Source organism: Pinus tabuliformis, chromosome X, assembly GCF_031772625.1.
Source record: "Pinus tabuliformis cultivar Carrire ecotype Pingquan chromosome X, CPIR1, whole genome shotgun sequence".
Taxonomy (NCBI): Eukaryota; Viridiplantae; Streptophyta; class Pinopsida; order Pinales; family Pinaceae; genus Pinus; species Pinus tabuliformis.
In genome coordinates this window covers 452,502,709-452,574,797 of record NC_142308.1, presented here as the reverse complement: position 1 = coordinate 452,574,797, position 72,089 = coordinate 452,502,709, and the positions used below count along the sequence as shown (strand labels likewise).

At 36.2% G+C, this 72,089-nt stretch overlaps 2 protein-coding genes and 2 pseudogenes across 2 annotated transcripts; 3 read left to right on the top strand and 1 right to left on the bottom strand.

Annotated features, from left to right (window-relative positions):
* The first annotated feature begins 44,004 nt into the window (after positions 1–44,004).
* Positions 44,005–45,195, top strand: LOC149140547 (uncharacterized). The gene has a single exon (XM_089451007.1). The coding sequence runs from the start codon at positions 44,005–44,007 to the stop codon at positions 45,193–45,195; it is 1,191 nt and encodes a 396-aa protein (XP_089307133.1).
* A 7,940-nt stretch (positions 45,196–53,135) lies between these two features.
* LOC149140546 (nucleobase-ascorbate transporter 1-like) lies at positions 53,136–56,291 on the bottom strand. The gene is made up of 5 exons (XM_089451006.1): positions 56,255–56,291; positions 55,847–55,944; positions 55,360–55,460; positions 55,161–55,265; positions 53,136–53,280 (listed from the first exon to the last, which is right to left on the bottom strand). Exons 1-5 carry the CDS (start codon positions 56,289–56,291, stop codon positions 53,136–53,138), a joined length of 486 nt encoding a protein of 161 aa, XP_089307132.1.
* A 663-nt stretch (positions 56,292–56,954) lies between these two features.
* Positions 56,955–58,937, top strand: LOC149140545 (glycosyltransferase family 92 protein At1g27200-like; annotated as a pseudogene).
* A 6,308-nt stretch (positions 58,938–65,245) lies between these two features.
* Positions 65,246–66,814, top strand: LOC149140544 (putative L-type lectin-domain containing receptor kinase S.5 pseudogene; annotated as a pseudogene).
* The last annotated feature ends 5,275 nt before the right edge of the window (positions 66,815–72,089 follow it).

The following is a 72,089-nucleotide window of genomic DNA, read 5'->3' as shown; positions in this document are numbered from 1 at the left end:
TCGTATGGTTTTGAGAGTGTGTCTTCTGGAAAGAAATTTTGATTTCATACAATATGAATATATTTCTAGAAATCTTAACACATTAGTAGATTCCCTAGATAATTTTGTTTTAGATTGACATTTAACGAATGTAAATAACTTTCAATTCACATCACATCATATTGAAATATATATATATATATATATATATATATTAAGTTTGGTTTTATAAAATGTGTGCCTAGAGACACATATGGCTACGTCACGCATATAAAAACTACATGCAAAACATCTAAGTAGACAAATCAATGGTGCTCATGATAAAATGACACTGCACAAGCTATCTTGTGCAGTAATCGACCAATACGACTAGGCACTCTGATTGTGTGTCATTGAAGTCACAATGGAAGTTGATCGACCATGGTCTCATCAATCTCGTGTGTCAGTCCTTCCATGTGGTGCTCCACCTCTGATAGGATCTCATCTACCTTAGGGTCCCGTAGCGCATCTCATCCTACCACAACAACCTTTAGTGGTCCCACTGCTTCCTCCTATGGTTATCTCTCTGTGCGAGGGAGATATGTATCACCTATTGGTAGAACAAGTCCCATATCTGCATGAAAACAACAAAATTTTTAGTCTCGGGAACATTAAAAAACATTAAAAAAAATCATAAAATTGTCAAAAACTTAGTAGTTGAAGTATCTTACCTAAAGCATCCCATTGCTCACCCTCAGGCAACTTGAGCTCGGGATCATCATGAAAATTTATCTATGCGTAAGGATAATCATCAATAATTATGAACTGTCTGCATATCCACCCAAAGAAGGTTCGTGAAAAGTTTATTGCTGGTGGGCCTTCATTTCAACTCATATGGTTTATCCACCTCCTTATCTGTGGGGTCCTCAAATCAATGGGATCGAGTACAATCTACTTCGACTGCAGTAATGGTACCCACTCTAGAGAAAAAGATACTAAGATTATGCCATAGCTGAAGTTCTTCAAGTTCCCCACCTTTTCTTTAGTAATTTGTTCCTTCAAATTGACTAAGACACCCTCACTCCAATTGAATACTATTGGCTCTAGACTATCCTATACTACATGTGTGATTTTCTTTCTACATGTAGTGTTGAGCTACCTACCAATATTGCAATAATAAACAAGATCGTTCTCAAAGGTAATTGGGTCACATCCTTTATGATGATATTTCCATCCATAGTAGGAAGGGATCGAGGTCTGCAATAGGTAGTGATATAGTCTTTCACCGTCTCACCGCCACTTCTTCCACCTAGAAGAGAAATGGGGGCACCTCGCTTTGACAATCATGTTAGAAAGTAAATATCCTCTACCTGTATCTTGAGTAGATTCTCCCCAAACTTGAATGCATATGCCTGAATATCCCATGATCAAATAAGGTATTTCAACAAATCCATTTTTTGCCTCATACCAGGAAGCCAGAAGAATTTCAATAACCCACAATTTTTTAGTGTCTCAATGGTAATGAGGTCATTTTCTGCATTCAAGTCTTGTTCCTCGTGTTCTATTTCTCTCCAAATGAATGTCATTTTGTGCTAATGAGTACCTGAAACATCAACAAGGAATCCATTAGGCTCTTTTCCATGCAAAAAACCTAACAAAATTTGAGGCAAAAAAAAAATAGAGAAATGCACCCAATGCACCCCAACATTGTTTACTAGAGCATTGCACTTCTGTCTACAGTGTTCCTCTGCCTAGGTACAACACATTTTTCGACACAGGAGTGTGTTAGTCCCAGTGCATTTTTATGAACCCCAGGGGCCTCAAAACCTTAAAAATTTTGCATGAGAACACAAAAATGAACCGTGGAAAGATAATGAAGGGTTTCAGTTCCTCCCTGGAAGTGATGACACTCAAAATGGTTCCCTAGATTGGTCGCCATAAATTGTAGAAGATCGAGGGAAAAAAGGGATCCAAATACTCACTGTTAAAGGTAAAGTGTGAAATGGTAAAAATGAGAAGTTATTTTGAATATTTATGGTCATTTTCTCAATATTTTATTCATTTTTAGTATTTTGACCGAGATATACTTCATTTTTCCTATGAAACAGGTATTTTTAATCCTTCTTGTGATGTTTTGATCAAGTTGACAATTGTTAGCAGGGTTTCATTATGTTTGAATAGGTTACTTTGACCACAGAGTATATTTTTATCTCTTTTTCGGGCTCTATAAACCTATGAAAAAGGAACCCACTTAGAGTCCTCTTTTAGCTCTTTTCAGACTCCCAAAATATGAAAATATTTCTGAGCACTTGTATTTTTGAACTTGTAAAAGTAAATGAAAAGACATCTACTTAGTATCAGTTTAACCCTTTTCTGGAATGAGATAGACTAACTACAAAAAAGGAATACCTTAGTCGAACATGGCTAAGAGGTTCTCTTGGGTATTGTTTTCTACCTTTTCGGACCTAAGGAACTACCTATGAAAATGGACATTTGGATTTTTCTCTTTGCCTCTTTTTCAAACTCTGTAAACATGAAAAATCTGTCAAGTTTTATGTTCGCTGGAATCGTTAAAACATCAAAAAGTGATGGAATTATCGAACATGAGGAGGCCGAACAACTCCTTCTCAGGGTTCGTTAAATATACTCGGAGGTATTCATCTGAAGGATGGACCTACAGATCAAGCGTATGTTATCCTCCTCAAGCTTGTTAAAAAATAAAGAGGTACTGACTAGTATGGTTGGGGAAATTGAGAAAACAAGGGATTCTATTTTTCTAATGGCAGCAAGTCACTCTTGAACACAATACTCTTCCACTTCATCTCTGTAGCTGTTGGGTTGGGTAATCTTCTTGTATTTTATTTAACATATTGTTTTTAGAGCCTCCATTTCGGTTTTGGGTCAATGCTGCCAACTCCACACAGTGTCATCGATGTGTTCAAGAGAAGTCATTCAGTTGATCTCTTCTATGATGCCCTTAAGCTTTCATTTCATGTCTGACTTTCCTGATCCAGTTCCATATCGACATCATTCTGATCATTTTGTCTCAATAAGGATACCTGTTTTGTGTCGTTGATGGGGGATACATCAAGGCCCTCCTGCGCGGGTCGCTTCCTGTCGACATCAACACATCATCCAGGAAGTTGACTTAGAAACACACCTTTGGTACCTTGGTGCTTGCATACATCAATGGTAATTTTCCTCGCTCTCGGCGACAGTTTTACATCAATTGCCTTCAACCAAAAGATTTTGTGTGGTGTTCGACGTCAACTCATTCATGCACACCATACAGATTGTACTATAGTACCTTGAGATCCATTAACATCATTGGTGGTTTATCTCACGTCTGTTAACAGATTACATCATTTGTCGGACTCGTACATCATTTGGTCGTGTGAACAAGCTAAAAGACCCCGAATCTAGTTTCATCCATCCAGGCTGCGATTTCAAGAGTTATATAAATATCACAATGTATGATGGTCATGATCATATAAAGAGTCATCCAACCATGGGTCCACCATTTACATCTATGGACGTGTGTTTTGATCATTATACATGTTATGTTAGCTTATGAGTTGAGTATGGGTATGCCTCCTTCAACAAACAAAGACGTCATGTTGTAAATGTATTGTAACATATGTAGCTCGTCAATTGTCCATGATCTCGACTTGTCACAAGGTAAAGCACTTTAGGCATCAATCATCATCTCTGACTTTTCACTTTAGGGGGAATTCTGTTATAGGCCATTTTGTCACATTCGATCAGTGAGCCTCCTAATGGAATCAATCAACAGCCTATTCCCCCTTGTCACCATCTTATGCAAAACCCTAAGCATGTTCCCTTCATCCCCCAGAATTTCAACCCTAAGTTGCATCATCTGAGCTAGTTTGAGGACCAATGCTAGCCTACAGGGGTGCGTTCACCAGTAGGTTGCTCCATCGTGTCCTGTGTTGGTCACTAGAAGGTTTATCCCCTTTGCACCTGCATTGGTTCTAGAAATCCGGGAGAATGATCAGGATTCCGGAAGCTTCCCCTTCAAGGAGTTTCCAAAAGTTGTTTCAACTACTTACCTTGGATAAAAAATCCAGATCCTATCCTTCCCCACTTTGGAGTTTTCACCACTTATCCTTTGATCATATCCCTCCATCAAAGGTGTATCTCAAACCTTAGAATCGTAATTGGATAAGAACTCCCAACTTACCCTACTTCTCTATATATCCACAGCCTTCTATGTGGTTGGGGGTTGGCTTTTGGATAATGATTTTCCAGTATGTTGTTGTAGTGAGTGGTCATCATCTCATGCATTTAGGGTGATTAGAGGTGCATCTTGTGATAAGGAAAGGACAAGTCAAAAACTTGAAGGAGCTATTCTATAAGATCAACTGCTACTTAGGGTTGTAATCTCCTTCCATTTATATTAATGCAAATAATTCATTTTTTTCCTATATGTGATGTTGTTATTTCACTTATTTCAATACCATGTTGATCTATTGAATGAAATGCTTAGATGATACTGCATAGATCTTGTTCTTTCTTGGCTTGTGTTATCTGACCTTGCGGGTTCCCAGCTAAAGAAGGAGCGAAGTGTGCGAAGGAGCCCAGGTAGACCTCACTCCATCATCTATTTACTTTAAGGAAAAAAATTGTGTTCCTTTTCACTCTGTTGTTCTAGTTTATCCATTGACCCAGGGGAGATACTTTTGTCCGCAATTGTAAATCCCATATAACAGTGATATTTCGAATGTCAAGAAGTATATATTCATTTTCTTAATTACCTATAAAAGTTTGGTTTACAATATGAATTTCGATCTCGAGTCGATCTCTCAAAATTTCCCACTCATCTCTTCTATACCAAAATTTGAATGGCTCTATATTCACATGTCAATGTCTTTTTTGGAGGAATTATTTGATAATAATACTTGATATCGTTGAGACCGAGGAATGGGTAATTGCTGGCCCAAAGTCATTGACTTCCATATTGTCTACATGCTTCCTAGGTCTTAACTGTAGACTGTCACTTCTTGTCGGAGCAGGCAGTACTATACCTCTCAACTCTAGGTGTTGTGTGCTACCATCGGAGGATTTCCATGCATCATTGTTCTCATGCTTTCAAACTTCATTTCTCAATCTCTATTTAAGTCTATAGTCCCTTATTTCTTTTTGCTTCTTGTTTCTCTTATCCCTTTCTATCTTTTGGATATCAATCAATTGTTTACAATGACGTGAAAGAGCTTGGGTCCTTCATCAGGTTTCTTCCTCAAGCATGTATTCTCGTGTCTTTGCAATTAACCATTTTCCTCTCATTTTGAGTTCTTCAATTAACTTTATACTTCAATATTTTGTTTTCTCTTTTTTCTTTATTTATTTCTCATGAATAGTCAACCCCCCATTATCAACCCGACTTAGTATCAGTCAATGAGGTTGGATCCACTGAACATTTTTATTTTCTTAAAAAGTAGTCCCATAGTTCCTTTGTGCTTTTGAACTAAGCATCAAGAAACTTATCCCATTTAGCCTACCTCTTACTTCAGTCATAGTTTATCAGTGCTTGTAGGGGGGTCTATATTCAACTATATGTCTGACTCTTCTATCAAGGAGAAACTTATGTAACAAAGAAATTATAGTGCAGAAGAAGTTGTCCTGGAAATTGTTGAAAAAACATGCTTTGATCTTTTCAATAGAATTTCTCTTTTCTATAGCTTTCTCCTCACATAAGTCATCTAATATCTTTTCAACCCACTCATGCAAGTTCATTCTTCCTTCATTTGTTGATTTTAGAGTCAATCAATCATTAGGTTATGTTTATCGCATTAGTGACATGGTCAAGGAATTTGTTTTTTTCAATAGGAACTTCTTCAATAAATATCTTATGCGATTTTGTGAAGAAGTATACTCTAGATTCTACAACCAACAATATGTTTCTTGTGTAAATCTTCAGGTAATTATTGATTTTTGTCTACCTCCACTCTTGTATCTCTTCCAAAGTTAAAATTTATATATGCATATTGTGAATACTTGGGTCCAATACTACTGCCAATGGAACCAATGTTATAATATAGATGAAAGTATGCATTGGATTCTAGTAGGAAGGAACAACAAGTAAACTACATAATCATATGAAATACAAGGAAGAGATAAGAGACATAAAGTAGTGGAGAGGCAACAAATCAACACTTTATATTATATATCCTCAACAGCCAATCAAGACTAGTACATAGAGTCAAGTACAAGCATATATATATTTTGAATGGACAACTACAATAGCTTAACTGTCTAAACCAACTTTACCAGACTAATTCAATTGGTTGACTTGACTAGGGAGTCAGCCAACTTACAATACAATTTTCTGTGTCGACTCGACTAGGCTAGTCAACTAAGTCGACTAGCCTCTCCAAAAATACTCTTCGAATGTTGATTTCCTAACTTGTGCTCATGAAATTCCTTGACCTTTGTATTATAATACCTTTTATATAGGTACTTCTCTTGGAAATTTCTCTCAAATCTCCTCCAGGACAACTATTTTTCTCTAATTTCCTTGGCATTCCTCAAGTATTCCCACCATATATCATCATTTCATTTCAAGATGAAAATGGCTAATTTTTCCTTAATATTCTTAGAGTAATCATGCATTCTTTTTCTTCATCGGCCTTCTTCACCCCTCCATCAAATGTAGGAAGTTTTTCCTTCTTAAATTATTTTGGCATCAATTCTTTACCTTTCCTTTTCTATTGGTAATGTCTCTTAGCTACAACGCTAGATAGTTTCTCATGACTACCTACCCTCCTTTATAGAGTACTTAATGGAGTTCCTCCTCTCAATATATTTTTACTTGTCTTCCTATGCATTTTCTTAGATTTTCTTCCTTCTTCACCGTTTGTTCCCAATTCATGCTTCCAAAGTCTTGATGGATTCTACCTGAACTTATTCCTTCCTAGGTAGTTGACGTCTAGGTCATGCTTCTTCTCTCTTTGCAAATATGATAGAATTTGCAATATTTTACTTTCTTTTCCTGAGCTCTAACAATATTCTCATTGTCATACTTGCAACTTCCTAATTCATCCCTCAAACTTCTAAGGGAGTTGATCTAGTCAGGGGAGTCTTACTCTTTCCTCTTTTTGACTAACTTTTCTTCCTGAAAATGTTGGGATCTATTAGTGTTGTATTGCACCATTTTGTTGCTCATCCCTTTACTCTCTTTTTATTCCTTGGTGTCTTCTTATGTGTTGTTACACACATACAATTTTTAGCCAACCAAACATGCAAATAAACATATTTACTCATCACATTGGATTATTTTCAATAAGCATGTTTAGGTAAGGCTCTTTGAATTACCAAATATCAATTTAGTATGTTAGTTAGAAGAAAAATAACATATCAAAATATTCCATGCTATCCATTCCTATCAGTTCATAATTCTAAGATCAACACATGCATAAAATACACAATCACCATTCAAAACTCAACAATCAACTCACATTTGCACACAACAAATAATCAACCTTTAAATACCACACTCTCTGATGTATACCATGCTATAACAATCATCCTTTAAATACCACACTTTGTGATGTATACCATGCTATAACAATCATCCTTTAAATACCACACTCTGTGATGTATTCCATGCTATAACATAAAATAATTTTTATTTTCCCAAGGGTCTAGTATTGAACTCTTTCTCTGATGTCACACCCTATAACAGAGCTCTAAACTTATCTTCCTAGGCCCATTAAGTCCAAGTGTTGAAACTGGGCACTCTAATCCCGCAATGTAACAAAGCTCCAAATTTCATCTCCAAAGGTTTACTGTAGAACCTTCACTTTGATACCACTCTATAACACTCCCTCCCACTCCCTTGAACTTTCTAGGTTGTGGGAGGTGTTACTTTAACTAACTTACCTCCATGGTTTCACCATGAAGATGGGGTTACAAAATTCCTCTTTTCCTAACTTTTTCAAAACCCAACTTAAATTCTAGCATCACAAATAGTTTTTCGATATATTTCCAATGATATGAATTTTATCTCGATTCGATGCTCATATTGAAAGCAATGCCCTTTTAAAGTTTGACAAATTAACTATTGCCACATTAGTAGGGCACTTCCATAAGGAACCCATGTTTGGCCCACGTAGGTTTTCTATGTCACCCTAATTAGTGCCACATCACCGACAACATCTACAAGGAGTCCACGCGTCCATAGTTGTGCATTTGTGGCGCTTTCCACCTCATCTTAATTTTCAATACCATAAGGTATGACCACTTCATGCATTTCCACAAAAATCAATTACATTTTGGTTTGGGAAAACTCCAGTGTGCATAGAATTTCTAAACTGTAACCCTTATCAAACCCCTAAACCTCTAGATACAATCTTTATTTGCAAGGTGATCTGAATTTAGCTCACATTCAAGGTTTCATAAATTTGCACCATGCCCTCACCCACACCCCCAAAACCCCCCCCCCTTGGATGCCTTGGTTACTAGATACATCCCTCCTTTTTAACACCTAAGTGGGTCCTAGCCTAGTCACAACTTCACATTCTACAAGATCTGGCTCCATGTGATTCCAGGTTGGCACAAAAATTCCACTAGGTTGGGGCCACCTTGAATACATCCACGAAGGTGTAAGTCCTGCTCGACACATATCTGTCCCTGCAAATATTTTTTCATTACGCATAACCTCCTGAATTCCCGAGATCCTAGATTCACTTACCAAATGATATCATCTAGTTCCACTTTAGCGGGGCCCTCACTCTATATTACCTCTTACTTACTTGCCTCTCAAGATATCGAGATTATTTAAAATTTGGTGCATTCCACAAAAATGCATGTGTAAATTAACCAAATGTTTGGATTATCGATTACATCCGCTAGACCCAAAGAGCATCTAAATTAGATGTCAAATAATTCCAATCACTTATCCAATCCTGGATACAAGTTTGATATCTACAATACTCAGACTTAAATATTCTTAGAACTTCAAGGGACTCTAATAGAGCTTTCCTTGAAGCTTGGTGTTTCTTAAAACACCACCTTTTACCGGAATGAAACCCTTTTTAAAGCACTAACATTCAAAGTATTATACATAGCCACCATACAATCGATGGATTGATTAACATTCCCCCTATAAGGAATTGAAACAAACTATTCCATAGCTAACACTGTTTTGAAAATTCAAATATAATAACATCATATCCTACCACAGAATGGATTAAAACCAATATTATCATATAATCTTATACATATTACATTACATTATTCTTAGTCCTCTACTAGGAAAGGAAATTGACAGTCTTAAATAGTCAGAGATAACATACCAGACAATGAAATTCACACAATGTAACAATTTAGTTCAACACTTCAAACAATCATACATGTCCATGTAAATAACTCTGCAACTTAGGGAAGTATCAACAACCGCAAGGATATACAAGTCCCTCATAACCATGGGAACATTCACATAAGGATCTCATTATAGACAAACATGAATAACACATTCCTCCATTAAAAATGTTGATACATTCATTATCATAATGCATAACAACAACATTAATTATTTGTAAAACAACATGTATTAGTAAGTACACTTATTTATATAACTTGAATGACTAGAAACTAAGGGGGGGACTTCAAATCTCCACCCAACCATAACCTAGCTACATTGCAATCTTTTTTGCAACTAACCACCCAAGATCCAAATTCAAGGTTTGAGGAGTTAAGTTCTCAAGGGACTTCACACCAATACTAGTTAACCAAATCACACAAGAATATAGAACACATTGTGTCTCCACCTTCTAAACACCATAGGAGTCTAGAGCCCACATTGTTAAAAAATATAGAAATAAATTCTCAATTTTATTTTTCCTTGATTAAATTGAGAAAAATCGAATTTCCACATCAACAAATAACTTGGATGATGTTAACTTGTGTGACATGGATTGTGTCACCCACTTTACTCAGTAAATTCGAGTTGGATGAGTTACAGTTCGGTTAAGCATGTGTGATTCCTAATTTGTAGCAATCAAGATCAATATCTAAGGTTATTTTCAGTTAAACTAGTTCCAGCTGTTGGAGGAACTAGTGGACGATCAAGTTGTTCAGTCGGACTTCAGTCAAACTCATTGATCATCCAATTAATTAATCAAATAACCAAAGATAGCTAGTGAATGCAAACAATTCAAGTTCCCTGGGATTGGTGGAGATTCCAAGTCAGTGTAACATTAGTTGTAGACTAGTTTTGTGTGAACAGGTGTTGCATGCAGTCAGATGATCAACTTAAGGAATTGTGCAATTCAATTAAAGGAATTTCATAAATAATAGGGCCCTAATTCCTCAAGGAACAACGCAAGGAAACAGCAGCTCAAGCAGACGAAAAATTTGACTAAGTCTGGGTTAGAGGCCTTCAATCAGCAAAGAGATATGTTATGCACTTGCGGAGTGTGCTCAATTGAGCAAGTAAATTGTAATACATCTCTATTAATTTGATTAATGCAAGTCGACATTGGGGTTTTTAGTAGATTTCTTTCCCCAGATAAAAATACTTGTTGCATGTGTGTGATTGCATGTCAAATTTTTTTATTCTAAATTGTGAATTACTTTCCGTAGAGTAGTAGAGTAGGTTTGTGTCTTGTGATTTTTATTAAAACTTCATGAGCAGTTGCAAATATACAACCTAATTTATACATGGTATCAGAGTTGGATTCACATTAGAGTAGGAAATTTGAAGTTGTTTCTTAGAGTTTCGAATTTGAAGATCAGTGTAGCAGGACTTTTTTAGAGCTGAGAAGATGGCCTTCAATGGACTAAGGCTAGAGTATACCTTAGAAGGCACCTCAAATTTTGTTGCATGGAAGGATCACATGGAGGCAGTATTGGGTGACAATGGATTTTTTTTTTAATGTAAAAAAAGATATTCTAAGACCACTAAAAACTGATATACAAGACCTTACGCAGTGGAATAAAGATGTAGCCAAGGTGAGGAGAATAATCTTGGAGGGAGTACGAGATCATATTGTCTCGAATGTCCACAGAAAAGAAACTTCGTTCGTGATGTGGAAATCACTGACAAAATTGTTCGAAATAGTAGTGACCAGAGGAAGATGGCGCTCAAGGATAAACTTCAAAGTATCAAGATGCAGAAGAATGACACTCTACCGTAGTATCTGAGTAAGTTCACACAATGTCGTGATGAACTAGGCAAGGTCGATGTTATTGTCCCTGAAGATGACTTGGTAAGCCTATCCCTTCTGGGCCTTCCCAAGAGTTGGCATAACTATCAAGATTTTGTGAACGGGAGGGAGAAACTACCAATTTGGGAGTGCTTATGGTCTGACTTTCTACAAGAGGAAATAAGGTTGAATACCATATATGGGACTTGATCCAAGGGAGAGGATGAAGAAAAATTTGCATTGGATGGAAAGGTAAAGAAGGGAAAAGGGAAGAAATCCCAATCTAAACCATAATCTAGTCTAGGGGACAAGAAGAAAGATTTGTAAAAAGTCAAATGCTTCCATTGTCATGAATTCGGGCACTATGCCACGAAGTCTCCCCACAAGCAGACAAGTAAGAATACCTTAGGAGGAGCAATAAGTGAAGCTTTGGCTTCATAGTTTGAGCTTGACTTTACCCTCATTACATGCATCGCAAACATAGTGATGGGGGGTGTTTGGTACTTGGACTCAAGTGCATCATTCCACATGAAAAAGTGTAGATATTTTTTCAGTGACTTGGAAGAAAAATATTTGCAGATGCACATCAAGATAGGGGACAACGGGACGTATAGTGTGATCATGATTGATACAGTCACCTTTTAGAAGGAGTCAGGCTGCCCCCTCAGGATTAAGGATGTCTTCATTCCGAGCCTAAATAAAAATATCGTCTCTATTGCAGTTTTGGAAGATTATGGTTATGATGTGATCTCCAGTAAAGGAAAATAATTCCTGAGACACATAACCATGGGACAGGTGAAGTAAATCGAGGTTCGTGTGAAGAACCCATACAATCTAGATGTGGAGGATTGTGTTTCATTAATCATAAAGGCAAAGAAGGTGCAGAGCTGCGATGTTGGTGAACTTTGGAATAGAATACTTGGTCATTTACATCATGGCGCTTTGAAGATCATGCAACAGATAACCACAGGCCCCCCCAAAGGAGCACTTGAGCAGCATGATGTATGCAAATGATGTACTTTGGGGAAGTACAAAACATCCACATTGCATGATCGGGACAACGAAACACATGTAGTCTTGGAAAGGATCCATTTTGATGGTTGTGGACCTTTCTTGACAACCTCCACTGCTAGGCACAAATATTTTGTCATTTTTATTGATGACTTCTCAGGAAGTGTTAGATATTATTCATGCAGAAGAAAGATGAGATATTCTCCAAGTTCGTATAATTCAAGGCACTAGTTGAGAAAGAAACAGAAAAGAAGGTGAAGGCTTCATGAGCGGTAGTGGAGGTGAGTACGTGTCAAATGAATTTAAAAATTTATGTGCAAAAGAATGCATTCAATGAGAGTTGACAACACGCCACAACCCACAACAGAATGGGGTGGTTGAGAGAACTAATCGTAGCATTGTGGGAGTAGTGAGGGCGATGTTTCATGACCAAGTCCTACCTATGCATTTGTGGGTCGAGGCATTCAACACAACATTCTATTTGTAGAATCAGAGTCCTCATCAAAATTTGGGCATGATTACACGAGAGGAGGATTACTTGGAGAGAAAGTTGGATGTGTCGCACTTTAGGATTTCTTGAGCCTCTATTTACTGCCATGTCTCCAAAGAGTCAAGGAAGAAGTTAGAGCTGACAGTAGAATTTGGGGTACTTGTGGGTTACACAAAAACTCTCCACAACTATTGTGCGTACTTTCAGATCCCGCTAGAAGAAGAACTTTTAGCTCCAAACAAGGAGCCCTAGGAAGTTGTGGAGTAGCACAAATTGAGGAGAAGAGAGTGGAGACAACTACTCAATCAGAACCATCGAGAGAAGGCAGGAAAAGGACTAGGGAATTTGAGAGACTTGTGCAGGATGTGAGGGAGAATGTGGGTTCTCCTTCAAATCAATGCATGTAGAGAAGGTCACTAGATCGGTACACTAGCTACATGGCTTTAATGACTAAGATTGTAGATACCAGGCCATCCTATTTAGAGGAAGTACTGTAGAAACCTATATAGGTTGATGCAATGGTGGAGGAATACAAATACATTGTAAAGAACAGTGTTTGGGAAGTGGTCCCATGACTAATAGACAAATCAGGTGTGGGTTCGAGATGTATCTTCATGGTAAAGCATGCAGTAAATGGAAGCATATAAAATCACAAGGCCATATTTGTGGCCAAGGGGTACTCTCAAGTTGAGGGGATTTACTATGAGGATACCTTTTCTCCTCTATCAAGGTACTCATCCATTAGATCAATTCTTTCACTAGGTGCACAAATGGGGTGGAACATCCACCAGATGGATGTAAAAATAACATTCCTCAATGGAGTTATTGAGGAGGAGGTGTATATCGAGCAACCAGTAAGTGGGCTTCGATACTTTTTATCAGGAGTCTCATGTGTGTAGACTCAAGCGAGAACTATACGGTCTCAAGCAATCACCCCATGCTAGTACACTAGGATCGATAGCTATCGCACTGGTTTGGGCTTCACCAAAAGTGAAGTGGATGCAAACATCTATAATATCTTGGTAGAAGGTAAATTGTTGATTGTTGTCTTATATGTTGATGATTTGAATTTAATTGATGATGAGAAGATGACCAATATTGCAAGGAGGACCTTGGAAGAGAGTTTGAAATGAAGGACATGGGTCTTATGCACTACTTCCTCAGATTGGGAGTATGGCAAGGATATGGGGAACTATTTGTATATCTATGCAAGTATGCCAACGAGATACTTCAGATGTTTCGCATGGATAGTTGCAAACCCATGGAGACACCTCTAGCGACTAACTAGAGGAAAGAGGATGCTACTTATGGTGAGGAAAATGATGCTACTGTTTAATGACAATTTGTGGGTTCACTAATGTACCTCGTGAACACATGACCAGATATGTGCTATGCAGTCAACCAATTGAGCCAAGCTATGGTTAGGCCAATCAAATTATTTTGGAAGGAAGCTAAACATGTTCTATAGTACCTCAGAGGCACTACCTAGTTTGGACTATGGTACATACAGATAGAGGGAGTGAAGCTATGTGGCTTCATAAAGGCAGATTGGGCGGGGAGTACATCAGACTAAAAGAGTACATCAAGTGGAATTTTCAATGTTGGGTCTGTATCAGTTTCTTGGTACAACAAGAAGCAAAGATCTCTGGCACTCAAATCGGTAGAATCAGAATACATGGTTTTCAATCCAGTAACATGTGAGATGATCTGGATGAGAAAGATACATTTTTTATTGTTTGATCAGATGATGGATCCAGTTGTGATCTATTGTGATAATCATAGTTGCATCAAGCTCTCTGACAATCCTATTTTTCACGATCGATCCAAGCATATAGATATATGGTATCATCATTTGTGGGATTGTGTTCAGAGGCAGATAATGTTGTTGCAGTACATTCCGACAGAGGAACAATATGCTGACATTTTGACAAAGGCCTTTTCAAGAGGGAAGTTTGAGTTCCACAAGTGTAGGATAGGGGTGGTTGATAATCCCTTTCTTGTTGAGAGTGAGTGTTGAAAAATGCAGCAAGAAATTCTCAACTTGATTTTTCCTTGATTAAATTGAGAAAATTCGAATTTCCACATCAACAAACAACTTCGATGATGTTAATTTGTGTGACATGGCTTGTGTCACCCACTTTACTCAGTAAATTCAAGTTGGAGGAGTTAGAGTTTAACTAAGCATGTATGAATTTTAATTTGTAGTGATCAAGATCAATTATCTAAGGTTGTTTTTAGTTAAACTCGTTCCAAATGTTGGAGGAACTAGTGGAGGGTCAAGTTGTGTAGTGGGACTTCAGCCAAACTCAGTGATCATCTAGTTAACTTATCATTCAACCCAAAATATCTAGTGCATGCAAAGAATTTGAGTTCCCCGGGCTTGGTTGAGATTCCAAGACAATGATAGACTAGTTTTGAGTGTACAAGTGTTGCATGCAGTCAGATGATCAACCTAAGGAATTGCATAATTTAATTTAAGGAATTTCCTAAATAATAGGGGCCTAATTCCTTAATGAAAAACGCAAGGAAACAAGAGCTTAAGCAGAGGAAAATTTTGACTAAGTTTGGGTCAGAGGCCTTCAGTGATCAGAGAGATAGGTTATGCACTTGCAGGGTGTGATTAGTTGAGCAAGGCAATTGTAATACATCTCTATTCATTTTATTAATGCAAGCAGGCATTGGGGTTTTTAGAATATTTCTTTCCCCAGATAAAAATACTTGTTGCATTTGTGTGATTCCTTATTGAAAGTCTAAAAATTTTGTTCTAAATTGTGAATTACTTCCGCGGAGTAGTAGAGTAGGTTTGTGTCCTGTGATTTTGATTAAAACTTCATGAGAAGTTGCAAATATACAACCTAATTTCTACACACAGTGTCTCCACCTGCTAAACATCATAAGGGTCAAGATTCCATAGTGTCTCCACCTACTAACAATATAAGAGTCCAGAGTCAATAGTGTCTCCACCTACTAAACAGGGGTCTAGAGCACACAGGGTCTCCACTTCACACCACACTCTTTTGCATGTTCTCACTCTTGTGCTTATGCTGCACACTTTTCTCTTCTTTTCTTTTGTGTGCTCTCACAATTTCTCTTTGCACATCTAAGCATACTCGGCATAACGTCCCCATTATCTTTCATATTGACCTCTTTTTTATACTGACGCAATTTCCTGCCTCTCGTGTGTTAACCACACTAACACACCCCATGAGGACAAAGGCAGTTCGGGGTTCATCCTTCCCTTAGGGAACCCATACTCAACCTCCCTTCTTGTTATGCAGGCCATTAAAGTCTTTTAGGGAATTGATAACATAATAAATGAAGTAGCCTAGGTTTAATCACCTCCTAGGAAACTCCTCTTTAGACCTTTGAATCTGTGTCCACTTCTCCAATCCAGTGATTATATGTATTTCCACATTATTTACATGAATTACAATTCATAATGACATTTACAAGAGGGATAGCAAAAAGGGTTGTCACACCCTTGCTTTGTGGTTTTGTGGGTGCTTGTTTTGTTAAATGGTAGAGGGCTATGCCTAACTTGTGGATTCTTGGAATTTCTTTTATGGCTACAGTAATGTCTCTCCTTATTATGCATCATCCTACACTAGTTGAAAAGAATAGTTTGTGATCAGATATATGTTCCAGCATACCATGTTTGAAGTAAGAGCTGTGAGATGCATTGTGGATCAAGTGTATGTGTCACAACTGTAACATTAATAAACTAAATTGAAAAAAATTGAATGAAATGAAAATGAATAATTAAAAGTAGCCTACTATCATAAATTATAAAATATATAATAAAATAAACCATTATGAACCAACATGGTCCATCTTATCCCATGGCCAATTAGCATAAACTAGCATGGATCCATCTTAACCTTAGTTTCCCTTTGGCCTTTATGACGTTTGAAATTATTGTTCTATTAAATTTGAAATTTAAAACCTAGGACTAATTTTTGGGGAAAGTTTAAGAGTCAACAATTATATCTCTTCAATTGCCTAGCCACCTCTTATAAAAGAAAATTAGGGTTACTTGAGCAAAGCGAGGAGAAAAGAGAGAGAAACTATAACTTTGTTTTGTTGTTGCAACATATCTAATTTCATTCTCATAGTCCTTCAATAAGCTAATGATACTAGAAATGGTATGAATTCTACAATCTAAGGTCCAACACTATGATGAAAGAAGAGGTGCTTCCCTATGTAAGTAAATTTTATTTATTTGCTTCATGTATATGTTTTTCTACAAATTTCTATATGGCTAACACTACCATGATCATACACGCCCTCTAAAATATTTTGGTGTTGAGATGGTAAAGGATTCGTTGTGTATCGAGGTTTTATTGTATGACACACCTAACCCTCTAAGTCACCTTAAAGAGGCGGGGATGCAATTTTTTATTTTCTTTTACTCACTTTAAACCCTACTTTTAAGGACTCCATTGTATTTCCTTGTTGAGACCTTTCCAACAAGGGAAATTTTGTCCCATTATGAGCCTAAGACACAAAGATATGGCCTACAGAAAATTTAGCTCCAATGCCACATGGTGAATACGCAAGAACTAGGATCCATGTGCCACCTTAAGGGTTAGATCTCAAATCAACTCAAATGTGATTAAAATATTGTTTATATTATTTTGTTACAACTCCGCCTTTCATTAAGATGGGTAGCTCAAGGCTATCGGGGAGATGATTGTTTCGATTAACAAATATAGGCTTAAGTTTGCAAAGAAGTTGATTTAATAGAAAATAATCATAAAATAAAAGAAATAAATTTAACTAAAAATAATTAATATAATTGAAACAACCAAGATAGCTATGATCAAACTTTAAAAATGCTTGAAATACATTAAAACCTATAACTTAAATCATGAAACATTTATATAGCATAAAAAAGTATACTTATGAAGAATGGCCTCAAGGTGTGACTCTACTCCCATCCCCGGGGGGAACTTGATTGGTGATCATTGGGATATAAAGTCTTTGTGAAGTATGTTGTTCAAAGTTCAAACCCCTTGACTAGCCAAATAAAATGTGTATTAGAACACACATAAGTTCACATAAGAATATATTAGTAACAATCCTAATCAACTTTATATTACACGCATATGAACCCAACCCAATTACCATTTTCTTTAAATACACACAGAAAAAAATATAGATCCAATCTCATGAAAATGAATCAACCAATAACTACTCATAACTAACTAACAAAAAAACAAAGTCTACCAAATATTGTGAACCCTACCATTCAGCATTAAAGCTCCATGAAATTGCTAAGAAGGGAGACCATGATAATATCACTACCCCCACTTTGTAAACTGAAGAAAGAAAAAAAAAAAAAAAAATCCTTATCCTTCATTGTATATTACTTTCCACGTGGATGAGAGACATGGGCTAGGAAGAATGAACATTATCTCTCCTCCTCAACCAACAAAGGTTCATTTGAAAAAAATATATAATAATAATAATGCATGGCCCACTTATCCTTTCTTCAGCTATAAACTAAAGGGGCAGATCATAGTGCACTTGAGCTTAGGTGGACCCGTGATGTAAGTGTGTCCAACTTCTTCATGGTGTGCAGATCAAGCCCTTCCATACACGGCATCAAGATCGAGATTCCGTGTTTGATCAGGGATTATCATATTATTCAAATTAACTCTGGATAAAGTGTAACCACATATTCACAATCTATGAAATTATTTGGTATTTTGAAGATAGTTGTGATGCACTTCTATACCATTATTCGAGGAAAAAGACGCGTCAGCAAAACGAGATGCGGGGTGGAAAAGGAGAGTAATATTTTTACATCAACACACACATTTTGTTTTTAAACGGAAAGAATATATAATAGGAGTTTACCACGTCTTTTTAAAGTTTATGGTCCTTTCTTGCCTTTGTCATATTCATGGTCGGTCACTAGTGGTCTCAAACACCCATGTACCACCCTCACTATCATTAGTGGTGTCACACACCCTTGCCCATACACCACTATACCACCCTCACTATCATTAGTGGTGTCATACACCCTAGTACATACACCACTATACCACCCTCATTAGTGGTGTCATACACCCTAGTCCATACAACATTATACCACCCTCATTAGTGGTGCCATACACCTTTGTGCACACTCCCTCCCAAGAAACAGGGACTCAATGGGAACTCTTCATATTTAAATTTATTTATTTGTTATTTTATTGGTTGATTATTTTGAAGTTTTATTTTTAGGGAAGGTCTATGTTGATATTTGGCACATCATTAAAATTTTAGAATTTTTATCTCTATTTTATAGAGTTTTATCTTGCATCATTTTCTGTCTTCACCTTGGCTTCACCTTTCCTCATCTTCTTACTAGTTGGATTTTAGAAAAACTAGCCCAAAGTGAGCTTACAATTTAATAAGTAAATATCAAATAAAAACTAAATCTACAAAATAAAATACTAAACTAATATTTAGCACCAATGACAATACAAATGATTTAGATAAAGATATATATGTATAATCTACGAAGGCAAGGGAAAAGGCATAGCTAGTACTGATACCATAAGGTCCTTCTCATCTATATTGATTTCAATTCTTCATCCATTGTTGGTGGGAATTTAGGAGGGGTTGAGGCACAGTGACATTCTAGATATCAACAAAGGAGATAATGCACAATAAAGTCCTAGCTACATAGCTCTATTGTGATGCATTTATGTAATATGTTATGTTTTTATTTATTATGTTATGTTTCTCTGTTATAGGTATTTTTAATTGTCATTATATGTCTCACAACAAAGAATCTATAAGACTTACAATCATACACTAAATTGAAAAAAATATAATAGCAATAGAAACTTATTATTTACATCTTAAATATAAAAAGAAACCTACAAATATGATATAATTAGCTTCATGCTCTTTAAGAAATATAGAGAGCAATTAGATGTCCAAGAATAGATGTTTGCTATATTTCAGTTGTTGTCTATATTTGAGGTTTTTAGAAAGGTTCTTTGCAACATAGATTTGTTATTTCAGGGAATTGCATTTAAAGGTAGTGAAGGAAATCCAACTGAAGTGTTTATACTTGAGGAATGGTTCATTATCAAGCCTTGCCTCCATAATCACCTTGCCCTTAGTCTCTCAAACCTTAGAAATGACCAAATTCTTATTTGAGGAATGGCCACATATAAATGAAAATGAACTTCAATTCAAAAAATTAGACCTAGTAATAGGAGCTCCAAATGCAAATCCATCCCATTATTCATATATCCTACTATGCAATCATGGAATTCATTTTCTAGTTTCCATGTTGACTTACTATAGCATCTAAAGGTAGAAACTAAGATCTATAAGTAGTAACTAATAATTATCTGTTGTAATATTTAATGACAAAGGATATTCTACAAATCTAAAGCCAAACCCTTGGTCAAAGCACATGAAGACTTTATATATCCAAGTTCTAAATTTTTTTTGCTATCTCATTGTTCTAGAGAACATTCTTTCCTCATTTCTCTTCCTACCAAACCTTAAGCAAGGTCATTAGGGCTTCCAAACAATGGCGTCATTTCTAGTTGACAACAAAAACAAAAATTTAAACCAAATCGATCAAATTATTCTCCACATATAATTACAAATGTAGGTGATTAGTAGGGCATATATCTTTGGGTACCTCCCTATCCCTAGATCAATCCAATTTTAGTTTATTTTTTTCATTCTTCTCCAGTTGTTCTTCTTTACAAAGATTCATGAGCTTATTCTTTAGTTGAGAAAGCTTTTGAATGTAAGATATGCCAAAACTATAGGCTACTTCCAATGATATCTATTGAGAACAAGAATCCAAAGATAACAACAAAAATGAAGCAACAAGTAACATGTCTTAATATTTATGACTGGTCATATTAATTAAACTTAGCCATTGTTTATGATGCTTTCTTTTTGTCAATAACATCCTTGTAAGGTGTAATAGTAAGCAATGATATTCTCAAAAAATTTGCAAATATGATAAGTAGTATTTTTATAATTATTGTGCATCATAATCCTTTATGTACATATAACGTTTCAGTTTAGACCTTATAGAAATCTTATATTTGATATTGTATATATTGTAATTATGCTTTTCATTACTATATTTGTATGATGCCATGAGTTGGAATTATCTTGGTGTTATGCCCCTATAATACTAGTGATTGCCCCATTACTATTGTCATTGTATCCCTTATTGTTATTATTGTTTCCCTATTGTCCCCATATTGTTATTAGTATGCCCCATAGAAACCCACTATTGTTATTTTTGTTCCCTTATGTTATTACTGTTATGTCAGCTTGATTACATTGTGACCCCTTAGACTCCTATATATAGAAGTGAGGCTTAGTCATTTGTATCATCCAAGAATTGTTCATTTGTGTAATGTAAAGGAGGTTTACCCCTCGAAGAGGTTGAATTCTAAGGCGTTGATCTATCTTTTCTATCTTTTTGTGAGATAGTTTCCTAACATTTGGTATCAGAACTTTGGATTCTAGGGTTTCGCTGCACCAAACAGGTCATCGTGGAATTTTCGCTATAAATTTTTTTCTACGACGTTTCAGAAGCTACAAAAAAAACCCATTTGGGCCGTAATCGTTCTGAAATTCAATTCCAAATTTGAGAGCTCATCTTGCTATATTTGTGGAGATATGATCAGGGAAATAGGGAAAGATAATCAGCTCTAACGGTATGACAAAGCTTCTAAAGAAGGAACAACAAGGTGTAATTGCACAATTATGTTCACTAGAGGTTCCCACATCAAAATCATCTATTTCTCTAGATATCAAAAAAGTTTTGGACAATCATTCCAAGATATTTGAGACTCCCAAAGGTCTCCCACCTATTCATGATCATGATCATGCTATTCATTTGATTCCAGGAAGTGTTCCTCCAAACATCAGGCTGTACAGATATCCCTATGCCCAAAAGAGTGAAATTGAACGTATGGTTGCAGAAATGCTGGAGGCTAGTATAATTCAACCTAGTCAAAGTTCTTTCTCTACTCCATTAGTATTGGTGCACAAGAAGGATGGATCATGGCGCATGTGTCCAGATTATAGGGAGCTCAACAAGCTCACTATTAAAGATAAATTTCCCATTCCTGTCATTGATGAATTATTGGATGAATTACATGGATCAATTTACTTCACCAAGTTGGATCTTCGTTCAGGATATCATCAAATCATAATGAATACTGAAGACATTCTGAAAAACCTTTATTGTGGAACGTGATGCTTCAGGAAATGGAATTGGTGTTGTTTTAATACAATATGAAAGACCAATTGCTTTCGAAAGTCATCCAATCAAGGGAAAGTATTTACACAAAGCTATTTATGAGAAGGAAATGTTGGCAATACTACATGCACTTAATAAATGGCGACCCTACCTAATGGGAAGACACTTCAAGGTAAAAACGGGTCATGATAGTCTTAAATACTTTTTAGAGCAAAGATTATCCTCTGATGAGAAACAAAAATGGGTCACAAAGATGTTGGGTTATGACTTTGAAATCCAGTACAAAAAAGGGAAGAAGAATGTTGTGGCAAATGCACTCTCAAGAAAGGATGAGGGTGTGGAAGCATTGTTGTGCGCCATTTCTATTATCCAACCAGATTGGATAAACGAAGCAAGGGAGGAATGGAAGAATGACGAAGAAGTGTGGGCACTCATTTGAAAGCTACAACAAGATCCCAATACATCTGATACATTTAGCTAGAAAAATGATTTGTTATGGTACAAAGATAGCTTATACCTATGTAAGAATTCCCAACTCAAACAAAATATTCTTATGAAATTGCACACTTATCCCTTAGGAGGGCACTCAAGATTTTTAAAAACTTACCACAGGGTTAAGAAGGAATTTTTTTGGGATGGCCTTAAATTGGATATTCAAAAGTTTGTGGCGGAATGTTTGGTTTGCCAACAAAATAAAGTTGAAACAATTAAGACCCCAGGTCTATTACAACCTTTATCCATTCCAAGTCAACATTGGGAGGAGGTTTCAATGGATTTTATCACAATTTTACCCAAGTCCGAAGGAAAGAGTATCATCATGGTGTTAGTTGACAGACTTACCAAGTATTCACACTTTTGTGCATTATCACATCCATCTAAAGCCAGTACAGTTTCTACTGCATTTATGGAAACAATTGAAAAGATACATGGAAACCCAAAGATTATTGTAAGCGACAGAGATCCCATTTTCACTTGAAATTTTTGGACATAATTATTTTCTTGTCTCGGTACTCAATTAGCTCATAGCTCATCTTATCATCCTCAATCTGATGGGAAAACTGAGATAGTAAACAAATGTTTGGAAGGATATCTTCGTTGCTTTGTATCTGATAAACATACACAATGGGTCAAATGGCTACCTCTGGTTGAATGGTGGTATAACACTTCCTTCCATACTGCAGCAAAAATGACCCCATTTATGGAACTTTATGGATATCATCCACCATCCATCACATCATATTCAAGAGAAAATTCTAAGGCTCAAGCAATGGAACATCACATCGACCATCAACAACAAGTTCTACAACTCTTAAAGGATAACCTCACGTTTGCACAAAATAGAATGAAAAAATAGGCAGATCAACATCGCAGCGAAAGAAGTTTTGATGTAGGTGACTGGGTATTCCTACGGCTACAATCATATAAATAAATGTCCCTCAAGAAAGCTAAGAAGGATAATAAATTATCACCAAAGTATTATGGTCCATATAAGGTGTTGCAAAAGATTGGTGCTATGGCATACAAATTGGAGCTTCCTGCAGCTTCCCGTGTGCACCCAGTTTTCCATGTTTCATGTTTAAAGAAGGTTATAGGTGACAAGCTCCCAATTCAAACAATATTGCCAGAACTTGACGAGGAAGGAAAAATAATATTGGAACCGCAAGTTGTCACATGAACAAGAACTCGACAGCTACGAAATCGATCAATTTCGGAGTATCTCATCAAGTGGAAGAACTTATCCGCTGAAGATTCCACATGGGAGGATGAGAATTTTATACAAAAGCATCGAAAACTACTAAAGCGTTGAGGACAACGCTTTTCGAAAGGAGAGGGGCATGTTAGGCCCCTATAATACTAGTGATTCCCCCATTACTATTGTCATTGTATCCCTTATTGTTATTATTGTGCCCCTATTGTCCCCATATTGTTATTAGTATGCCCCATAGAAACCCACTATTGTTATTTTTTTGCCCTTATGTTATTACTGTTATGTCAGCTTGATTACATTGTGACCCCTTAGACTCCTATATATAGAAGGGAGGTTTAGTCATTTGTATCATCCAAGAATTTTTCATTTGTGTAATTTAAAGGAGGTTGCCCCCTCGAAGAGGCTGAATTCTAAGGCATTGATCTATCTTTTCTATCTTTTTGTGAGCTGGTTTCCAAACACTTGGCAATTATGAAAATTTATATACACGATCATTTTGAAATCAATAAAAGGTTCCAAGGCTGACTAGGGGAAGAACACCTAAATAGGCCATGATACCACGAGACAATAAAGGTGAGGGGACCTAAGGGAATGTCTATATGTCGATCTACTTATGTCTTTTATTTTTAATTTTCCTAATCTACCTTAACGTTACCCTAAACCTTCACTATTTTATAATATTGATGACTGAGACTAGCCTATATTTTATTTGAGATATTAGAGGTGGCTTGAACCATATCTTAGAGTTACATAACTTCCTGCTACATTCTAGGAATCCCCCACTCCCCCACAAAATATATATATATATATATATATATTGGAAGTAAGAAAAGTTGTATTATGACTATCTTGATACCTTTCATTCATGCCAAGAGAGGAAAATTATAAATGGGATAGAATATGTTCCTTTTGGAAGCTTGAGAGAGGAAGAAAAAAGAGTTTTGCCTTAAAAATGGGAGCTATTGTATTATGGGATCGAATAGTCCATGAATGAAATCCATAAGAGCTAGTAGGGAATATGAGAAGGGAGAAAAAAAAATAGAGAGAAATATGTTGGAAGTTATGTATAGAAACTAAACTATGTAGAGAGACATTTTTAGAATCCCTAGATAAAAATAATCATAAAAGTCACTAAGAACCCAAAAAATTATCCTCCTACCTTTAACTCTCACCCCTATATATAAGGGTAGAAATTGGGGGAGAAAATGTGCATTTCCACTTTCTATGCACTTTTTGTCTCATCATCTTCCCTATATATAAGGTGGAAAGGATAATTTTCCACAAATTTTCTTACAAGCTCATGGCCACATAGGTTACACACTTTTTATTGCACCCACATCCTCATATATGGGGGTGGGAAGTGCACAATTTCTACCCACCATAACCCTACTCCCACCCATATATAATGCACATTTTATGCACACATTCTCCCTTAACCCCAATGGGGAAAATGCATACTTTCCTCCCCCATCGCTACTCCCCTGTCATATGGTGGTAGAAAATGCACACTCTCTCCCTACTTCCAACCTTATATGGGAGTGGAGGACAAGGTAGAAAATGTACAACTCAAATGCACACTCGCTCCCACTCCCAATCATAGTATATTATAAAACATGAGCCAAGAATTTTCAAGATGAAAAATGTAACTACTCAAATTTTCTATTTGTAATTGTAGTCTTCAAATTACCACTACATACAGAGACATTGAAAAACATCAAGGCCTCAGTGGTAAAAATTAATTTGTATATGACATATAATAAGATCAATTAGGTTTGTCTAAGTTTTTTACTTATTCATTTGGGGTTTTGTGCTCCATTTGTTTCTTGGGTGATGAAATGTGTATCTTTAGTCTCCTACTGAGTTCTTAGAAATGGATTAGCAACTCCTTTTTTCAAACTATAAAATGGTTTAAGATCAAGTTTCCCCTTCCTCCTTTCACCATTTATATTTTTAATAATGGTAGAAGGTCATAATATATCTTTGAAGAAGGAACATGGAGTTGGGAACTTTGAAGGAATGAAAGAGGCAAACACATGCTCTTTGAGTCACCTTCTATTTATTATTGATGCCTTTATTTTTTGTGATGGATTTAGGAGTAATATTGCTAAATATAACGAAAATATTGAGATGTTTTATATAACCACAAATATGAAGATTAATTTGCTAAAATATATTATTTCCTTTTGTGATATCTATGATGCAAACAAAATTTATATGGTTTTCATACCTTTTTACCAATATTAATATATAGAGAATGGACTAGAGTAGTTGGAATTATGTTTGAAATCAAATTACTACCAAAAAAAAGGATTGGAAATGGTTAACCTCTAAAGTAAGGGAAAGACTAAATATGTGGTTCCCTAGATGGATTTCCAAAGGTGGTAGGTTGGATTCAGTCAAAATTGTCTTGGAGGCCACATTTGTTTATTGGATGTCCCTATCTTGCATCCCAAAAGGAGTGTTAGAAAATATAAGAATATTTTTTTTTAGATTCATTTGGTCAGGGAGTGATGACACGAAAGGGATACCTTTGGTAAAATGGAAGAAGTTGGAAATTCCAAAAGCCCTAGGGAATTGGGACCTAAAACACATCTTCTTGTTCTCAAAAGCATTGATTACGAAGAGTGCTTGGAGACTACTATAGAAGAAAATATTTTAGTGCATAGTGTGTAAAGTGAAGTACAATTATCAAATTTCAATTGATGAATGGATCATGACGAATCCCATAAAGAGTTTGCAAACATTTCTACCATCTAGAAAATTATAGTTGTAGCATTTGCATTAGTTGTTGAATCACTGATTTGGAAGATTTGTAGAGGCACTAAAATGAAAGTGGGACTAGATCCCCAGATTGGGTGTGGGGAGGATTATACAATCCTATAACATATTATAATTAATCTAAGATATAGATTTATTTATAACTTATCATAGGGAGAAGATTTTCATATATTGACATTTGGCATTAGGAATGGCTCATAAGAAGAAACGTGGGGCTCAAAGAGGAGGACTATGTCTAATGGGATAGATATATTGAAAGGCTTAGAGCTAGTTTTATTCACATAAAGGATTAGGATGATGTATTTTTAGTCTTTGAACTCCACTAATGATTATACATCAAGAGGGGATTATGAGGATTATAAGTTGTGTACATCCTAATGTATTTCCACGGTTTAGGCTTATATTGTCTTTTTGTTTTTATGGGTACTATTCTTTTAATGAAATTTCTATGTTGGTGTAGTTATTAAGAACTATAATATCACTTTGCATTTTGATGATACATTACTAGCACACTTTTAGCTTTAGCATGTAAAAGACATAAGATAAGTTGATATCATCCCAAACCACAATATGCCATGTAAATGGTTGAAGACAACCTTGATTAAGAACGGATTATCTTGGAGGATAAGGATGGCAACTGCCTAGAATATCAACATACCTTTTTTAATTAAGGCTATAGGTTACGTACACTTTGGTGCATTTTCGTATCTTATATTATCATTTTGTTTTACTGTACATGGAGCTATTTTTTACAAAGTTTTTAGGTTGTTGTAGTTGTGAGGACTGAAATGTGACTTTAGTATTTTAAATTACTAGCATATTAATCTCCTAGGACACTTTTGATAATGCATACCGTAGGACACTTTTTAGCATGTAAAAGGCCCCATGTTGATTTTGGTTATTATATATTATTGTTGATATCATTTTACTTTAACTACTATTTTCTTATTTTAATTTATTACACAATTCGTTTATCAATTTATATATAATTTTAATATCATAAAATATATTATAATTATTTTTTATTATATTATTTTAATTGATATTTATTATTTAAATTTGAAAAATAATATATATATATATATATATATATATATATAATAAGTTTTTTAAAATTATAATAAAGGATTAAATCAAGTATAATATCATATTATATTATTATGAATTTATATTTATTGATATAATATTAAATTTTATGTTAAATTATTTAATATTTTTTTAAATTATTATAAATCACTAAAGCAATTTAAAAAGTTAATTTATGTAATTTATAATAAAACATAAAAGCAAACCAAATGACTATTTTGTAAAATAATAAGATGTGTAGTGTTATACTTACTATGAATATTTAATTATTGGTAAAAGAAAGAAATAAAATAAAAAAATCTTCTTAATAATATTCACTGTTATATTTATTTTAATAATATTTATTATAATTTATTATAGAAAATAAATTTTTTTTCTCACTTCAATAATAATAACGATGATGATGATGTAATATTTATCATGAAATTTTAATTATTAATATAATTAAAAAAAAATATTTTTTCCACTGCATTATTATTCTTTTAAAAAATGCAAAAAAAACGTTCATTTCAAATTAGAGGGGTGGCAGGAGGGAGATGGATTCTCACTAATCTTGATGAAAAAATTGAAATCAAATATTCATGGGTTTAGGTAAGAAAACCAACAATCAAGCTAAGATTTATGGTCTTCTTTTGGGATTAACTTTAGCTCTTGAGAGGGTAATCTTGGTCCTTTTCATCTTGGGAGACTCTATGATCACTATCCAATATTTGAATAGTGGCACATATCCTCAAGAAAATCTCCTTAATCTCCTTTTTAAAAGAATTAACTGTTCTCTTAGCCTCTTTCCCTCATTCTCTCTCTTTCACATCCTTCGGAATCAAAACTTTGAGGATGACTACCAAGCAAATTTAGCCTGCCTATTGGCTGAAGATAAGAAAGAAATCAATGACAACAAGGAGTCATACCCCATATCATAGTTTGGCATGTCCATTCCCTACCCTATGTATCCCTCCTTAACTTGACCCCTTCAAATAATTTTGAAACCTTAGTAATAATAAAAACAAAACTTCAAAGGCCTTGAAGGTCGATGTCATGGCAGCAACAGAATGTGACTCTCATGCATGGGAGGTCATTATAATCCTCCAATGTCACCCTTGCAAAGTACTATACAAGGCATCAAACCCAACTCCTCCACCCTTCGTATTGATGGCTTTGAAGTGACTAAATCTCTGGATTTTTAAATACGACAAGATGGATCTTGTGTGGGAAGGATGTATCCCCATAGTTAAAATTATGGCTCAGTCTGACAACTCCCATTTCTAGGTCTCGCCTTATCCTCCTTTATAGTCCTCCTCTCCATGCCTTCTCGGTCACTTGGGCTCCTCCCCTTTGTAAGAGTCATGGTGTTTTCATGCTTTCATTCCAAGTAGTTCTATAATGAGTCTCTAGAGATTGAAAGAGTCGGTTTCATAGGTGGCATGAGACCCTAGTTTCCCCATCCCTGGAATTGAAGTTGGCGAAATTCTCCTGTGGGGACCTCTTCTACAATTATCAACTATGAAGACTATGCATGGGTAAGCTTCAGCTTCCAGTGGCTCGATCTAATTGGGCATCTCGAGGTTTGTCTTTATTTCCTGAGTCATGTTTTATTATGGTATAAATATCATCCTGTGGTGAATTATTTAGTCGTGTATTTCTTGCACCTCTCAGGCTCACATAGATTTCATTTTCACTCCCCTTCTCTATTATGGTTAGCCCTCACCTTGCGCCATTTTTCTTCCCTCCCCTATTACTCCAGACACCCCCTACTCTCTATCGGGCTCTCATTTGGGGAATTCTCTACTCTTATAGTATCTTCATCACATCCCTTCGCCCTCTCCTTTCTTTCACATGCATTTATCACAACAATGTCTTTGCTCCCCCTTGGAATCCTCTCAGGTTCCCCTCTGACTGGATAGACATGTCCTCTAGTCTTGATTCCTTGGGCTCCTCTGGAAATTCTCCCAGCAACACAAGCAACAATCCCTTAGAGACAAATTCTCCAACATGATAATATTCTAATTATTGTCACTGAGGAGCTTCAATCCCTCAAACTCATATCTTCTCATCAGGATGATGAGATTGATGCTATCAAAAGACAGCTTGAGGATCTCCAAAACAATGGCAACGCTACAGAGAATGAGAATTATCCAACACTGCTCCATGCCTAGCTAAAGGAAATCTAAATTTTGACTTGAATATAGTAGCTGATGAAGACACTCTTTTTCCTTTATAATGGGATCTTATTGTAAATTTTCTTTTTTGATATCTCAATTTTGCAGAATCTATGTATGTCAGACTGATATTGTAGTTTTTTAGGTTAGTAGTTCTCTAGTCTTGATAGACAGTTCCTCTCCAAAGGACCCTTTGAAAATGATGAAATATAATGACTTCTCAAGTAATAGTTGTGACTGGGCCCCATATTTAATGCAAATATCTACTCATTATTATTTTTTTTAAAAAGCACTTATTTTTTTTTCTCAACTCTTATTCCTATGTATAAGAGGAGACCAGAGGGAAAAGGGTTGTAAAATTTGTGCATTTTTACTTTCTATACATTAACTTTATATAAAGTGGAAATATTCATTTTGTATGCACCTTCTCCCAAACCTAGGCCCACATAATTTACACATTTTCACCTCCATCCACACCCTCATATATGGGGATGGAAACTATACATTTTTTTGCTAGTCCAACCTTACTCCAACCCCATTTTTTCCCTTAATCCATCCCCATTTTTTCCCTTACTCAAGTCCCATGTATGATGCACACTTTCTATACACTTTATCACCTAACCCCATCTTCACATATAGGATAAATGCATACTTTCCACCTTCATACTCACCCCTTATATATAGGGGTGGTAAATGTGCACCTTTTGTCTATATCCATGCCCTGACATAAGAGTGAAGGTTCGAGAGAAAATGTGCATTTGTAATGTAAGTGAAAGTGTGCATTTGTGAGGTTGGGAGGGGAAAATGTGATTCAAAAATTTTCCAGTGAAAAAAATGCAACAACTTAATTTTTCTATTTATATTTGTAGTTTAAGAACGACCATTAATCCATAAACATTACTACACTTGAAATTTACACTATTTATATCTTTTACTAACTCAAAATCAACTTCATCTATATTTATCAACATTCAATAACAATCCCATCTCAAGTTTTAATGAAGAACTTATCCATTTTATTTTCTTTTACATGTGCTTAAACCCCAACCACCCAACATACTAAATTTATGGTGGTTTCAAGCACTTTTATAGGAATGTATAGAGTGATGCTCAAATATGAGGGTTTCAAATAAAAACAAACATAGATTAATTTATTTCTAGGGCTTTCACTTGTTTTTATATATAATTCATCATTTTCTACTTTTATTACATCAAGATGCACTCTATATCTTAGCATGGGGAGATGTTCTCGCATTAGTATTAGATAATGCTATATTAAAAAATAAAAATAAATAAAAATGAAATTGACCTGATTGAAAAACAATAATAACAATACTAGCCTTCTCATCTACACATATATTGGTTTGGTAGAGCAAAATACTGCATGGAATATTTTTCCATATTTGTCTATGTAAAAGGCCTTCAAACATAACTTGGGGATCACTAAAGTGAGTTTATCAAATGGAAAGTTGTGGAATCTCTCTCTCTCTCTCTCTCTCTCTCTCTCTCTCTCTCTCTCTCTCTCTCTCTCTCTCTCTCTCTCTCTCTCTCTCTCCACACACACATATGCACCTATTAGTGTCTGAACACTCCAAGACTTTTGAGTATGTATCTTACATCTACATTACATACATTAATTTTCTTCGGGTTTCTTTCCATGTTATGAATTGTCATCTTCTCTGCAACTAGGAAAGTGATTGAATAACCATGTCTCTATGAGTAATTATCTTACATATGCAATATATGTGCTAATCATTTTAGGGTTTCTTTCTAGATTCTACATTTTGGGAGGGTTACTAAAATATTAAGAAACTAATGATGCTAAAATATTGATAGATATCATTGTTGAGGTAGTGTTTTTATTGTGAACAATCAGTCACACAAAAGAGATATTGAAGGGTTGAATTCTTACTATCACTAAGAAAATATTTCTTCAAGAATTTATTTGTTGTAATCATGGGATTTAAGGTTAAGTAGATAAAAAATGAAAAATTCGAATATCTCTTAATCCTATGGCCATTTTATTTACTACAATTAAAAGCAACAAATGCAATTTCAAGAATAAAGTAATACAAATATTATAATTAATTTATTACATAGTTGTATTTTAAGAAAAAAACCAATGTTAATTGCTCAATAAATGTTATAACAACGTGTAATTTAATATAAATCAACATATATTCGTCTTAATCCTTGACTTATCAAGTGTAGAGAACTGTTTCCTCAAGTGTTTCACTCAAAGGGACAATTACACCTCGAGAGATTTGATCCCTTTGGAACTTAATAGATCTGAGGTGAAGATGGATTTAGGTTGGTGATATATTTAAGAAAATTTATAAATTAAGGATTAAATATACACATTCACAAACTTTAATAGCTAAATTGCTTTGCAAAGGAGACCCTTTGCCCCATGAACAAGGGAAATCATAATTAGATTGGTGTTTAGTTGCATTGTGACCTTAAATTTATATTATTATTATTTTGTGTAAGCTAGGAATTCATATTATATTTTGTCTAAACAAAAAAATACATATTCCTATTTACTAACCTTCCATTGGGGAAACCAAACCAGTAGCATAGGTGCATTTCCTTTGTCCATATAATCAAGTTTTCATTCGTGATACAATAAATAAATACCATAAGCCTGAGATTGTTTAGATTATTATTGCTTAGCCTATATCTATGATCACATTGATTATCGAATTCTATGTTGATTAAAAGAAGAAAAAAATGAATTATTAACATGTTACCCTGAGGGTGAGTCCACTTATGCTACCATTGGATTCTCTTTTTCTTCTTCGAAATCTAGAAATTCTAGGTTGACTATCTTCTTTGCTAGCTAAGAGACATTTATGTTTAGTTTTTTCACTTATAACTAGAGAAAATATATGCATAGTATGATTTCTTATTGGGCCTCACTCCTTTCCACCAACACTTTTCCCTTAATAGTTTTCACCAAGTAATAAAGGTCAATTGTTTGAAGATACATGTTGTTTCCCCGTCTGTTAGTATGAATGTTAGGGATCCATTGACCAACAATCTCTTCAATTTATCCATCCTAAATAAAGTTTCTTTCTACCCTTGCTTTAGTTTATGCAATGTTTATTTCATTTTTGGCCTCTTAGAGTGTCTTCTTCTAGTATATCACTATTGAATTTTTTGCATTCATTTATGCATGGGTTCATGATGACCCCTACACCCATGGTGTCCCCTTCCAATTTGGCCTACAACGATGTGAGGAACTGTGGGTAGAATGCACCCACTAGCAGAAAGGAGGTGTTGCAATAAGGGAGTGAGAGACCAAAGAGAGTTTAGAGAGGGAGCTAACTACAATAGAGGGAAGAGAGAGGTGAGCAGGAGAGGCCACCAAAAATAGATGCCTTTGAGAAAAATTGGAAGGAAGGATTCACAGGAGGTAGACTTACTCTCCTAGAGTGGAAGTGGTTCTATAGATATGGTCGATTTGTATGAATCACACCAAGCCATAAGCCAAATGAACACAATAATCCAACCAAGATTATAAGTCCACATGAGAAGAAGATGGGGGGCAGGACTAGGGAGGTAGGATGGCTCTCCCAACCATGAAGTGAAGGAAATGCTAAGAGAAAAACATAAAAATAAAGGATAAATAGAGAGAGTATGTGAAATTTCTTACCTCAAATAAAGATTGTAGTGAACGTAGTGCCAAAGAAACTCTTTGTTTCATGTTGTTTGAGTTGTGTCCAAGCCATGATTCAGTATAGAAGGGTGTGGCAATAATGGAAGCTTATAATCATCATTTGGAGGGGGAGGAAATAACTTGCACACAGGTATGAATCCTCATACTAAATCTATTAAACCTTGATCATGATGCACGTGTGGATGATTTTACCTTGCTACTAATTGTCCAGGCTATCAAGGGTGATGTGAAGGTCAACAATGGAAACAATTCATATTTGCTTTGGTGGTCGAGGTGGCATACCCTATGGGTAATGGTAGTTTACTTGGGTGATGATAGGCCATTCTTCTTTTAGAGAATTTTAAACAACAGAGCACTAATGAATGTATGAAGGGAGAGGCTCATTTTCCATACCTTCATTAATGTGATAATAAACTAATTTATTTATAGATATTTGGATGAGTTGTGGAATTATGATGGGAATCTAGGAAATAAGGCTATTAGTTCTATAGAGCCCACTTTTGAGGCACTAGTTAGAGGATATTTTGGAAGGTTTGGATCCTTTTTGAAGTATTTTGAGAAATTTGATAATAAAATGAGAGTTTCCTTCGACCTATAGATAGGTGTAGTTATTATGAAATGCTATAATTAAGCCAAATTCTAAGGTAAAGATATTTGTAGAATTCTTACTTTTAATTCTGAGAGTTCCTGCAAAGATGTTACCATTGTGGTTTTTGAAGATGCCTCAAATCTTTCTTGACATATGTTACCCTTGGAAGCCCTATTGAGGTTGAGCTTAGTGAAGTAGGTTAGAGGAGGTTCCCAATGGTAAAGAGTTGAAACAATAAAGGTATTTTGGGTATTATTCATGATAAAGGAGGCAGATAAAGATCCAGGGAGCACTTAAATGCATTTTATTAGTTGTTTGCCTTCCATTTCTAATCGAACCAGGGGGTAATGAGGATTTTTTCTCTGACATGGCTTCTCATTTTGTTCCAAACCATATTCATTTCATGCGATATATTTTTTAAAATGTAGCTATTATTTTCTTTCTAAAATTCCCATGGAAAATTTCCAGGGGAAATTTTCCATTCTCTATTGATTATTGGCTTATTGAAGGATGATGATCAAAATTTAACTATTGAAATGATAAGACTTTCCTTTTCCTATCTTGTTTTCTAAACAAGGTGGCTCCTTCATCCCAAAGGGATGAAGTAAAAGGGTAGTAATTGAGATGTTATATGGTTTCCTTATTTTGAAAACAAAGATATTATATCGAGGGTCATGGAAGCATTGAAGCTAAAGTTTGTTGCAAGTTAGAATTTTTCCATGAATTAGAAGCCAAAGGAATAGAGATAATTATTTCCATAAGTTTTTCTTCCATATTTTGATCCAAACTATTGGTGAGGGATGATTGGAAATATTCTTGGTTAATATATAAGATTATTTTATATTATATTTCCATTTAGTTTTATAGCCCCATCTTAGTTATCCTCTCCCTCTCAGGCTCTAATTTTCCTACTACTTATTTCATTCCAAAAGAGTTCCCATAAAAATCCTTCCAAGAGTTGGATCCACCTCCATTTTTAGTGCACCTGGATCACCATTTTGGGTGCTCATATTTTGTGTCCTAGTATTGATTGACCATTTTTTTCCTTTACTATCAGTTGGTCTCTATAAGGCTGAAGATTCGCTCTATATTTTATATTAGAAAATTCTTGGCGTGAATCCTCCTACAAAAGTGGAACTTTTCCATTACAAGTTTCCTAGAAGAAATGATCTTTAATTAGGTCCCTATTTTGCAAATAAACATTCCAAACCAACTCTTTTTCATTAATGTTCCTACAATATTTTAGCCTCGACATTTTACCCCATAGTTCCTCTTGGTTTTATAGGCATCTCCACCAAGTTTTAACCCTCATAATTGAGCTCAAGGTTTTTGGATCATGAAGCCCTATACCTCCTTGCTTCTTTGGGATACATATTTTGTCCCAAGCTATTAAGGCCCATTTCTTCTCTTTTTTGGCCCCTCCCTAGGAGCAAGAGCATTGAAGATTCCTGATTTTCTTGAGTAGATGTTTTTGGATTGCAAAGGTTGAGAACATATAAAGGGGCACATATTGAACAATAAACCTCAAGAGGGTGAGTCAACCTACAATGTCAAGAGAATGAAAGGTCCACCTTGCTAATTTTGGTTCCATTTTTATGAGAAGGTCCTCCCATGAGGAATAACAGAGTGAATTCTCAACAAGCAGGGCCCCTATATATTTGGATGAAGGGAACTCCTTTGAAATCCTAGAGTTCTACAAATATTAGTTTAAATACAAATAAAATTAGAAAATAAAATAAAATTTGTGACTTACTAATTTGATTTATGATTTTTCCAAAAGCTACAATGGACTCTTCTAGAATTTGTTTGATCGATTTAGCTTTGTTTGTTGTTGGAGTACCCATTAGTAGAGTGTCATCAACAAATTATTTATGGGTGGTAGTTATATCTTCTCCATGAATACTTAGGCTCTTGATTTTGTTGGAGGTAGCTACTATTTTTTTTCTCTACTTAAATCCTCTGCCATGATATCAAAATGGAATGGGGATAATGGGCCACTTTTTCTGATTCCACAAGAAGGAGAGAAGGTAGAAGAGGTTGATCCATTTATGAGAATAGAAAAGAAGGATTTGGAAGTTAAATATATGGTCTAGGTGATCCATTTTTCAAAGAATCTAATGGTAGGAGAACATGGAAGATATATTTCTAGCTTAGCATATCAAATGCTTTGGATATGTTAAGATTCATGATCATTCCTGTTGATTTTTTTGTTTTGAGGGAATGAATTAATTCATGGGCTAGAATTATACTATCAAGAATTGTCTCCTTTCAACATAGCCCAAATTTTCTAGGGAAATAAGAAAGGGGATAAGAGGTTTTAAGAAAATGGCAATAATTTTGGTGATAATTTTGTAGGTCACAGTGCAAAGAGAAATAGGACAAAAATTACTAGGATATTTTAAGTTGTGTTCTTTATGGATTAGCATAAGAAATTGGCATTAAGGGAAAGTGATTTTGTGAGAGTCCTTAACCAAAGCTAGGACCTCATTTTAAGGATAGGCTAGAAAAATTCAAAGAAATCAATGGTCAAGCCATCAAAACTAAGTGATTTTCCTTTTGGAATTTCCATCACTACTTTCTCTACTTTTTGGACAATGATCACCTAAGTAATGCTACATTGCACTATTCGGTAACCAAAGTAGGGATGTTTGCATGATATTTTGTATAGTTGTTCTCTTATCTCTTTGTGGTTCATTGAGTAAGTTTTTATTTATAATAGTATGTTAATTCATTCTCAATGTTTGCATGTGGTTCCAAATTTTCTCCCTAGTTGTTTTTTAGGATTAAGATTCTATTGTGATGCCTATATTGAATCATTGAACTTTATAAGAATATTTTTTTCTTCTCTCCCTCTTTTAGCCATTGAATCTTGATTTTTGCTTCCAGAGAATCTCCTATTGCTTATTCCACTCCTCTATTTGCATATAAAATTAGGTCTCCTCGTTGATAAGCTCTTCTATCCTTCTATCTAGAATGTTTTTTTTTTTTTTTTTTATTGAACTATTTCCATTTCCTCAATTAACTCTTTTTAATATTTATAAATGTATCCAAATTCTTCTTTATTCCATTGTTTTAGGTAAGATTTTAGATATTTTAGTTTTTGCTAAAAATAATACACAGTAGATCTAGTTTTCTCCAAGGCTTTTTTTCCACCAATTTTCTACTTTTTGCTGAAAAGAAGTGTGACTTAGCCAAAATGCTTCAAATTTGAAAGGTCATTCTTTTGAGTTCCCAATCTAGTACAAGGTTAGGCTTATGGGCCAATGATATAAATATATGGATGGAAGTATTGATGCATCAATACCTAATCCCATAATCATTAGGGATTCTGATATTAAGAATCAATCTATTTTAGAGGATATTGGATGAGAAACTCCTCTCCTATTGTTCCAATTGTGTACATTGCTGGTAGTTTCAATATCTACTAGTCTTAAACAATTGATATTTTCTTTAAAGAGATCCTATTGTACATGCATCCTCCTTATTCATCATCTTTTTTCCCCTGAGGATTTTATCATACTAAAATATCCTCCCATATTCTAGTAGCCATTTTAAATAATTTGGGAAATGGCTTGGATCTCCTTGATAAAGGATTGTTTTTCCCCTACAAGTTGGGTCCATAAGCATCGTATATGAATCTTGACTCTATTGATCGAATTAAATGAAATTTAGTTGTGATAGTTCTTCTAGTTGAGAAGAATTCAGTTAATATAACTTTTGAGGGATGACATAGAATAATGATCAATCCTACTACCCCTTGTGTGTCAATTGCATTTAGTTGTAGCCTCCCCAACTAGTGATTATAATTTTAGATAACATTTCATTGGTGCATTTTTTCTCCCAAAGCATAATAACAATGGGTTGATTTAATTGAATTTTGTATTTCAATGGTCTTTGCTTTCTCTTCCCATTAAGGCCTCTTACATTTTAGGAGAGGATTTTTATTGAGTATTGGAGAGTGATGGGTGGAACCTATCAATCATAAAATCGATCCTTCTAGAAGTTACTATCATTTCTCCTAATTCTTAAAGAATTAGTTTATTATTGTTTTGGCCTCTTTTTTTGTCTACTTTGCCAAATCTTAAATTCATTTTTCGGGTGTTAGTTTTAACACCTAAGGAGACAATTTGATTATGCATACCTTTCTATTTTTATTCTTGAAGTACTTGATGTCTAATGAAGGTTATCATTAGGAGTTGGATCAACTACTCCAATATGGACTTTTGGTCTTTCTCATCACAAGTTGCAACTAGGGTTTGTAGATTGAGATCTCCTAACTCCATACCTTCCATTTATTTTGAATCTAATAGGGTTTTCTTCCCACTTGTGTTGCTTCAGTATCTTCCTGGTTTTCTCCATTGAATTTTCTTCTCTTGATTTCTTTATCTTCTACTTCTTGTGCTCCTTATGACTAGGGAGTTTGTCCTTCCTAAGTATTAGGGGCTTCTTCTTGAATTTCTTGTACATTCTTTGACAATACTCCATAATGATTTTGTTATTTTTCTATTGTTGCATTAACATTCATGGAGAGATTCTTTCTTATTACTCTCTTGTTCACTACTTCCTCCAAACCCTTCAAATATTTTTTAACTGATGGTTTGAAAGGGGTCAAAGCTTGGTTGCAAGGGTAGTCTCTAAAAATATCTCCATGCTTGTGGAATTTGTAGCATATGAAGGGATATGCTCACAATCGATAGTTTCAAGCCAAATAGTGTCCTAATAGCTCACGTGGATTGATGTTGGGAGTGGTTTAGAAACATGTGTAGACATATATTTTTCCATAGGATATGTATAATCTTTTCTTAGTTGTGTCTAATGTTTTTATGAATGTTCCTAGAGTGTTTCCTATTCCTTATAAGACCTCCTCTTCCTAAAATTCATGAGGTAAATAGTATAAACAGATCCATATCTTAGTAGTTGTCAAGGATTCCTTGTCTAGGTTGAATCTTTTAGTTCAGAGGCAAAGAAATAATCCAATGTTTTTGGAATACCCTCTGTTTGTCTTCAAAATTGTTGAAGATGGTTGTGAAGAACCATTTTGAGTCCAACTTGAGGTCAACATGTCCTTTGTCTTCTAGTATGTTTTGATCCACAAAACTAGAGCTTTTTATGTTGGCCAAATATCCACGAACGTACCTACGGTTGCATGGTCCTACATATATTGAATGTTTTATGTTATTTTCATTGAGCTTATCTCATATGTTGGCATGTAATATGCATGTGGAATGCACGTTCCTAAGTGGCATTGCTATTGAGTGTCAGGATTAATTGGCTTAGGTTACCCTACTCTAAACCAGTGCCATAATTTCTATTGGATGTAAACTCATTAATTATTTTCTTACCTCTATCGCCTGCTAAAAAATCTTGATACTAGCTTCAAGAAGAGTTGTTTGCCACTACATTTTGGGAGGAGGGATCCATTCCCCCTCCTCCAAGATTTGTCATGAGTACCCTAAAAACCTTAGGTTGCTAAGAATCCATATGTTGCAAACCTCTACACTCCCTTTCAATCTTTTACAAGTATCATAATTATTAATATTATAAAAAAGAACTATAAACAAATTTTGGATTGTTGATATAAGTTTTTGGATATATGTTGTATGCAAGTTTACTGATGTCTTGTGTTTCAAGTGGTCTCACCAACCATCATTAGGGACTCAAGTAAAGCATGATAGATCGAAAAAGAGTGTTGGGATATTTATAAAGAAATAATCAACTAGTGACTGTTAATATGCATGTTAATATGATCATTAAAACATATTTTATGGAAATAAAATATGTTTATTAATTTATCCTCTATTAACCTTAATCCCTCCACTTTTTATCTTCTTGAAAAAGGATTCAATTATGCTACTATTCCACATAGGATCCCAGTTGAGGTCATCTCATGAAGAAAATGAAATTAGACAAGATTGTGGAAGAATAAACCAAACCCCCCCACCCAGCCTAACTTGTCTAAAGAGGAGTTCCTCGCTATCAAAGAGCTTAACAAAAACTCATACATCTTGATCCTAAAAGTGGATAAAGGGAACACTACTATATAATTAATTCTTCTTATTATGAAGCAATCATGAGCTCTTGGTGACCCCTACTTACAAATCACTCCCTAAAAATACTATTCATCATGTCACTAACTTGGTAACCCAAGCTATAAAAGGCTCATCCATTGATCCTCTTATTCCAATGTGGCTCATCCATCAACATCCTATGACCCCCAAAATCTATGGGCAACCAAAGATCCATAAAAAAGATATTCCCTTAAGACCCATAGTGAGTGTTATTGGAGCCCTCACTCATGCGCTCTCTCGCTTCCTAGCCTCCAAGCTTCAACCCTTCGTTGGAACATCCGATTCTTTTATTAAAGACTCCTCCCACTTCATCTAAAATCCAAAACCATTCATCTTGACCCCAATGACATCATGGTCAACTTTGATGTCATCTCCCTCTTTACCAAAATCCATGTTCCTAAAGCCTTAGAATTAATCTCAAAGTTGGTTGACACTTAAAATTATTAAAATCTATCTATCCTCCACCTTCTTCTCCTACAATGGCATTTGCTATGAACAGATAACGGGAACAACAATGGGATCCTCCCTTTCTCTGGTCGTTGCAAATATCTTTATGGAACATTTCGAGTCTATTGCCCTTAATTCTTGGCATCTGAAACCTAAATTTTGGTACATGTTTGTTGACAACACATTTGTAGTGTGGCCTCATGGGCTTCCTTCCCTCTAGGATTTTCTCCATCACCTCAATAGCCTTTCCCCACACATCCAATTTATAATGGAATTGGAAGAGCACTCCTCCCTTCCCTTTCTCGATGTCCCTGTTTCTCATCTCTCTGACGACTCCCTTTCCTTCCAAGTGTATCACAAGAAAACTCACATTGAATGATACCTCCATGCTAACTCTCATCATCACCCTGCGCATAAGACAATTGTCCTTAAAACCTTATTCAATGGAGTTGTCAAAATTTTTGATCCTCAATTTCTAGCCTTTGAGATAGCTCACCTAACCAAAGCCTCATTAAGATTGGTTACTCTAGTTCCCAAATCAATAAAGCTTTTAAATCTTCCTACTCTCATGGCCTCCCCAAACAACCCCTTCCCCCTCCCAAGGCTCTTATTTCTCTTCCTTATATAAAAGGAACCACTAATATCATCTCTAAATTCTTAGCAAAAAAGAACATCAAAACTTTATTTAAACCCAACAAAACCTTAAAATAATTATTCAAGTCTCCCAAGGATAGGCTTGATCCAATGCTCAGTCCCAGAGTCTACCAAATTCCTTGTTCATGTGGCAAGTCCTACATTGGCCAAACTGGTAAGTCCTTTAAAGCTCGGTTAAAGGAGCAAATCGTCAATACTTCCCACAATCATGTTTTAAAGTAAGCTTTGGCTGAACATTCCTTCAAAACCAAGCACCTTATCAGCTTTGACCAAAATAAACTTCTTGCCCTTGCCATTTTCCAGTCTACCCACCTCATTCGTGAAGCCTTAGAGATCGAAAAGCGACCAAATAATTTCAATAGTGAAGATGGGTACAACCTCAATGAATCATGGAAACCTCTTATTCACCACCTCAGTCACTAACCTAACCTTTCCCTTCCCTATTCTCTTTCCCATTTTTGGTTCCCCTTGTTCCCCTTGTTCCTCTGACAAACCCTTGCCCTGCCCCTTTTTCCTCACTCCTTATTTTATTTTTACATTTGCTTATGCCCCTCACCCCGCTCCCCCCACCCTATTCATTATTTTCTTTATGTTTTTTTCCTCTCCATCTTCATTTCCTTTCTTCCTCTCTTTTTTTTCCTCATGATTATTATTATTATTATTTTCATACATATTATTAATTAATCTTTTATTTCTATCATTGTTAATTTACCCAATCCTAATTTTCTTCTTTAAAATTAAAACTAAATAATTAATTGAATATTAGTCATAAGTCAAATTTACATCTACCGGTTGGTTCTGATGATGGGTGGGTTAGGGTTCCTGCACTGGTCTCAGCCGCAGTGTCCTGGTTTTGCAGCCCTTGCTCACCGTTTGCCCCCCGTAAGCAGTTTCTGAACTGCCTCTGCCGTCGATAGCATATTTCCTGCTTCTTTCGTTGTCGCTTCTCGCCCGCGTTTATTTCTCCCTAACCACAGCTGCTACCGGTCTTGCATCTTCACCTGGGCAATTTTTACCTTTCACCGTTTACCCTTCCCCTGTTCCTTGTTTCGATTCCACAGGCAGCTGTCAGCTAACGGTTTAGACAGTTATGGGGGACAACCTAGATTATACTGTGGACCCGTTGGAAGGTGAGCCCATTTGGACGGAGGCCAGGACCACTCTGGAGGGTTTCTACTCTTTTGACAATGAGCTCTCCGAAGAGATAGGTGCCCTTCCCCCCATCTCTAACTCGCGTTTCACGTCGGTCTCGCTACCAAAAGACACCCCTGTTAACCTGGAATACATTTCTCAGCCGCTCTCTCCTAGCTCTTTGGCTTTTGTTGAGCCACAAATTGCCCCTAATAGTCTAACCCTAGGTGCAGCTGCGGCTTCGAACCCCTCCTCGTCTGGCATCTTCAAACCCTTGTCTAAACCCTCGTCTTCTGCTTCTCTGGCATCAGCCTGTTCTACCATTCTTACCCTAGCAGCTCCTCTACAGGGAAATTTGACTGGTATCGGCTCTATTTCGGGGTTTTTCAGTTCCATCCCAATAACCACTGCTAGGGTTTCATCTTCCCCTATGACTACACAGACCTCAATTCTGCCCGAAGCAGTGGCCTCCAAGTTCGGAGAGGGGTCCAAGAGAAAAAGGAATCTAAAGCTCAGGAACTACGAAGTTTTTCTCAAGCTCACTGAGGATATCCCATTGTTGGAGACTATGGAGTTGTCGGAGAAGGTTTTGGTTGGTCGGGTCAGAGGAAGACACTACAGTGTGGAGAGACTGTAGAAATGGACCATGGAGGTATGGGGACATCACCTAAATGACCCCCCTTGGGTGCAGACATTTGTTAAAGGTTGGTTTGCAATGCGTTTTAGTTGTTTGGCACACACCAACTGGGTCCTTTCGACTGTTTGGCACATTGACCAAGCCCCTGTTCTTCTTCGGAGGTGGACGCCGATGTTCGATCCTGAACAAGAAAGGGTGGATGCCGGACCTATCTGGGTTCGCCTCCTGGGGCTTCCATTTCACTTCTGGACGGAGGAAATTTTCAAGAGAATTGGGAACGCTCTTGGTAACTATCTTACATATGATGCCTCCTTTCAGTCTACGGGGCGCATGGCCTATGCTAGGATCCTGGTTCACATGGATCTAACTGATGGATTACTGGAGCATATCAATATACAATGGAGGAATATAACTCGACGATAGATCCTGGACTATGAGGGTGTCCCATTCCGGTGCCGGAGATGCCACAGAGTTGGGCATTTGTTCAAAGATTGCCCCCTTAATGGAGGATTGTCCAAGAAAGCACCGAGACAAGATCCTTTGACCAGAGAAGCTACAGATCAAGTGGAATAGCGTCGTATCCTGAAGGAATTGCCTCGGCACTCCATTTCTCCTGTTAGGAGGACTGAATCTCAATCTGCCCCTACGGCCTCAGCCTCAGCTCTTGCCAAGTCCGCACAAAAGAAATGAGGAAGGCCCCCACTTCGTCCTCCTCCTCCGCCATCTGATATTGCCAGGTCTGCCTCCGGAGACTCCATCGACTCGGGTATGAGCCCCCCTCTCCCTTTTTCCTCTCTTTGCTGCTCATATGTTCACGATTTCTTGTCATCTGGTTTTTCTTTGGATTTGGGTTTGGGTCCAGTATCCTCTGCTCCCCCTGCCCAGATCTTTTGTGCATTTGCCCCCTCTCTTCCTATCATTGCCCCCACTCCTCCCTCCCTACCGACTACTCCCCCTAACCCTCTCTCTTCCTCGGCTATTATCCCCGTAGTGCAGGGGTATATGACCCATTCAAAGGCAAAAAGACAGGTGGTGGATCATGTTGGCCTTGACATTATCTCACCCCCCCTTGCACAAACCCATCCGAGGCCGACCCTCTTCTATTACTAAAGCAAAATCCCAAGCGGGAGACGATATTGCAGCCGGTAAACAGTCCACTATCCCTGGGGTCCTTAGAGCTAGAGAAACCCCCTCGGAACCCCCTCCATGAAGATTCTTTCTTACAATTGTCATGGGCTTGCTAGGCCTGAGAAAAAACTGGCACTCCGTCGGATAGTTCAATCCGATCATCTTGACATTATTTTCTTACAAGAGACCCTTGGCCCCGTTGCTGACATTTCTAGATTTCTTGAGTACATGCTCCCGGGGTGGAAGTTCACTGGACTTGATGCACAACGGAGATCTAGAGGTATATCCTTCGGATATAATGCCCGCTCCATTAATCTGATCAACTGTTGGGGAGGGGCTGGTCATATTGGTGCTGACATTTTTTCAGTGGATCTTGGCATGAATTTTAGAATTTTTAATATCTATGGGTCGTGCCAAAACAGACCGGAATTTTGGGACAATCTCTTGGGGTCGGACACCTTCTCTGTTGATCATCTGATTCTGGGTGGAGATTTAAATTTTTCCATTGGACATTTAGAGTCGTGGGGCCACCATGCCCAGAGAGATTCACTCTCGGACTACTTTTCTACCATTCTGGATAATCACCAGCTGATAGACATTCCCTCAGCCAAGATACAAGCCACCTGGAGAAATAATCGGACTGGGGAAGATAGTCTAGCTCGCAGATTGGACCGTTTCCTTGTCAAAGAAAGCATACTTGACTTGGGTTTTTGTATTAGACAATGGGTCGGATCAGGAGGGATCTCTGACCACCTCCCCATTTATATGGAAATTGATGGAGGAAGAGCAAAACCCAAAGGACCTTTCAAATTCTGTTCAGCATGGCTCAAGGAAGCCTCCTATATCAGCATGGTCACAGACTTCTGGAAAGAAAACCCTCTGGGGGCAGGGGGCAACTATACAAAGGGGTTTCTACACAACCTTAATATGCTGAAGAAAATGTCCAAGCAATGGGCACACAATAAGAGGACACAGGATGACCTTTCCTTGAGACAAATTGAATATGATCTGTCGATATTTGAAAATGAACAGGGTGGACTGTTCAACTCTGCCGAACATAAGGAGAGGATAACATCCCTTTACTCTGCAAGAGGAAAAATTCTTAAAGACCGTGAAGAAGTCTGGAGACTAAGAAGCAGGGCGATTTGGATGCAGGAAGGGGATGCTAACACAAAATTCTATCATAAGTTCACCAATGGCAGAAAGGCGATTAACACTATTTGGAAACTTCAGAATGAAGATGGACTACCAGCAAACACTTTCCCGTAGTTAGCCTCTCTTGCAACCTCCCATTTTAAGAGAGCTTTCAGGGCCCCTCGAGAAGCAAACCTGGCAGATATCATCAGGGTTGCCCAGCACTTCCCACGATTTGTGGAACAAGATGAGGAAGGGGAGCTTATCAAGGAGGTCACCTTGGAAGAACTGGAGGCCACATTGAAATGGTTCAAGAAAGACAAAAGTCCTGGGCCAAATGGTTGGACCATCGAGTTTTATCTAGCCTTCTTTGATGTCCTTGGGTTAGATCTGCTGCATGTCATTGAGGACTCCAAAATAAATGGAAGAATTGAGCCATCCATCACTTCTACCTTTATTGCACTTATCCCTAAAGCTGATAACCCTTCCTCCTTTGATGAGTATCGCCCTATCTCTCTCTGTAACTGCCTATATAAGATTATTGCCAAAATCATTGCCAACCGGATGAGACCCATTCTCTCCAAGCATATCTCCTCGGAACAATTTTCCTTCCTACATGATAGACAAATCTTTGAAGCTGTGGGTATTGCCCAGGAAGTGTTGCACACTCTTCACACCAGGAAAGGCAAAGGCATGATTCTGAAAGTGGACTTATCTAAAGCCTTTGACCGAGTCAACTGGTTATACATCAGAATGCTATTAACTCACCTGGGGTTCCCTTTCATTTACATTAAATGGATTATGAGTTGTATCTCTAACATATCTTATAGTGTCCTGGTCAACGGTAGTGCATCCCCATTTTTTCTCTCGGAAAGAGGACTTAGGCAGGGCTGCCCTCTTTCTCCTCTACTTTTCCTCCTTGTCATGGAAGGTCTCAGTAGGAAGATAAAGGAGGAGCATAGAGGTGGCAGACTACAAGGCATCAAGATCACAGATGACTGCAGGCTCACACATCTACTCTTTGTGGATGATGTCCTGATCTTTCTGAATGGAAGCATTGGTGATTTGACCAGCATCAGATCCATCTTCTCTTTATTCATGTCAGCTACAGGTATGGTTTAAATGAGCACAAATCAACCTTGACAGCGACTGCATGCACTCAGCATGAGTTACATTTTGCTCTCCAACGCTTTCGATTCTCACAATTGGGTCTTACTGAAGGTCTGAAATATCTGGGATACAAGTTAAAGCCCCTGGGCTATAAGATTGTAGATTGGACTTGGCTAATTGCAAAAATGGAAAAAAGACTCAACATCTGGTATCTCAAATATCTCTCACGTGTTGGTCGCCTCACCCTCATAAAGAGTGTTTTGGAAGCCACTCCTGTGTACTGGATGTCTCTGGCCTAGATTCCTAGAGGGATCCTTACTAGAATACAAGCCCTTTGTTACAGATTCTTATGGAAAGGTAGCCAGCCGGGCAAGATTTTTGCTTGGGTTAAATGGGATGCTCTGAATCTGCCTAAAAAATGGGGAGGCTGGGGACTTAAAAAACTTGATGATTTCTCCTCTACTCTAGCTGCAAAGCTCGGATGGCATCTGCTCACAGGTGACAGCCTTTGGACCAAAGTGACAATTTCAAAATATATCGCCCCTCTTCAGACCCTGGACTGGATCAGGAGACCTATTAGAAGCACATCCGGGATTTCGACAATATGGAAGGTTGTCATCAAGGCTCTGGGACCTATCAGGGTGGGTCTCACTTGGAGAATCCACTTAGGTCTAAAAGTACGAGTTGGTATAGACCCGTGGATTGGGTGTGGGAATTCCCACAGCCTACCTGTAAACCTCATCCAGCTGCTACATGAACAAAATGTCACTCATATTGCTCACATTGCTGATAGAGAGAACTCCTCCTTCCTACATCAGGCTTGGAAATCTGCACAACAACTTAACATTCCCCCACAATGGCACCATCTGTGGGAGGAGTACACTCAGGCACTCTCTGAAGCCCATATTCGCATAACTGAAGAAGACGATGAGATTATCTGGGCCCTCTCAAAATCTGGCAGATTCTCTCCAAAAGATGGTTATCTGGTATTAGCAGAGTCAAGGAAGCCACAGAATATCGAAGTCTGGTGGCAACACCTCTGGAAGCTGAAGGCCCCCCTCCGAACCAGATTACTCATGTGGTGCATCTTACGAAATAAAATCCCTACTGGGGATAATCTCATCAAGCAGGCACAATATGGGCCTCACTGGTGTTATCTATGTAAAAATGAAAATGAATTGGTTTTTCACCTTTTCCTGGATTGTATAGAAGCCCATAGGCTGTGGGATTTAGTCATCTCGAAAGTCGCCCCCTCCTGCTCTTGGACTGCTGCATCTGTCGTTGAGGCCTGGTGCTCTTGGTTTTCCTCTGTTTCTACCCCCAAGCAGCGCAACCTCCCAGCTCTAATTTGTTGGGCCATTTGGATCGCCCGCAATTCCCTCATTTTTCAGAACCTTTCTCCTCGTTGGCCTATCATCGCGGCCAAGGTGCTGGCTGATTATGCCCTCATCCCGGATGATCCTCCTTCCCATAGACCCCGTATTATCTCCCCCGAACAAATTGACCAAAGCAAACCGTGGGCATATTTTGACGGGGCCGCACAGGAAAATGGCTGCAGGGAGGAGGGGCATCTTGCATATCACATCTCACCACTCATTCAACCTACTCATGGGATTCAGGAAGGGCACAAATAATTTTGCAGAATTATCAGCAGCAAAACATCTTATTCATTTTGCATTGGAGAAAAATTGCAGAGACTTACAATTATTTGGGGACTCCAAAATTGTTTGTGATTGGTTGAATAGGACTGCTAGATGCTCTACTTACACATTGAGTCATATACTGGAGGAGGCCCTGAGACTGATTTCTTTATTTGACACATTCACTTGCAAACATATTTTCAGGGAGCAGAACACAGCAGCTGATGGCCTTTCCAAAGAAGTTGCGCTCCGGGAGCCGGGCACTCTGATGATTCAGGAACAGCTCGATGGCTCCCACTATTAGTACTATCACCGACCATTTATGGATTTTCATGCATAAATCTACAGGACATATGGTTTTTTGTTTATGTATATATTTTTCATCTCATGGACAACTTTGGTTTTATATCTATTGTATCTCTCAGTTTTTTCTGAGTTGTTACCTCCCTGCGTGGATTAAGGTAACAACATTTTAGAACTCAGATCTCTTGACGATGACAACTTGTCATTGATATGTTCAACATATGCATACACATCTACAAAATGTAATTTCTTTCTATAATTGAAATTACGATTTTTCCTAGGGGAAAAAAGTCAAATTTACATGAGTCTCTGCTCATATTAATTTTTTCAAATTCTCAATTTCTTTTTGGTTTTATTAGTTTTGAAGATTATAATCCAAACCTATTAATAAATAAATTCTAGAAAATAATTTTTTTATTTAATGAAGTATTAATTTCTTTACTTTATTTATATTTTAACAAATATAATCTATTTTAAATTGTGGCCAAAACCTTATTATTTATATTTTAATATTTAATTTAATAAATATATCTCATTTTTAATTTCTTTATTTTATTTTATTGTGATTCAATTTTTAAATTAGGGTAAAATGTTTTTAATAAATATATTAATTTAACTTAAATTGTGGTAAAAAAACCTTATTATTTATATTTTGATTTTTTTTTTAAATCATATAAGTTGTGATTATTTTTTTTTAATAAATATAGTTTATTTTAATTTTAATTTATTTTAAATTATAGTAATTTTTTTTAATAAATATACCTTATTTATTTTAATTTAATTTATTTTTATTTCATTTTATTTTAAATTAAATATTTTTAAATTATGATCAATATTTTAATAAACATATTTTATTTATTAAAATTAGTTTTAATGGTCATATTAACATTCATATTAATGATCATCATTAGTTGATTCTTTCTTTATAAATGCCTAAACATTCTTTTCAGATTTATTATGCTTAGTTGAGTCCTAATGATAGATGGTGAGACCACTAGAACATCATTAAATTCACACACAACATATATCCAGAAATGTAGAAATGTGAAACTCTATTTTTCAACAATATTCTAGCTAAATATAAATTTATTTTTTATCAAATAAAAAATATTATCACTACACTTTATGCCATTTTTCTACCATATTCTCTCCTACTTAAATTTATAGCAGATTTAGGTATAGTCTAACTTATAGACGAAATGACATTTTTCATGAACATTTTTCTAGTTCATTTTAATCAAAATGTTTTGAAATTAATATATATTTATTTTATGTTTTCTCAAAATCAAGTCATATTAAAATGAACCAAAATTCTTAAAAACAATATTTTCATATAAAAAGATAACAATATTAATGTGAAACTCTATTTTTCAACAATATTCTCGCTAAATATAAATTTATTTTTTATCAAATAAAAAAAATTATAACTACACCTTATTCCATTTTCCTACCATATTCTCTCCCACTTAAATTTATAATATATTTACATATAGTCTAACTTATAGACAAAATGACATTTTTCATAAACATTTTTCTGGTTCATTTTAATCAAAATGTTTTGAAATTAATATATATTTATTTTATGTTTTCTCAAAATCAAGTCATTAAAATGAACCAAAATTCTTAAAAACAATATTTTTCATATAAAAATTTTACAATATTAATGTGAAACTCTATTTTTCAACAATATTCTTGCTAAATATAAATTTATTTTTTCTCAAATAAAAAAATTTATAAATACACCTTATTCCATCTTCCTACCATAATCTCTCCTACTTAAAGTTATAACATATTTAGGCATAGTCTAACTTATAGAGGAAATGACCTTTTTTCATGACCATTTTTCTAGTTATTTTAAAAACTTGAGTTTAAATTGTTTAATGTGCATAATTGGACCCGAGGTTTTTCAAGGTGTTGAATACATTTATACATTTAAAATTGTATTTTAGACAACAAAAAATCTTGAATTATATTATCGAATTTTGTAAATTCTGATAAAATAAACTATTTCATCTATAAATTAAACTAAATCTTTTATATATATATATATATATATATAATCTAAACATTTATATTTTTACTCTAATTTTTTAAATAAAAATTTAATATTTATAACTTTAAAATAATAATCCATACACATATAGACCCAAAGAATAGGATTACTATCTTTACCATCACAACAACAATTCGAGATCCCCACTCTTTTTTGAAATATGATAACTTATTCCATGTGGACCTTGATGTCAACACCTACATTGTATTGCCAACTAGGGTTGGTAATTAGAATTATATAAAATGCATTGTATAATTGTGAATGGAATGTAAGGGTTGGTAATAAGTTGTAATGAAAAAGAAGTAAGAGTTTATTTGTGAAGTGCAAATTAGTCATTTATTTTGTAAGTGTAAATTTTATGGTAGGGATTGCAGGTAGAAATAAATTATGAAAGTTATTAAATTTGACATAATTTTCATGACAATACTTTTTAGATTAATTTAAAGTTTTATATATTTAGTAAAATATTTAAATAAAATATATAATTATTAGACAAATTAATTTTTTATCCAATCACCATAATAACTCACCACTATCTTAATTTTAATATTAAAAAAAAAAAATCTATTTATTTATAAGTGACCTTTAACAATTCTTCGTTTGGACCCAATGGCTCAAAATGCTCCACTTGAGCGTGTGGCCAAAAGTAAACGATGCCCACAAATGGCCAAACAAGTTGAAGACTATTCTTTTAATGGAGTCTTGTCACGCGAATTCTTTTTATTATTGACGTACAATCCATTTGGATTACCTGCCGTTGGCTTCCAAAGCTGTGCATTATAAAGAGTAATAATAACAATGTCAACATCTATACGAAGTTTCGCGGAATCCGCAAAAAGAAGAAACTGACAAGGAAACATTTATGAAGACGACGTGGGAGGGCGGCAGAATACTATGATATGTACGTAACGTGGGCCGGTGTTACTAACTTCCCTCCATTGTGCTTTTCTTTGGAGTTGTCTATAACGCGACTTTTTGAAAGTTTTTCTGGCGGATTTTTCCGGTCGAAATCCGGCAAGAATTATTGGAATCGCAAGTTTGATAGCTAGTTTCTTCATAATGAAAGCGTCTCAGGGGTTTTTCAGGGTGCTGAATCCAAATATGCAGTTAAAAAACCATTTTAACTGCAAGAAATCAAGATTTGACCTTAATTTCTTCGCCGGATTCCGTCACCGGAATCTTCAAAAAGTCGCATTATAGACAACTCCCTTTTCTTTTGCTGACGTGTTTTTATACAATTTGTTTAAGTTGATCGTAAGTGGGTTGGAAGTTAGAAACTATGGGTAGTACGGTAGTACGTAGACAACTTTAAAAAGGCCTTTCACTATAATATAGTGCAAGCAATATTTCCATTAATACCCTTATTAGGCCGATAGGCCTTCCTATTGAAACAGACCTTTCGTCGTCCTTTTCAATCTCAGGTTGACACCTGGCATCCATGCGGGCTTCTGTTTATTCTCAGTGCCGAGAACTTCCGGGTTATTTTGTCTTTCAAAAATACGAGCCACGACCAGCAGAATTCATGGCAGAGGGTTGAGGATCAAGTTCTCAAGTCACGGATTGTGATTCGCGTCTGCCATCCCGAATATATTGTGGCTAGATCTGTGCTGGTTTCTTGCGCTGGACTGGTTCTCACGATTTGCATTATTGTCGCGGTTGTGGGATGGGGAATGGAAGGAACCAGCAAGCATTTCAAGACTCGATTCGATTGGCTCAAGTTCACGGCCATCGCGCTCGAGTGTCTGTTCATCGTAATGGGATGGGCGGTCATTTGCTGCAGATGCCTGGGGAGAAACCGGGTAGCGTCTGGATTGCTAACCGAAAGTCGATTCAGCAGGCCAAGAATCTTATCACGAAAGGCTGCGAGGAGGGCAAAAGATGCCAGGCTCTGATAACTTTTCTGAAAGAAAAAACTTCGCCAGGCTATGCTGGTGTGAGATGCCTGAGACCTGACTTACCACAGAGCTGTGATTTAAAGTACCTGTGCAGGGTCAATGCCGGGACATTGCGAGTGGAGAAATATTTCGCTTATGCGCAGAAACAATGCTGGAAAATGACGGCTGTTGCATTGATCAATATCATAGTCATACTTTCCCCCTTGGACTGGAACAGACACTATAAATCTCCGAGGGGGCGCAGGCGTTTCAAAGTGGCAACCGACGCCATGGAAGCTTATTCTCAAGCATGGGAAATCATGGATCTTGTGGACGAGTTCACGGACCCTGAGACGCATCTCATGAGCAGAGCCGCCGATAAGCTTTTCGAGAATTTGAAAGCAGATGTCGAATTTCGCTACTTTGATTCTCTTCAGACAGATTCCGAGAGCAAGATTAGGGAAATTGGCCGTGATGAGATCCGGAAGCTCGCGGAAAAGGGGAAGAAAAAAGCAAATGCCGAAGAACTTAGGCACGATTCCATGGATTGGAAGGACGTTGCAGCAGGGAACAGCTTATACAAGCTCTGCAAGAGTATTGACTTCAAAGAGGGGAATGTCACAGAATTGCTCGATGAGGTAGTGAGGTCTCTGGCAGATGTTATTGACCGTTGCATTGATCGGGCTGCAGACGCGCTTGTGGCTAACACCAGAAGGTGGGCGAGGGGTTTAGATGAAGCAGAGGTATCGAAATCGCTGTATATAGCGGGAAAAACCAGAGGACTAATGGAGGTATTGGGGCGAGATCCGAATTTAACTGAAGCAAGCATAATGGATGACAGCCTTCCCATTGAAGATACCTCAGATTTGGTCCCCTGAAGCGTCGACGACACCTCACCGATATTTTTTTTCTTCTGGTTTACAGGCCATTCTGTATTTTTTCTTTTTCAATTGAAGAAATCGTGGCCGACAGCTCAGAAATACATAGTTTATGGTTTCCTGAGGCGACGATACCTCACCGAATTTGTTATTTGTTTTTTTTTTCTGGTTTACATACAATTTTGATTTTTTAAACGATCAACCCTCCCACTAACCATTAGAAGGCATCCTCAAGACAATTCTGCCTATAAATCAGAAATGGCAGGCTATAATGCCGCCGGGGTCTTCCCCTGCACCGGACTTGCGCATTCTGGTCAATTACAGAGACATCTGGGTGCAGGTTTAATGGAGAATTCGTGATACTGCAACAGCATAATGCAGTTACAGATTAAAGATAAAGTACTTCGGCAAATACATTGGAATCAATGCAAATTTTTTTTTAACGTGGTTCAATGCATTTATATATTTGAATGGTGAGGAGGGCGAACCTCTGTTCACATCGGAAAATTTTCTAAAATTACAGTCGATTAATGGGGTTGCGAATATCTGTTTCGATCATCCGGTCGTTACAGGAATGGAATCATTGCTTTTCACTTTGTTTCAATCATAGCTTTTCACTTTGTTTCAATATTTTCATTTCCATTTTTTTCCCCTGGTTTTTTATTAAGTTTATACTATTCAAGTGAATACTCAATTGAATTGTACGCGGTTTGCTTGTTTATTAAGTTTATACGATTCAAGTGAATACTCCATTGTACGGGGTTTGATTGGTTATTTCGTTTATGGTCTATGCCTTTCTAACCGAAAGTAAGAGGTCGCTGCGACATACTATACTATTTTAATTGGATATTGTAAAATAGTATAATCATGTGATAAAGTTAAAGTTCTGAAAAGCAAGTATAAATTTCTTTCCAATTGAGGTTTATTAAATATGAGATTTAATATTTTAAAATGTAAATGTGTTTTATATACTTTTATATGATTTTTAATTATTATTATTAAATAATAAAAATACATTTGTTCGTTGGAAAAGTGTTGGTTAAAAATTTCTTTTATGTAAGTTTTATGGAAAGACTTTGCTTAATTCATTATGGATCACAGAAATTTGAATACATAAATTATCTTATTAATTTAGATTATAAAAAATATTATACTAATATTTTAAAATAATTTAATTATTTAAAAAAATAAAATAAAAAGATTTAAAAATAAACAATCATGTACTCTAAGTAGAGGTTGTATGTTTGGTTACAAACAACATAACAAAGTAGGTTGGAAGCCAAGGAATTTGGCACAACGAATATATTTCCAATTCTTAGATGACTAGAGGCAGTCTCAAATGGGTACCAGATCTTGAATTTTTTTGGAAGAGTCGCTTCCATTTTCTTCATTCAATCACCCACCCTCGTCAAATGGAGACAGTGCTCAACATGAGCATCCATGATAAACAAGTCAATCAAGCCCATCATGCGGGATATTAGATATAACTTGAATGACATAGTGGTAAGGTTGACTCAGGTGGAAAGCTCCAGTGCTCAACATGAGCATCCATGATAAACAAGTCAATCAAGCCCATCATGCGGGATATTAGATATAACTTGAATGACATAGTGGTAAGGTTGACTCAGGTGGAAAGGTATATAGCTTCAGACTTTGATATTCAATCCAATGGACATAAGGATATGAGGAAAAGGATGATCAACTCAATTCCTCTTAATACCATCATTGCAAATTCAAGCTTACCGGAGAAAAACTCCCATGATGGATTCAATCCAATGGACATAAGGACATGAGGAAAAGGATGATCAACTCAATTCCTCTTAATACCATCATTGCAAATTCAACCTTACCGGAGAAAAACTCCCATGATGGTGGCTCTCATCGTCCTTGATTAGTCTACTTTTATCTATGTTCTTGCTACTATGTGTTGTGTTAAGTTTGTTGTCATCCTTGATTAGTCTACTTTTATCTATGTTCTTGCTACTAAGTGTTGTGTTAAGTTTGTTGTTTTTGATGTTTTTATATTAGTCTTCAGTTATCTTATGTCATTTTGTAAAGGGTCAATATAAAGTTAAAACCTGTTTGTGTGACACCCTCCCTTATGGGTCAATACTAATGACATTTTGTAAAGGGTGGTCAATATCAAGTTAAAACCTGTTTGTGTGACACCCTCCCTTACTCATCAATACTAATGTTTAAAATGGCCCATTTTTTGGTATTCAGAATGAGGATTTTTGGTTACTATAGAGTAGAGAAAGTCATAAAAGCTTTTAGAAGTAAACCACGCTCAAATAATCCAAATCCAACCAAAGCTATAACTGGCGTCATACCAAGTGGACTGAAAAACCTGATGCAGATCCCCAGGAGTGTCAAAATTAGAAACCATGGCATATATGAAAAGACCTATGATGTATACTAAAGCTGATAGTGCAGTGACATACCGAGAAACAATACCCCAAAGTTGGCTGTAACCAAGGATGATCTGCAAGCTTGACGAAGCAATCAATGCTCCTTGGATAGCTCGCATGGTATGAACAAATCTCTGCAATGACAAACCTGAAATGTTATGGCCCTGGTGGTGTTCAGCTTATTAATCATCATGAGAACGTACTTTCTTTTGTTCACAATCAATATCATCTGTACTGTATCAGTATTGACTGATTCATCGGGAATACTCCGAAGGGATGAATCATTTATAATAGATGTTATTGGTATAATAAATGCAAATGAACCACCAACAATTGTTGGCAAACGTGTTCCAAATAATGACTGCAGAAGCGTATTGAGCCCAGCAACAAATAACAATGTTTGTATTACTCGCACCTTGTCATGCTGTTTCAGATGAATAATCAATTGAGGCTACAGTCCACCCAAATTTCACAAAACTAAAGAAATTTAAAATCAAAGATATTATGAGGAGGCACTTACATCATTTCCTCCCATCGCTGGAACAAGAAAAGTTGGAACCATGACTGTAGTTCCCAACATCAAAATGTAGTGTTGAAAACCCAAAATAATTGTCTCCGCTGCACCAAGTTAATTACAATTACTCTCAGATAATTGAAGCATTTTGTGTCAGGATACACAGCCAGAAATATTACAGGACAACGTTCTCACTAAATTCAAACATAGAACACAGGTTATCTACATGCAAGTGCTTACATAGAAATTGCATGCTTGGAAAACCCAAAGCAGCTGTAGGGTCATGTATGCAAAGAGTGGCATAAAGCAACGATTCAAAAAAAGAGGGATAGTTTTGACAGCTTGATACAGAATGGAGCTTGCAGGCATGCTGACTTTAAGACTCAGGTTTTACAAGACTTGAATTTTTCATACAGCAAGCATAACCACCTCCCCTCTCAACTCTAGGCATTTGAAGTTTAAATGATTTCATTAAACAAGTTCGATAAAGGGAAGAGGTTTCAAGCATAGAACATAAATTGCATGCAGGGAAAACCCTAAAGTAGCTGGAGGATCATGTATGGAAATAACTTTCTAAACTAAAGATCGAAAAAGGGGATATTCCTGACAGCTCTATACAGGGTGGAGCTGTCAACTCTAGATATTAGATTCACCGCCTCCTCCAACTGTTGGAGGCTTCCATTACGCCAATCTCGCAGCATTTACATTCACCGCCTCCTCCAACTGTTGGAGGCTTCCATTACGACAATCTCGCAGCATTTACAAACTTTGTAGCGGCTCCTTCAACTGACAGTGGTAACAAGTACTCAATACATGTCAGAAGCTAAACTGAAATTCCTGGTTAATTCTTGGGAGGTAGCAAGAAATCAGTTATTAGGTCACTTTAACAAAGTTTGAGTCAGGGGCTCAATTTGGGGGCGTAGATTCTTGATGTATGTACATCAGTTTTGTGTAGTTTTGATTAACTGGGGCGTTTATTAAAGATGAACAACAGTTGAATATCTTCTTGAATTGCTGCTTTCTTCTTGGTTTTGCAGTTACATTATACAGGGTTAAGACTGAGACAAGGTTAACTGGTTTTCCTTTGTTTTTATATGGAAGTCTACAAGAAAGTTTAATGGACAAAGAACCGGACGATTATACAGTACAGGCAGGAATTAGAGAGAACTATGCCCTAATGGAAAACCCAAGCGTGAAGCAAACCCATGGGATTTCTTTCATTCAAGACATCGTTCTTCTTCCAGAAGAAATCCTCTTCTTAGTTCGCCTGCCTTCTGCAGATTCCAAACTGATATCCCACAAATCATTACTCAGTTGTTCATTCTCGCCAGAAATCAATACAACAGTTAATGGCATCGATTATTTGCAATTTGGATCTTCCACCCAACCACGAGCTGCAGTCAGATGCCAGCCACCCCCACCAGACACCCACTGGTCTGCAACATCAGTTGCCCTGGTGGGCACCTCTAATTATAGCTCAGATTTACCAGACATCACAACTAAATTGGGTTCTATTGATTATTCCATCCCCATCAAATGGGATTATATGGTATATGAGAGTTTTGCTACAGACGAGGATATTGTTCTATTTGCCAAAGGGATTAACAATAGACAGGGACTCAACATTGAGCCCAAATATCTACGCTGCATATTCAATAATACCATTGAAACTAGGGTCACACTCTCTGCACAAGAAATCTTTAGATGTGAGCATCCCAGTGAACCAAGTCGTTATGACCTCATTGGCTCCAAATTCACTCTTGGAATTCGTGGGAAATCAATCCCTTCAGTTGCTTATTATGAAATCCCACCAACTTATGATTTAAACAAAACAGATCATGATGTAGAGAAAATGAATTTATGTGCATGCACCATGGTGTTCAACGTTGCAAAATACATAAGAGAATGGGTTATCTACCATTCCCATCTGAGTGTAAAACACTTCTTTCTGTATGATAACAACAGTGAAGACAATCTGGAAGAAACTCTTGCAGGGTTATCATCAGAAAAATACATGATAAAAAAGCATCCATGGCCATGGGCCAAGACACAGGAATCTGGATTCTCACACTGTGCTCTCATGGCTAAAGACAAGTGCCAATGGATGATGTACACAGACGTGGATGAATTTGTATTCTCTCCTTCATGGCTGAAGCAACTCAAACCCAAAGTCAATCTGGAGTACCCATTAATGAATTCTACATCAGAAGCAGCTTTGTGGCAATTAGTGACAAATCTCAGTACAGTGCGTAAACGAGGGGCTGCAAATCTCTATGAGATGCAGAAACTTCGGGCCTTCGGGCCTTCATGAACACCCTCAGAAAGGGGTTACTCAAGGGTACACTTGCAGGGAAAAGCAGGAGAAGCGCTACAAATCCATACTTCTTCTAGAAGCTGCTTCTCCTTCGTTACTCAATGTAATACATCGCTTCCAGCTGAAGAAGAGATACAGAACAGTGTATCTGAATGCCTCCAAGGCAGTGATCAATCACTACAAATACCAGGCTTGGAGTGAGTTCAAGGCTAAGTTTCGGAGGAGGGTGTCTGCCTATGTTGTGGATTGTAAGGATTCTAGGAATCCCAGGTCCCAAGATCGAACTCCAGGACTTGGTAACAGGGCCATCAAACCCCATGGATGGGAGAATATGTTCTGCGAGGTGAATGACACTGCATTGAAAGAATATGCAGAGGGAGTCTTTTCCCTGAATGATGAAGAAGAAACAGGTTACAACTTAGAATGGCAATGAATGGTAAATGTAATCCAGTGGTGCATTTTTTTATGTATAGATATCTCGATTCTTTGTAAATATGATTACATCTCTGCATTTTGTATGTACAGATATCTCGATTCTTTGTAAATATGATTACATCTCTGCATTTTGTATGTACAGATATCTCGATTCTTTGTATATTTGAGTTAGTGGATCAATAAAGAATGGCGGATTTTGGAAGTTGGGTATTCCTGCATCATGGAATATATAGACCTGTATCTTTCAGATGAGAAACTTAGATGTAAAGGAAAAGGCATTTATTAGTTGGAATGTAACAAATTGTTAGATAATTGTTGTGACTGAATTCAATTTTGAATCATCTGTAAAGCCGAACATCACACTGGTGAACAATGCTTAGAAGAACATGTGGTTACGTGATCAAAATTCTTAGCATCTCCTCTTTTTAAGTTCTAGATCCATTTTAATTGGGTACTAAATCCATTTTCAAATTCGAGCTAATCTTTTAAATCTATCTGAATCGATGTTTCAGACTTTTAATACAGATTTGGCGAACTGATTATAGAACGGTCTAGCATGGTTGATATAATTTTTTAATTACAATTCTATACATTTTAATTAAGATTGTAAATATTGAATCACATAGTGTAGAAAAAGAGTGTCAAATATATATTAAAGGGAAGCTATCATACTTAGGCTTAAACCTATATAAGGGAAACAATCGTACTTTGGGCTTAAACCTATATAAGTGGTTTATTCTGGTGGTGAGGTTACGAATGCAAGTTTTTATTTTTTATTTTTTTAATTAGGCCGATAGGCCTTCCCTTTGAAAGAGACTTTCGTCGTCCCTTTCATTCTAAGGTTGACACCTGGCATTTTTTCATCTTTGCAGTTTCGCATTTGTTAATGACCCTGTATGCGCTGTTAATCCGTGGATTGTGGAACCTCTGCCCAACAACCTGCGTGTGGTGCCCAGCAAAAAACCTTGGAAACAAATATATAAAGAAGACTAAGTTGATATCTCACGACACAAAAACTTGACATTATTCTGTGGTTGATCTCTATCGGATGAGTTTATGGTTACACTCCATTGGCGACATTAGAATGATGGCCATCTTAATTACACTTCATTGGCTCACTGAAGAGTAAAATATGTAAACAACTTAATAGTGATTATTGATGAGAGGATGAGATTAACTGTTTTGTTCTTTATGTTATCTGCAAAACATAAAACACATATAGTTGAATAGAAAATATTGATTGTGAACCAAAACAAGTTCTAATTGATCTAATAAAATTGAAACTTGAATGGCCATTGTAAACGCATGTGATAACAAACTCTACTTATGATAACAATAGTGTTTGACAATAGATTTCTAATTAGCAACTTTGTATTTTCTTTCGATTAATACAATTGTGTCTCTTCTTGTGGTCACTCGTTTTAATACAATTGTGTCTCTTCTTGTGGTCACTCGTTTTAATGACCCACTGGTGCTCACTAGAGCTGAAAATTTTCTTGTCCTTGCCTTTGGAGCGATTGTATGTATGTGGAAGGAAAGGCAAGTATGATATAGCTATTGATTTGCCAGACCATTGTTATGTACTTTTTTAGGTCTGAAGATGTGTAACTTGTGGTTTAGCTTGATACATTCTCTTGTATACCACTTTAACTTTGTCAATATCATAAGTCCAATAGAGTGTATGTCTGCATGGCAAAACTGCATTAGGCTTGAACTTTTATAAAAAATTACATTGTATTTAAAGAAATATGATGTCAAGATAGCATAGAACTCCAAACATCAAATCTCTTTGCTCCTTGTAGGCTTCAACCAAATCGTTTTGAGCGAGTCTGCCTTTGCAGTATGTGGGAAGCAAGCCACACCACATTTTGTGAAAAACTAGAAGACACAAATAAGGTGAAAATGGTCTTGTATATGCAAAACACAATAAACATCAGAGCATGGTTGAGAAATTGAATTTAGAATTTGAACTTGTGTTGGAGATGAAAATTTGTGTGCAGGTGGAAACTAAATACCAGTTGTTGCCCGAAGAAGTGTATATCAAGTTTGTTGTTTCTGTAACAAATCACATTCCATTGCCATCCTGACATGTAAAGTTTTGAGGAGCTAATATTCCGCTTGTCTTGCGATTCTATTCTGTGTCATTCATATTATCCATCAGATAATGGCAGTTCCTAACATGATCCGATTATATATATGTGTATATGTGAGCATTACCGAAGCCTTTTGGCAGAGAAGATAGAATCACAGACACCTGGATCTGATTTGATCAGAAATGCCTCCAGAATTTGAAAATATAACCAAGATCCCTCTGGGAAATGTTCCTGCGGCCTTGAAGTGCCCAGCACATGCAGATCCCATTATTTTTGGTTTTTGTAATAAACAGTTCAATGCTCGCTTGTTGAAACGCTAAAAAAGTTAATACCCATATCCAATGAGGGTAGGTATGTTGTTGTTCTGTGCATAAATGGACTAAATCTCATTCTCCCCTCAACTATTTAAGTAATCTGGTAATTGTTGTGTGCGTATATGTTGCTGTTGCTGTTATTAATCTCATTATTACTCAACGAGTTTCTGAATCTCAGCTAACCGCATATTGTGACCCAAAACTGAGAATATACATACAAATTGTTGTTCCGTGCATACAAATTTATCGCTGTTCTCATCTGTGACCCTAAACTGAGAATAACAATACAATTTTGTGTTGTTCAGTGCACACTGCATACAAGTTGCTATTCTATTTTATGCATTCAATTTATTTCTGATTCAGATGAAGTAACGCGAAATAATCAAATTTCCAGATGTGATTTAGACATTCAGTTGATATACATATGACTATTTGTCATGTGATTTCAAACTCTTATTACTTTTGGCAGTAAGCACAAACAAGCCCAAACCTGCTCATATATAAAAAACCATAATTGGCTATAGTTCTCTCATCGATAAAATTTCGAGTAAATTGAGATAAATACATTGGGATTTTAATATAAGGAATCGTAGTGCCTGATTATAAAAAATTCTAATTTAATAGTTTTCAATGATTATTTTATGTATCATAAATATATTTTATAATTGAAGTTTCGCTGTTTTCTCTAAATCCTGTTCGGGAGAGAGTAACCATTATCAATCTGAAACAGGGAGCTCTGTAATAGCTAAATAAGATAATGTATTTGGCAGTGGAGTTTTCATTTGGACGACAAGAGCTCGTTACAGACCAATTTGAATGTATGTTTGAATAATTTCATGATATTTGTTTGAATAATTTCATGATATTTGTTTGAATTTTATATTTAAATAGTTTCTTAATAACAGTTTGAATGTGAAAATCCATTTGGACGACGAGTGCTTGTTACAGCCCAATTTGAATATATGTTCCGAATAATTTCATGAGATTTGTTTGAATTTTTTATTTAAATAGAACTGTTCTCTGTTGTATGAACAAAAAGTATTCAATTACGTGGTCCACTGCTCTTTGTTTTGGGTTTTATGAATCAACCAACAACATTTTTTATAAAGAAAAACGTTTCTCACTTTAGATAGGTTGATGTTTACAAGACCTATTGAAAAAGTAATAAAGGCATTTATCCAAATGCAGTAAGAATGAATGGAATATAAAATCATTCATTACAGCCACCATAATAAAGAAATAATCTAAACCTTGGTGTCCAAAATCACAATCCTAAAATAATCTGATAGCCAGCACAGCCATACTTCATAAGCTGGTATGGCCAAGGTCTACTAAATTTAAGGCATCCACAACACGGTGCATTTTCTGTTCTCTGAATGGTTAACCAGGTAGTTGAGATAAGTTGTTTTCCAATTGAAAGCAGTATACCCCACAACAGGGGTTCACGTACTGGATAGAACAGTTCACTGTGGTATGAACAAAGAATAATCGAGTACATGGTCCACTGCTTTGTGCTTTTTCGTTGGTTAAATGCTCTGTGTTTTGCAATAAGAGAGAGCAGGTTGGGCTCTAGAGCCCAAATGGCAAGATTCCTTCTACATTAAACAACAAAAACATGTCAGCATTTTAGCCTTTCATCACATTCACATACTTGACTTTTATATCATTTGGATGTTCAGCTTTAGAAGATGCTCCAGACACTCACAATGGGTTGCACACTGCTATTAATCTGTATTCTTAAACTCTCAATTGCTTAGAAATTTGCAGATATGGACAAAAATCCAATTCCAATATCAATTTGCCATGTCCAATAATGTCAAGATTACAAATGATAAGAAGCCATATTTTGGTTTTTTTATCGAATTTGAAAGATATTGTATGAAATCATGACACACATGGTTCTTTTTCTCTTCGGCTCGTCCACATAGTTAACCAGGTATCCCAATGAGTTGCAAATTTGTATTTTCCAGATTCATTTGTCCTTTGCAAATTTCTCTTATCCATCGCTATTTACAATTTTCTAAAAGAACCTCTTGGGACAACACGGTGCATTTTCTGTTCTCTGAATGGTTAACCAGGTAGTTGAGATAAGTTGTTTTCCAATTGAAAGCAGTATACCCCACAACAGGGGTTCACGTACTTGATAGAACAGTTCACTGTGGTATGAACAAAGAATAATCGAGTACATGGTCCACTGCTTTGTGCTTTTTCGTTGGTTAAATGCTCTGTGTTTTGCAATAAGAGAGAGCAGGTTGGGCTCTAGAGCCCAAATGGCAAGATTCCTTCTACATTAAACAACAAAAACATGTCAGCATTTTAGCCTTTCATCACATTCACATACTTGACTTTTATATCATTTGGATGTTCAGCTTTAGAAGATGCTCCAGACACTCACAATGGGTTGCACACTGCTATTAATCTGTATTCTTAAACTCTCAATTGCTTAGAAATTTGCAGATATGGACAAAAATCCAATTCCAATATCAATTTGCCATGTCCAATAATGTCAAGATTACAAATGATAAGAAGCCATATTTTGGTTTTTTTATCGAATTTGAAAGATATTGTATGAAATCATGACACACATGGTTCTTTTTCTCTTCGGCTCGTCCACATAGTTAACCAGGTATCCCAATGAGTTGCAAATTTGTATTTTCCAGATTCATTTGTCCTTTGCAAATTTCTCTTATCCATCGCTATTTACAATTTTCTAAAAGAACCTCTTGGGAGTTCAAAGTAAGGGCTTCTGTATTTCCAAATATTGATGTTTTCAATTTCAAAATGGTTGACGATATCGGTGAGGGTATGTTTTCACTTGTGCAATAAGTAATGTGTGGAGCTGATTAGGCACAGATATGTTCTCACCATGGCTTGGGAGGTCTGTACTAGCTGCTTAAATTTTTTTGAAATTTGTTCAGAGGCATATTTTGCTGTTTTTCCAGGACACAATTGGGACAAACTTAATACTCACTTAATTACTTGTGCATTCTTTTCTTATATCAGCCTGTAAATTATGTTTGGTGCATATGGGCAAAATATTCATAATTCATTGGCCCTGCCACTATCTGGCATCGATCATCCTCGGAAGCAAGGATAGTGTTCAAGATATTATTACCTCCAAATTTAAGGATATGCTATGGGATGCTAAGGAGCTAGAGGGTAAAAGAGAGCTAAGAGATTATAAGGAGGTGATCAACCCCACCCTTGAGAACTAGAATTATCTTTATGTTTTCACCGGCTCGAAGAAAAAGGTGAACATCGCTAAGATTAGAACTAATTCTCATGATCTTCAAAGTGAAACCGGGCACTCGTCTACTCCCAAGGCTTCCTCAGACGATAGAATTTGTCATCTTTGCAATACTAAGAGGGTGGAGGATGAAAAATATTTTCTTTTAGATTGTTTGGCCCTTACTCGCATCCGCTCTAATTTTGCAAACATTTGTCACACTTCCAATCTTATTGACTTGTTAAGTCAACATTCTTTCCCTTCTTTTTAGAATAAAAATAAGATTTTAAAGAATTACAATTAAATTCTTCTTGGTAGATGTTAATTATCATCATTATTATAATAAATTTATTAGTAAATTATTTTTAATAGATATAATCATCATTATTATAATAAAATTTATTATATATTTATATATATAAATAATAAACCGGGAAATGAGAATAACGTGTATTGTCTTTTCTTTGTGTAATTTTTAGGTATGTCTTTGGTCATACCTTATATAATTGATTGCCCATTTGATAGAAGCTTATTTCCCATTTCGCCTCTTGTACATTCGTTGAGGTTTCCAGCTGGAAGTGTTTTCAGCTGACGATTTCTTTCTTGAAGAAATTTTAAAATACAATAAGAAGCTCTATAATCCAGGAAGATATCATTTCCCGTTGGTGGCGCCAGCAGATTCGCTCGCATGCGCATCACCCATAAAATTCGCGGAAGGAGTGTGTTGACCGGTGAGGCTGAGTCCAGTTTTGATATATTACGAAGTCAGACCGGCGTGGCAGAAAGAAAACCCGCCCGGCATTTCTTTCCGCCACGGATCATCTAAATGCCATTCACGTCTGCCGTTGTGCTACATAGTCAGCGCCAGATCTGCTTCGGCGATTGTGTTCACTCGGGGTACGGTCATGAAGCAGTATTTCTCCATGTTCTGGTTGTGATTTTAATCAGTTCTGCAAGGTACTAAATTCGCATGCTAACGGCGTTTAATTTGATGGGTTTCCTTAAGCAATCATATTTGCGGCCATGACGTTCCTTTTGGTCCGAGAAACTGTTTGCGGACCGTTTGAGATTGATTTTACTAGATTCAATAGTGATAACAGTAGTTATTTCAATTTGATCAACGCCACAATAGACACAGCTTTACAGGTCACACCGGATACTCGTAATACAGATCCCACATACTCCCCAAAAAATAGATCCGGAAAAGCTTTACTGAAGAAGAATTTCAGGGTATACCATGGAAATAACAGGGCATCCTTCAATACCTCGTTCGTTTTCAATATTCAACCCAACAGTAGAGAAGGCGGAGAGGGTCTGGCTTTTATCGTGACTTCGGTCTCTTATGATAATGATCATACGCTTCTTAATAGCTATGGCCAATGGTTGGGACTGTTCAACGCCTCCACTAACGGCACCAATAGTAGCATGGTAATGGCAGTCGAGTTCGATACGAGGAAGAGCCCTGGAACTAACGATCCCGATGACAACCATGTAGGGATCAATATTAATAACATAAATTCCATGATTTTGAAGTCTCTGGACCCGAACCAGATCAATTTGAAGGGAAATTATGACATTCAGGCGTGGATTCAGTATGATGGCAGTGCTAAGAAGCTGGACGTGTACGTCGCCAACGTCTCTGAACGGATGCCCTTGGACACCATCATCACCTTCTTCATCGATCTGGCAGCCATCGTCCAGGAAGAAGCTTATTTCGGCTTTTCCGCCTCCACGGGTGAGGAGACCGAGCTCAACACTGTGAAGTCATGGAATTTTACAATCGACCCCGTGTCCAGGCCAAATTGGACATTAGTTATTGTTCTTTCTGTCTGTCTGCCGTTGGCACTGGGTGCCACGATATGCATTATAGTGCTTCTGAAGCGCCATAGGGCTCAGGTAGAGGAAGAGAAGAAGTTATTTGAAGAATTAGATAGAATTCCGGGCCGCCTACCAGAATTCAGCTACAGAGACCTGAAGAAGGCAACCAATAACTTCAGTCGGACAGCCCTTCTTGGAAGTGGCGGCTTCGGAACTGTTTACAAAGGAATTCTGCCAAAGGGAAAAAATGTTGTTGCAGTAAAATGCATAACCAGTGACGCCAAAAGAGCTAAAGAAGAATTTATCTCAGAAATCAGCGTTATCAACCGCCTGCGCCATCGAAATTTGGTGCCTTTGCTGGGATGGTGCTATGAGAAGGGGCACTTGATTATGGTTTATGAATTCATGCCCAACTTTAGCCTGGACAAACATATTTTTAAAGTGGATATTGCAGGAGGATTTCTGGACTGGGAGCAGAGATATAACATTGTCTCGGGCGTCGCCTCGGCTCTGCTGTATCTCCACGAGGAATGCGAGCAGCAGGTAATCCACCGGGACGTGAAAGCAAGCAACATCATGCTCGATTCCGAATACAATGCCCGACTCGGGGACTTCGGCCTTGCCCGTCTGGTTGAACACGACCGGAGATCCTTCACGGTCACTGGTGTAAAGGGAACATTTGGTTACATCGCACCGGGCAAGCCACGGCAGAATGCACCGGGCAAGCCACGGCAGAATCGGATGTGTTTAGTGTCAGAAATCTGCAGTTTCTAAATCTTAATGTGATCCGATTAAATCATTAAAGCGTTAAAAGCATTAAAAGCGTTAAAAGCATTAAAGCATTAAAGCATTAATCTTAAGCGTTGAATTGGACGTACCAGATTAGAGTTAAATGATATATAAAGGATTGGGTCCTCTCTCTCCCTGGCAATAGTTGCATTCTTCTCCATCAAGAAGCGCATGAAGAAACAGGGCTAGAAAGAGAAACCGAATTCTGAAGAAGAGGAACAGTCAGGAGTCAGATCAAAGTAGATGGCAGCCATTACATCTTCCGCTGTTAATCAAGGTATGCCATCTTAAACAATAGATCATATTAAGTTCTGTTTGTGAAATATTCGATTGATGATCTTTGGGCTGTTAGTAGCTATATTTTACATTTGGTATCAGAGCTACTAACAGCGCAAAGATCATCAATACCGAATATTTCACAAACAGAACTTAATATGATCTATTGTTTAAGATGACATACCTTGATTAACAGCGGAAGATGTAATGGCTGCCATCTACTTTGATCTGACTCCTGACTGTTCCTCTTCTTCAGAATTCGGTTTCTCTTTCTAGCCCTGTTTCTTCATGCGCTTCTTGATGGAGAAGAATGCAACTATTGCCAGGGAGAGAGAGTTTCGGCGCCGTTGCCCTTGAGGTTACTTGCGGAAGGTGTCCCACATTTAGCACCGAAGAAGCCCCAGATCTAGTGGGTTGGGTTTGGAATCTGTATCGCAGAACAGGATCTTGGAAGCTGCTGAAAGTCGCCTGCCTAGGGTTGGAAGCGGCAGCATTGACGAGGACGACATCAAACGTTTGCTGATGTTGGGTCTGGCGTGCTCTAACCCAAATCCGGTGGCCCGTCCAACAATGATGGAGGTTACAGAGGTACTCGCTCGAACCATGCCACCGCCATACGTACCTCCCTTCAGGCCGGCGTTCGTCTGGTCCCATCTGCCCTCTGACAACAGTTTCACCAACACTCGCACCGCCAATTCAATAAATAGTGGTGAGGGTTCAGTGACCTCCATGAATACGTTACAGAAGGAGATGAGTAGCGGGAAGGACGACATTGTCTGATATCGATTTTGATTTAGCAGAAACCCTACCGAGGTTTTGTGTTGTAGAAACTTTCCAAGGGCGTCAGGTTAAGAACGTCGCAGGAATGTTATTAGGAGTATATGTGACCTTTATTATTATTATTATTATTTTGGGGGAGGGGTGGAAGTGCAAAAAAAAAAAAAGAGTGCGGATTGAAGGTTTATATATATATATATATCATCGAATTAATTCTGTGTACATATATTTTTGTAATAAAATGAAATACTTGTAATTACAGTTGATTTTTCCGGATTAATAAGGGTTGTGTAAGTAGATTTCTGTACTGAAATGCCTTGTAATTGCAATATGAGTTTACGCATAGGTTTTCATATATGTGATATATAGACTTGTAAATTTGGGAAGCGTATTGATAAATTTATCAAATTTAGCAAATTAAAGTTTGTAATTAATAATTTAAAATTTAAAGTTTTTTTTTTAATTGAATATATGTTTATTAAAAATTATCAGTAAATTATTTTAGTAATTTGGTTTTTCTTAAATAATAATAATAAAAATGAATTTTAAAATTATGAATTTTAAAATTTATTAGACATTATTTGAAGTAACATCATTTTATTTAAATAATAATAATAAATTTTACTTTTTAACTATTACGATTAATTATTTTAAATAATATAATTTTCTTTAAATAAAAATAATAAATCATATTTTTCAAAATGGCAACAAATTATTATAAATAATATAATTTTTTAATAATAAAAAATTAATTAATAAATAATAAATATTAAAAAATAAATTATAATAGAAACAGATTATATATATATATATATATATAATCTCGAAAGGATAACCAATACCTTATATAATCTATTGCTTACGAGATAACCTTATTTCCCATCTCTCCTCTACTAGTATAAACCTTACCAGAAAAACTTATCCATCCCTACCAGGAAAATTCTCGTAAAGCCCATACATTTATTTACCAAGTAAAGACATTACCAATTTAATAAATATATTAAATATGTGGATAAGTTCTTGAGCGATCTGGCCCAGAATTAGTTAGGGTTCGGTTCTTGACAACCAACCCTTCGTTCTTTCCTTGGTGGCTCTTTGATTTAGAAAAGGGAAAAAACAAGTGCGTGGAAGGATTTTAGTGGAGTTTGGCTTTACGACCATGTGATAAATGGGACGCCGTCTGCTATCGTGAGGGTTTTTTTTTCCTTCCCGCATAGCATGATCTATTGTACGATGAACACTCTAATCTTTGGGAAAAGGAGGCACATAAACATCATTTGCATAAAAGACTAGCCATGTGATTTATTGGAAAAATTAATGCTCAATAGAAGATAACTTACTTGTGTTGATCTTTTGAAAAGAAATGCATATGAATTATTGTGTTTAAAATGATAAGAATCAGGAGAATGTACTTGAAAATACGTTCATGGGTCCAAAGATAATTAACCAAGGAACTATTGTAAGGGTTGGGAACAAAGAAACATTAATTAGATTAATTTCTTGAAAAGAACCTATGAATTTGTGTGGGTAGAAAACATAAGCCACCCATCTTGTTGACTTGAAAAGATAGTAGGAAATTTGTATTTTTATGGAAAATAATCTATGTTGTATGCAAGAATAGGAAATTTGTATTTTTATGGAAAATAATCTTGTTGTATGCTAGAATAGGAAATTTGTATTTTTATGGAAAATAATCTATGTTGTATACAAGAATAGATGATTACTATGATATTATTTTAAACAGAACACATTGTTGGATATTAAATTCCCTGAAGATCAATATGTGTTATTTGATAGACTTATTGAAAGATTACATATCATGAGTGATCCTTTTAGAATAAGAGTATGCATTTGCATGCATGAGAAGAATGGATACAGAGTCTTTTTTTGGAAAAAAAAAAAAAAAAATAGTATGTATTTATATGTATGAAAGTGATAGTTGATTGTGATGGTTTCTTTATTCTTTGGAAAAGATCAAAAGATCGCATGTTATTATGTTGATTTCTTGGAAAGAAAGATATACTTATTTGCATGCAGAAAAGGATATAGTTATTGTGCTAGACCTTTTTGAATAGAGAATAGATAACATGTTTTTGCATGTCCTATTGTGCTATATTTCCTCGAAAAGGAAACATGTATTTTCATTCTCTATTGTGTTAAGATTTCTCTTGGAAATATTCTTTTGGAAAGTATATGCATTTACATGTAAAGGAACAACATCTGTTGTGTTAACTTTCCTTACGTATTTGAATGCACCAAAAGTAATAGTTTAAGGAATAGTTCTTTTGATCAAGTTTATGTGATCACATGCAAGGAGATCATAACTGATGTGTTAGTTTCTTTTAAAGGAATGTCTAGACAATTGTAGTGATTTTTCTTGTAACAATGCGTGCTTGTGTGAGGGGAATAATAGTTAATGTGGTATTTATTTATAGACATGATTTGATGGCTATTTTCTTATAATTAATCCATATTAAATGTTGTTAAATGAAGCATGTCATGATAGTTTGTTTATATGGTGAAGAATCACTAGTATAGATCTATGATGGGTTTGATTAATAATTGATCTAATCATGACACCAAACGTTGTTGATAGTAGCAGTTGTAGGAAAAGGCTGCGACATATGAAAAGATGGATTATGTTTACCATTATGTCTCGCAATAAGTTAGTGTTCTATGCAAATTGACAGAATACCATCTGTAGGATAATCCAATGATGGGAAGAACTAAGACCTAAACACACAATTCTTAAGGGTTTGTGGGTAAATGATGTCATGATAATTGTAATATATTATAGTGAGTTATGTTGTTTTTGAGATGTTATTTTTGTAATATTTTATGACAATGGTCAAGGGATGGACTCCCTTATAACCATTGAGTGAGGTTTCCAAGGTATATCAACGTCTAATGATGTGGTTGCATGTTGTGTCATTTTAATGATGTTGATTCCTTGCATGATGTGACATTTATATTATCAAGAATGTGATTAATTAACTAAGTTAAAAGAATCATGGAATTGATTCAAGGTTACATCAAGAAATTTAAGTTAATATGCTACAATGATGGAAGTTGATGATTGTGTAAATTATTATTCCTTACTCTATTTAACGATGATGTTTTATCTAATGGTCATTGAAGTAATATGGAAAGTAATTTATAAAGTTGCATGTCGGAAAATGTTGCAATTTTTTTTCTAATTCCATGCATTTTCATGTGAGGTTACCGAGGGATCTTATAACAGGCTTTATTGACAACTTTGTGTGAGAAATTTCCAAATGGGAGAATTTTCAACTATGATTTCCTTATTAATGAAATTTTAAAATGCAATAAGAAAATATACAATCCACAAAGGTATTATTTCGATCCTATTCTTCACTCTAACATATTCATTTGTGTGTGCATCACCCATAAAGTTTGTAGGAAACAGTATATTCACCAGTGAGCCTAAGTCTAGTAAGTCTAGTTTTAATATTTTTCCCAATCAAACTGACATGGGAGAAGAAACACATATCTTTCAATACCCCATGATTTCTCTCTACCACAGATCACATAGATGTTATTTGTGTTTGTTTATGTGCTATATAGTTAGTACCACATCTACTTCGACATTTGCGTTCGTTCAAGATTTCACTGAAGCAATATTTTAGTAACCTTGATGAAAATTCTATGTAATAAAGTTAATAAAGGAAAAATAAGACCATGGGTAAGGGACACATATTCCAAGCTGAATGTTGAGCAAATATATCCTAGTGATCATCACTGAATGTGTAAGGAAAACTGGCAAAGGCCTAGGAATCCCTTGACTCATTTTGGCGGTATACATGGTAAATCTTGAGGAAGCTGTCTCGATTTAGGGCCTAGTGATCCGGGTTTGGATTGCGGTAAAGCTTGAGAGACAAGGAGATGAAAAATTCCTCAAGGATAGTGATGGATTCCGGATGACATTCCAAGTTCTATTTAGTTGTGATCGAAGCACCGGTTTTGGTGTGATCATGGTTAGATGAGGGTGGAGGTGGTCTAACCATTGGATTCCCTTGGTTGTTCTTGGATTGATTGTTTTACGAGATCCCACATTGATGCTTAGAATATTCCACGGGGGTGACTCGCTGAAAGAGAGATTTGGTTCAACCATGTCTATGGTTGAGTGATAAATGGAAGCCCCAAACCTAGTCTGATTTTCCTATTATTAGTAAAATCTAAGTTCTGT

Coding starts and splice junctions, on each gene's coding strand:
- LOC149140547 (XM_089451007.1), top strand. CDS start 44,005: ATGAAGATTCTTTCTTACAATTGTCATGGGCTTGCTAGGCCTGAGAAA.
- LOC149140546 (XM_089451006.1), bottom strand. CDS start 56,291: ATGCCTAGAGTTGAGAGGGGAGGTGGTTATGCTTGCT. Junction 55,266..55,359: donor CTTTGGGGTATTGTTTCTCG/GTATGTCACTGC, acceptor GATCTGCATCAG/GTTTTTCAGTCCACTTGGTA. Junction 53,281..55,160: donor ATGACTTTCTCTACTCTATA/GTAACCAAAAAT, acceptor ATGCTGTTGCAG/TATCACGAATTCTCCATTAA.